Here is a 65,961-nt window from a genome sequence, read left to right as displayed (position 1 = left end):
CTTAACATTGAAGTTGGTTCAAATCTTTATAAAAAATTATATTCCTTAATTCATACCTTGACTGTAGGAAGACAGTTACACGTCTGATGCTTTATTAAATTTCAAAGTCGATAACAATAAACATATAAGGAAGTTTTTTGATATGTGGATTCGATTTATATGGGAATTTGGGATCCAATTATCTATCACATAAAAGATAAAACATTATGTTATTAAATATTTTATTTTATTTGGGTATCCCAGAACAATAGTTTTTTGTTAAATATATGGCGAAGATTTTTCAGAGGATCACATATAAAATGGTTATAGATAAGTTGAGGCCTATGTTTAAGGTGTCGGTGAGGTCGGAATCGCTGTGGATGTTGTCGGTGTCTGTGTTGTGGTATCCTGAGATGTCGGAATCGCTGTGGATGTTGTCGGTGTCTGTGTTGTGGTAGCCTGAGATGTCGGAATCGCTGTGGATGTTGTCGGTGTCTGTGTTGTGGTATCCTGAGATGTCGGAATCGCTGTGGATGTTGTCTTTTCAGATCGGAATCGTGGATGTTGTCGGTGTCTGTGTTGTGGTATCCGGAGATGTCGGAATCGCTGTGGATGTTGTCGGTGTCTGTGTTGTGGTATCCTGAGATGTCGGAATCGCTGTGGATGTTGTCGGTGTCTGTGTTGTGGTAGCCGGAGATGTCGGAATCGCTGTGGATGTTGTCGGTGTCTGTGTTGTGGTAGCCGGAGATGTCGGAATCGCTGTGGATGTTGTCGGTGTCTGTGTTGTGGTATCCTGAGATGTCGGAATCGCTGTGGATGTTGTCGGTGTCTGTGTTGTGGTATCCTGAGATGTCGGAATCGCTGTGGATGTTGTCGGTGTCTGTGTGGTGGTATCCTGAGATGACGGAATCGCTGTGGATGTTGTCGGTGTCTGTGTTGTGGTATCCTGAGATGTCGGAATCGCAGTGGATGTTGTCGGTGTCTGTGTTGTGGTATCCTGAGATGTCGGAATCGCTGTGGATGTTGTCGGTGTCTGTGTTGTGGTTTCCTGAGATGTCGGAATCGCTGTGGATGTTGTCGGTGTCTGTGTTGTGGTATCCTGAGATGTCGGAATCGCTGTGGATGTTGTCGGTGTCTGTTCTGTGGTAGCCGAAGATGTCGGAATCGCTGTGGATGTTGTCGGTGCCTGTGTTGTAGTAGCCGGAGATGTCGGAATCGCTGTGGATGTTGTAGGTGTCTGTGTTGTGGGAATCGCTGTGGATGTTGTCGGTGTCTGTGTTGTGGTATCCTGAGATGTCGGAATCGCTGTGGATGTCGTTGGCATTCCTGTTGAAGTTGGAATAGCAGTGGATTTTGAAGGATCTAATGTTGATGATGGAATCGTAGGTCGGGAGAATGGATCACGGGTTGTTGGCGGTCTCGTGGATGTCCTCCTTCGGCGCCATTTTCCCCACAACCTTTTGAGACCAAAGCTGGTAGGAATGTCTTCATAATCTCGATACATGGAGTCATCGAGTGAACTCCCTGCTTTAATTTCATTTATTTTTGAAGCTATTTGCTCTTCCAAATATCCGTTCGGCGGCCTTATTGACTTAAGCATTTGCTGATTACTCGGACCATAGCCCAACATAATGGGAATAGGTACTACTCCTGATAATTGATCAGCGGTCGCCTTCGAGTCTTGATCAACTACTGCATGGCCAAAACCTATGCTTAATATGCATAGTACTAAGGCGACTGAAAAACAAGTGGTATCTGTTAGTATCCATTGTAGTAGAAAATATTGCTTTACCTACCATAACGAATTGGCGCCATGGTGTTCTCAAATCAACTGCAGTTCCCTTGAGAAATTTCGTGTTTTATATTGGCGAACTCGTTCGAATTGGAAAGTTGATCATTAGAGTCAGAGTCTTATAATTCTGCTAATTAAAAGATATTGGGAATATGCTAAACTTTTCTCTTTTATCAAATATATATTTTTGTGTTTAATATTATCTGACTTACTATTGCTTGCTAATTTACAAAAGTAGCAAGCATCACAGAAAAATGTTAAGTCATGTTCACTGGGGTGCAATTAATATTGTGGAATCTTGTTAACATATGGTTAAAGATCTTTAGTTTGAGTTCTTTAAATTAGCGTGCTAAAACTTAGTTAAATTAACCAGGTCCCAACATTCCCAATGTAAAAAATCATCGAGTCAAGCTCAATAACTAAAAGTATATTTAACTGCTGGATTTCATTTGGTTGCATAACATTTCTTAGACTACAATAAATAAATAAATTATGAGATTATATTAGAAGAGTTCGCTCTGGTCTAGAATTATTGGATTTGGTTGGTAGACTGCTCCACATTTAGGGACCTGGCATAGCCTCCGTACCCAAAACCACTGGCAGTACCTCCACCACCGCCTCCAGCGGCAAAGTGGGGACTATGCCCATGGCCTCCATCCTCGTGGGTTACCGAGTGCGAGTGGCTGGAGGTGTAAATTGGCTTAGCCACTATTTCGTAGGTCGTAGACTTTCCCTCCGCCACCGGCCAAGCTTTTCAGTCCTAAAACTCCAGACAGTGTCAAGGCCATCAGAGCTGTCATCAGGGCCTTTCCGGCCATCAGAGCGATGGCCCCGAATCCCATGGCCATCAGCATTCCTTTCATCATGACTCCGGCAGCTACGAGGGCCTCCAAGCCTCCTTTCTTGCCGAACTTGTGTTTGCGGCCTTCTACGAGGGACTTGTCATCCAGCAGGCGAAATCGGAGGAAACGTGTTTTCAGGAGATTCTCCAGTTTGGCTACTATATAGCCATTCAAGCGAGTGCTGGGATCACTGGGATAGCTGCGAGCCACTTCTACAAAAAATATAAGAATGTTTATTAATGTTAATTTTTGGAAAACTATAGGATTAGTGTAAATAGCTAGCTTGATAGCTTAACCCACCTGCCATTAGCTCCGATGTCTTGAGTTCCGTGGCATTCTCATCCTTCACCACACTGACGCCAGGCAGCACGTTAAGTTCCTCCTGTTCGGCAAGTTTTTCCATGATCTTGACGAACTCGATCTTGAGACACATCCAACTGAACGAAGAAGTTTCACAGCCATTGAGAAGACTTTCCGCGTTTTGTGGTTTCCTAAGGGTGTCCGTTCTAATTGGAGGCGCTTCCGTAGCCTGAACCCTCGCTGCCGTAGCATATTTGCACATAGAAGGCGAATAAAGCCAAATAGAACAGATATTCCAGGGTCTTGGTCAGCAACATTTTCGCTATGTGGTGTGTTTGAGATTGTTTGTGAGACTGCATCATGTCAATTTTATGGCTTTAGCTTTTATACCCGCTTCCACCATTTCCATTCCCATTTCCCTTTCACCAAAGCCGTAGTCCGCCGCACTGGGGCCCTTGTGCTTTTCTAATTACCCAAACGATTTGTGGTCGAAATTCTTCCCAGCGTCAGTCAGCTGCGTCCAACTGGGCGGCACTTTCGCTTTCCTCTGCAGTGGCGGTCAAGTCGCTCTTGCGAAACGGCCGGCTAATTCTGTCACCAAAAAGTTCCAGCCAATGAATTCCCCAAAGAGTCTTCAAAGAAAACTCTCCCAGACTCGGGAATCCAGGTAATTACAAGTGCCAGATAAAAGTCGCGTGCCTCGGACCTCCATAAATTAAGACCCAACATTTTGAGTGCCTAACTGGGACTAACTAACAATTCATTGTTAATTATTACTACATTTTCATTTGTGTCTGGCCCAGCCTCGTTTCGCTACTTTCTTTGCTAGTGCTGTCCATGAGGTAATATATCTTTCCGCGCCGACTCTTGTCTGTTTAATATTCAGATTACATGCAGTGCTAATGACCAATTTATTGGCCGACTTTTGATTTTCGCCCCTTGTCTGAAAGCTGTTTATTTTTAGATGGAAAATATTGCGGGTCTTTGGGTTTGAGCAAAATAGAATGCTTAATTTACCATAATTGGTGATAAAAATATAAAATAAAATATGCATTTTTAATCACGGTCAAAAATTCTTGCTTCTTATATTTCATTTTATGTTTGACTTACAAAAATTGTGACCATAATGAATGGGTATAACATCTTTGAAAAATATATTTAAATATTCCTTTTCATTGGGAATTTGTATAAAAGTCAAATTTTCATTTGTTTTGTGTATTCAAAAGTTTATTTTATTTAAATTAAGACAAATTTAATAAATAGTAGTTGAAGTGCAATTTGAATAAATATTAATATAAAGTGGACGGCAATCTTCTTAATAAGAACTGTTAGTGGCTCCTGGTTATTCTTATTTTCCTGGTGGTGGTGGTGGTGGAGGTGGTGGAGGAGTTGTGGTAGTAGTGGTTGTCCACTTGTTCCTAAACCTTTCACCGAATCTCTCAAAGAATCCGGTTCCATTGTTATCAAACGGAGGGAAGCGTAGCTGTCCAAGGTTTCCCGCTTCCTCCACCACTGGGGCAGCCTCAATGAACTCCTCGGTGGTCACATCATCTTCCTCGGCTGGAAGGGGAGACTTTTCATTGTCGACAGGAAGTGTCCAGGCCAAGGATACCAAGAGGCCGACAATGAGAGCGAATTTAATCTGACACCCGATAAGTTTGTTGCTGAAGCCGTTCATCTTCGATCTGTTGACTTTGGGGCAGCTCGATTGGCAGTTTTATACCAAAGCCAAGTGGGACATTTGATTTAAAATCAATTAGGAAGTTCACGCAAAGAAAGCCTAAGCTCAACCAATAAAATTTGCTAATATAATTAAGCACAAATATATTTTCATTTTTGTTGGTCCAATGAAAGTGTTTAAAAAAGAAAGCAAAGAAACTTGATTTCAGTTTTAGTTTATTTACTTTTTGTTTAACTTTTTCTGGTGACTTTAGCTGTGTCAACATAAATCAGTTTGTTAGCTGGCCATTAATCTTTATCCTTTGCGCAATTTTTTCAACATGTCACCCCTAAAAAAAGGTCAGAAAATATGTTTGACACGCAACAAGGAAGCACAGCAGCAGAAATTTCATGAATCAACGCCTTTCAGATATGTTGGAATGAAATAACAAACTTTTTCCATGTTTTTCGCAAATAAAATTAAAGAGTTTTAGTTTTTGCATTTGATGAATCATTTTTATTCAATTGCTTTAAGTTATCAAAATAAATACTTAGTAAGTAAGCTCTTTAGCAGGCATAATCTTCGTTGTTTTCGATGAACCTGAGTGACATTTACAACCGCCAAGAGACAAGTGGATTGTGGGAATGTGCAATAAATATGGCGCAATCATGACTGATTTTGGTATCCTTAAGCATTGTCCTTTGAGCTAGCATGGAGTCGTGGGACCGTTTCAATAGTTCTCTTTTTTTGTGATTTTCCTTGTTTTTTTTTGGTATGTCGCAGCTAACTAACTAAATGTAACTAAATAATTATTGACTACGAATTTGGCCATTCTTCAGGGAAAGGTTCTTAGGGGGATAGGTTGGGGTGAAATGAGTTGACAGTGAAAGGAAATTGAAGAAGGGTGAAGCTTTGGTAGGGTAAGATATAGCAGGTGAAAGATTCAGGCTAGTATAGCGTGGGATGGATGGATCGGTTGGTGATTTGAAGAGAGCTTAGAAGGGCTGGGCCAGACCATAGTGGTTGTAGGCCAGATCAGCGGCTCCAGCCTGACCATTGCGGCTCCAGTCGGAGTGGACGATGTCGGCATTCAGGGGGCTGCCAGTGATGTAGGCAGTGGTGATGTGTTCCTTCTTCTTGGCGAGCAGATCCTTGAAGAAGGTGGCACCTGTAAGCAAAATTAGTTATAGAAGAGCCTTTCCTGGGTTGACTTTCTCTGAACTCACCAGCCAGAATGAGGGCCAGGAAGGAGATGGCCAGAGCCTTCAGCGAGATGAACTTGATGATGGTGAACATAATCTTGACAACGACGGCCTTCTTCAGCTTCAGGGCCAACAGAAGGGGCAGCAGCATCTTCTTCATGCGCTTGCTGCGGGACTCTGTATTTTTATTGGGGAGAAAGCAAAAAGAAAGCGCAAATTTAGCAATGCTCCTAAAAGTATTCAACGCTTGGCAGTGGAGTGAAAGCTTTCACTTCGCTTTTCGGCAGAGCGGCTAAGTATGCCAGTAGTTTTGCTTTTGGCAGTTGGCTGTGTGCGCAGCCGAGTGGACCCTAGTACTTTTAGCCTTATGTAGCCAAAATGAGAGTGCTCAAAAGGCAAGAAAGGGAAATACTTTGAGTATCAGAACATATTTTTAAAATCACTCATACGTACTGTTGCTGCTGCTTATATATTTATTTATAAGCACTTCACCAAGACTTTCTTTAGATTTAATTTGGATTTTTGAAAGTTATTCGAATATTAATATAAGTTGTTTAAGTTCCTGTTGTATTCAATATTAACATTTTCAGGCTTATATTGATTATATTTCACCTTTTCAATACAAAATGTTTTACTTTAAGTGTTCAAATTTTGAAGCTTATAAACACCAAAAATAAGGAGTGCTTCAATTTAAGAACAATCTTAATGGCATTGCTATTTAGTTCTTGATTCCCTAGAGAAAGCTTTGATCACTCACCTTCCATGGCACGTCCGGTGTACTCGTTCTCGGTGTTCTCTTCCTGCTCATCGCCGGAGAAGGAGAGGTTCAGCTCGTGGGTCTCCAGGTAGCGCTCGGCGCGGTCCTCAAAGGACTCAACGGCCTTGGCGGCTCCGAAGCTGCGGCCGGTCTCCGATCTGTCGATCCTCAGGCCACCGAAGAGCGCGACGGACTCCTCGCCATCCAAGCGGTTCAGCATGTTGACCAGATCCCGCTCACTGTTGTCCTGCGAGGGAAGGGCCATGGAGCCGCACACAAGGCTGGCCAGCAGCACAACACAAACGAATTTCGCGCACATTTTGATTAGCACTTGGGGGGGAATCTCGACTTTAGAGAGGGTTATAATCCTTGGGATGGCTGCCTGGAGCTGGTGGGTGCTGCCTTTGTGAATGGGAATCGCTTTGTGATTAATTGAATGCACTGCCCCCGCGTTTTATACCATTTCGATTCGACGTCGATTGACCAATTTTGTGGCTAGAAATCGCGCGCCAGGCCAAAACGCACCTCGACCGCAGTGCAATAACAATAACAATACCGAAAACCAATACCAAAATCCAAAAACCAAAAACAATTTATGCAAAGCATATGCGTATGCTACCTGGCCGGCAATTTCTTGACCATATTTCCACGCACGTCGCGATGCCAACGAAAGGGAAGTGGCCACAGTGGCCAGTGGTGGTCGGCCGGCTGAATATGATTTTTGTATATATATTTTATATAAGCAAGTGGCCCGATTTCGGGTGTCCGCCGTTATCCGAATCCTAATTGGCATTCAATGAAGTAGACGAGGCGACGTGTTCGGATTGCCTGTGCCAGATTCTTGGCCGGCTGTTCCTCCCACTGCCATTACGGCTCGAAGTTAAGATTATACCGGTGGATCTGCCAGACTCAGCCGTATTTGGTATGCCCCGCCGGTGGTGACTTAATGCACCATTTGGCCCAGTTAGTTGCTCTGGCGCTTTCAACGCTTTCGATTTCATTCTCCCTTCGTCGTGCGGCGTTCGGAGCTCGTTTTCTATTTCAATTGCTTCTAAATCTGCCTACAAAAGAAAGCTGAATTGTAGCACATCGCCGCATATATCTCTTTCCAATCGCAAAGTGACACTTTTATGAGCATAAGTAGAAAGTTTCTGGTAAACAATTAACATGCCAAGCGGCCGTCACATGGCCACTAGAAACTCCAATTATGAGCAGGGCCACAAACTTGCCAAAAAAAACAAAAACTAAATCCCCAACTTATCAGTTTTTTTTTCCATGCAGCAACAGAACCTGCCACAAGTTTTAATTGCCAGCCGCAAACTTGTTGCCGCCCAGTCAGCAAAGTTCCAGATATTTGTTTTGGGGTCTGTCAGCATTTCAATTAAGCCCTGGGAAAGTCTCCCACCGCAGGTAAACACGTGCTTGGATTTACGGATATTCGTAGATTTATTTTTCGGGTGCAATACTCATGGTTTTATTCAAACATTCGACTTGACTATGTTGCTGTTGCTGTGTGCTTTGTGTGGCAATAAATTAGTTAATTACATTTCGAATAAATTACTACAGGCTAAAGGTTTCAAAACGAAGGCACATCTGTGGCTGTTGGAGCTCGTCCTGTCTCCGGGCCAGTTCTTACTGCTGCTGCTGGCCGGCGTAGGCCAACTGCTGGGCCTCGGACTCATCGCTGATGCTGCGGGCATAGGGATAGGACGAGGAGGCTCCCGAGCTCCAGCCAGCGGTGGCTGGTGCGGACCAGGCGTTCGAGCTGTAGGCTCCTCCGAAGGAGTTGCCTCCGAACTTGTTGCCGAATCCTCCCAGCAGACGGGAGCCGCCGACGAGGATAGCCAGGAAGAAGGCAAGCTTGGCGACGATCACGGCCTTGAAGGTCAGCAGAGCGAGGAAACCGAGCACCAGGGGAATGACAGCGAACAATTTGGCGCCAATAGCCAGAGCCAGGGGTCCCAGCATCTTCTTGATCTTGCCACGGCCTGTGATTTGATTACATATAATTATTATAAATCTTAGAGGTGAAGTCCAGGTCAAAACCCACCTTCATCGAGGGCACGGGCAACCTGCTGGGTGGTCTCAGCGGGCAGCTTGAACTCCAAGTTGTGGGTGCTCAGGAAATCGGCGGCACTGGAGATGGCCAGGTCCACCAGACGACCAGTACGCTCATCAGCATTCTGGGGAAGCTCAGCGTAGACATCCTGCTCGCTCATGGATTTTCCGGTGCGGGAAACGGGATTGGCAGGGTCTCTGAAATAAGTAAGGGGATTGATTTATTAGTAGGAGGTGTTAGTAATAAAAACTTTAACAAAAACTTATAATTTATCAAACGACTTGCTAATTTATCGAATATCTCTAAACTTGAGATTGGCATTATTTTAGCATTAATTAACAAATCTATTTCAAAAACATTTATCTTTTCCCGGCAAATGAAATCTATAAATAGTTTCAAGATATAAACTATGGCATAATCTTGGTTTTATGTAACTTTAAGCCCTATATAACTTCTCTTCTTTCACTTTAATATATCTTCCCGATCTTAAGAACTCTTTCTAGATAACCCGCTTGAACCGCTTTCCTTTTGATCTAGATATCATAATTTCTTTTTAACTAGCTCTCTTTAAGACTGCCACTAAGCTTTATGATGCAACCACTTAAACTGACACGGATTGAAGATTTCATCAGACACGTTCTGCTTTGAGATTCAGTTTCAGTTTCCATTTCGATTTCGTTTTTGTTTCAAGAACCAAGCACTTTCACTAAAAACAAACACACACCTCTGGAAGGTGACTCCGCTGGCCAGCTCGATGTTGTTGCTCCTGGCGGCACGGTTCAGGGCGGTGATGCCCTTGACGGCGAAGCAGGTGGCCATGTCGTCGCTCTCCAGACAGGCGCCCAGATATCTGGCGGCCCTGCCCAAGGTATTATCGCCCTCAACACGGTTGTCTTGGACACTTGGAGCGGCGAAGGCGCAGCTGGCCGCCAAAAGGGTAACACAGGCAATGGCAAACACTTTCATTTTTAGTTATTATTGGTTGATTCGCGGTTAATCCTTGCTATATAGCTGATCCGGCTGATTCTGAAGATCGGGCTGCTGCTTCTCTTCGGGAGCGCTGAGATGAGTTTGATGTATGCGTCTCCGGACATCTAGCCTTATATATTCGGCTGCAGCTGCTCAGCCGGCGTCGCAGTCAGCAGTCGGTGCGCATTACAAAACAATTTTAAAGTAAATTAAATAAACCCACTGAGAGAAGCGGCGGAAGCTACGGCAAAGACGCGAAAAGAGCGCACTCCCAAACGGAGACCGGGCCCAAAGAAAAAAGTCACAGACGCAGTCACAGCCACATAAATCTAGAGAACGGCGGGGAAATAAAGTCAACTTGTTTGTTAAGTGAACATGTTCATTTCGGGCTGCCTTTTTTTCGGCAGCGCCGCTCCGGCGACGTCGTCATCCGTCAACGTTAACGTCGCGGAGAGAGAAACTTGTACTTGGACTTGGCCATTGGGCGAAATGGGGAGCCCTCGGCATCATTGGCTAAGGTCTGCACAGCGAAAAAATCAGATGGCTTACATAACCAAGATGGTCTAAGGTAACCCTTTAAACGGTTCGTAAAAGTAATTAATGAAGTTCATTAGCTAAAGTAGATGAAAGTATTCTTGAAAGTAAAAGAATTATTCAAATATTTTTGAGACAGTTCAGAGATTACGATATTTAAAGGAACCGTTGAGGCTTATGTGTCAGCATTTGAAAGAGAAAAAAATGCTTTTAAGGATCTTAAGGACCTTAGAAAAGGTGTGTATCAGTACCTAAGTAGGTCTAGAAGATCTTATGATTAAAATAGTTAAATAATCAAACAAAATAATATATAACATTTGTTAGGAATGAGGATACTTCTGTTAACTTGTTAACTAGATTAACACTTTAGCTTAAAGAACTCATCTCTTATTTTAAAACCAAAAGCATCATCAGAAAATATATTGATACAATGCATAAGAAAAACAATCAATTGGGGAATCCATTAATATACCCTTAGGGGTTTTTCAATAATCATAAAACCTAATCAAACTCAAAAGGTCTTTAGATCCAAATGAGATACCAATCGGTGTAATGTTATATTATAAAAGCCGTATTTCGTTCACAAAGAGTACATGACTCTTTTATTTTCCGCCGTGTAGGTGGTCTAAACCTGGGCATGAACACGGTCTTTGGGCCTTGGGCCGCAATACAACGCCCTCAATGAGACTGGGGACATGGTGTTTACCGGAGGTCTGAGTCTGCGCCCAGCTTTCATCCGACTCTCGCAATACCCAAGCCACATATTTGCTAATTTATTGACGCTTCTTAACCGATCCGGTTGCCGTATATTTCACGCAGCCCATTTATGAGCGCAAAAATGTGTTTTTATTTTCTTTCTCCAGCATAAATGGGTCACTCTTATTTGCTGGGGCTTTTTGTTGCTACTGCTGGGATATGGTGAAATAGTGTTTAGCACTTCGATGATTGAACTGGACTGTGTGGCTAATGTGTCTATGTGGTAATAATTGAAAGTTAAGTGGGTTAAGTAGGTGGAGGTGAATGAGATGCTGTTGCCGGCATTTATATAACAAGCTGCAAGGAATTTGTAGTTCGAGGAACTCACAAAAACTTTGGCAAATATTTTCTATGGCCTGGGGTAGTAAAACTCTTTCAACTATGATGTTATCGATTTGTTTGCTTTGAGAGAATGTTAAGAATACAAACTCAGAAATAAACAATAAATACATGAAATCGCTGTAGTCTTGTTGTTTTTTATTGAATGAATATGTAAAGTCATTTAGATTGGGGTTAAATAATGTTCTGTTCTATATCTATTTATCTTTATAATATGGCAAAATGTGCAATAGTTTTAATCATTTATTCTTTAGAGTTTTCTTTGCTCATTTCAGTTAAGAAAGTGTGAGAACTTGTGGCCAGAACTGGCAGAATTTCAAATTCTGCAAGCAACTCTCAAATTTGGTTTATCAACTGAATGAATCTGCACTCAATTCCCCAACATAAAATAGTTTCTCTCGCGACCTGAGGCATTTTTACAAGTCTATCAAGAGGCAGTGTGAACTTTATGATTCATCCATTCAGTCATTTAGACATTTAGACATCCAGCCATCGATGATTTTCCCAGTCACGTTCTGTTACCACGGGCTGCATTGTGACAGTTAACGGGCATGTTGCTAGCCGAGTTTCTCTGCCTGGCATTGCATCGTAAAATCTCGCGTTCCTGACAAAAGATCTCTATAAAATCGAAACAACTTCAATTTTTGGCAGCAACAAAATTTGTATTTTTATTGTCCCGCAGCAGCTTATTAAAGGCAGTCCATTCAACGGAGGGCAGCCTCACTCACTTTCATTTATATTACAACGAAATGCGACACTAAATGTTGCCTGCCCTCAATGTTGTTGTGCCTTGTTGTTTTCTTGCTTATTGTTATTGTTAGTGTTATTGCCGGCTGATTGTTGCTGGGCAAGCCAGCCGCGAGGCGTCGGCTTGTCACACGCTGCGTATGAGTGACGCGCCTTTATTTTCGGTTATTGTTTTAGCTGCGTAAAACGGCCAAAAAAGCGGCCCGAAAAAAAGAAAGTGTGCTAGGCATGCCTTATTGGGCATATTTCTCCCAGTGATTCACTTGCTCCGGCAATTTGCATAGTTCCGCGGACTCCAGGTTGCATTGCCGCCGCGTCTTCATTCATGATGATGATGATGAAGACGATGTGATATTTCGGGGCCAGTGATAAACCGCATGCCATTGCCTTGGCTCATTCGCGATCCAGTTTTTCGCATTCCCGCCTTCATTCATTCATACGATTCGCGTCATCGTCATCGTTTTTTCGTGAGTGAAAGTTATGTAATGTCGGCGTAAATTTTGCAATCTGCACTGCGCCCTGCTAAACCGGATGGCTCGATGGATCGGTGGATTGGTGGATAAATGTCGGGGGACCTCCAACGCTCAGCCAATAATGTGTTGGGTTTTATTACCCGCCTAACTGTCAAATCAAACAAAATTTCTAAATGCCAATCAATAAACAATTTCTCTTTTCTTCGTTGCGGTTTTTTGGTTTCTGCCTCCGAGAACTGTCAAAGTTGCACTACAAGAAATTTAGGCTGCAAGATGCTTTTAAATAATATTTTTGAAGGCAGTAAAGAGTTTAAGATTAATAAAAATAGTTTATACAAAAAATATATTATAAATAGTATATAACTTTTTAAAACTAAGTAAAATAATACTGGCAAGAATTGATAATATTTTAAGTTTATATAAAATATTTCTGAAAGCAAAAAGAAATATCATTGTTTTGCTTGGTCATGCTATTTTCATGCTTATTAAAATTTACAAATTTAAGCTAATTTAAAAAGTAGTAGTATGTTTTATTTAAAAATTTTCTAGAAACATGATTTTTTTTAAATAATTTAAGATATTATTAGTTTTACCGGAAGAACTTACTATAAGAGTGTTAGTTTTTATTACACTAAATTGACTGCTGTTTAGTAAGTTATTTTGCCAGTGTAATACTTTTTCTCTGATAACCTTTCTCAAGATTTTTCTCCCAAGCCCTGACTCGCATTTAATGCGTTTCTGACGGCAACCTGGTGGGCATTTATTATTTACACAAAGTCAATTAGCTCCGTTTCATTTGTGCGCTTTTCGATTTGCGATTTGTTGCCGGCCGTCGCTCAATTAGCCGGCAACAAGTTGCCATAAATCGATAGCCACTTTCCTCCTACTTGGCCATGTGGGTGTGGCAGGTGGGCCGGATGGCCGCATGGCCGCTCAAGCTCTCTTTCGGCCCCCATGTGTGCGTTTGCGTTTCAAATTAGCCTGCTCGATTCGCAGTCGAGCTTCGAGGTTTGCCGGCTTGGCTTTATATTTTTGGGCTGCGTACGTTCTACTGACCCATTTGCGTGTGTTTTCATCGAATATCGGCCCATCGGAATGCCAGCGGCATTATTGGAATTCCAGCTCAGTGGGCAGACAATGGGCAAATCCACGGAGCGGGGGAACATTTCACGGAGCTTGTATTGGGTAAGAGATAGACATTTATTTTGTTCGAGTCAAATACCGAAAAGGCAAAATAGTTGGCATTGGCAGCCAGACAGTTTAAGTTTAAGCCTTGAATGTGAGCACCCCAAGTCCTGAATAAATCAGAAAACATTCTTTAAATGATTTCAAGGAATTTAAAATCGAAATAAAATGAAATTAAAACGAAGGATTGTTCGATTGAGCAAACGGGTATCTGCACAATGTTCTTTATTATTTTATCTAATTTTATTCTTTTCTGATGATATATTTATCATTTTTATATCTGGTAATTACTTTTTGATTCAGATTTAAAGGTGTTTTGTATCGTTTAATCATTTAGCTCCTAGGAAAATGTTAAATTTTCCCAACGAAAGGTTGGTTTCATCCATTGACCGGAAAAAGCCAATCAAATTTCGTCATCATATTTCATTTATTCCCATCAGCCGTCACAAAGACGCCCGAACCACATCTGAATTGTATCTTTTGAAGCTTTTTGGGTTAAACGCTGAAATACCAGCAGGTGAAATTGATTTTCTTTTCATTTGTGCAAATATGAAATGTCAATATTGTGCGTACCCGTTGCTGACATTGTCGCTCAGCTGAGAAAGTGCAGCGTCAACTCAAAACGTTTTCAATGCAGTCGACGGATATACATAAACGTATTTTTTTGGCCCAAAGTTATGGTAGGGTCGTCGCTAGTTATGGTATTTGCATTTAAAAAATTCATAGCCATTACCTTGCGGGCACACTCCGGTTCAAAGCCAAAACAAATTCAATTCACTTTGCCACGAGAGCTGGGGCACTTGCCATTTTGGGCTGGGGCATTAAGATATATTATTCATACCCTAGCATAGGGTGGAGGTTTGGCGACTTTATTGTAGATGAGTGGCTTGGTACTAACCTACTGATTGTTGCTTACCTTTTATAAATTTAATTAAAAATGTTTATAGTTTATTTAATTTAAATAGAATTTTTAATATAATATGTAATATTCATATTCTTATTTCTATAGCTAAGGTAAGATAAAGCTATTTTAGATCAGTTTATTCTAAGGAAACACCTTCAGAAAAATGAAAAATAAACACCTTCCCAGGGTACTTTAAAATTCGAATTTCAAGGCTTGTCTCTACTTCCTGTTCCGTTCATTTTTGCCAGGCGAAAAAATATGATAAAGTGAGCCTGTGGGATCACTTTCAGCCACGGCTCAGGCCTAAGTATCATCGCTTTGTTTAACCCATCTGGCCGGGGACCGAAAGAAAGTGAAATTGATGACACAAATGCGCAGACAACAAATACAAAGCGGAGTCTATGCTAAATGGCCTGGTTAAGTAATCTCGTGAGAGCCGCAAACATTGCGCAGTCAGCGGAGCTGAGAATGTTGTTAATAGCCAAGAGCCAAGAGATGCGATGACAAAGGCCGCCTCGCTGCGACTCCCTTCGCCGCGCCCTTTCCCCAGTTTAATTGCCCAGCTCTTTGGGTCGCAACTTCACTTTCAACGTTCAACGTCTAACGTCTCACTTAGAAAGAAAGATACGCCCTGTTGTTGATCGATCTGTTAGATACGCGACAGGCATCGCATACCTGGGTCTTGTATCTGGTATTTTGTACCTCTATCTCTCAACTGCAAATGTATCTGTGGTGGTCCCGCTGCCCCGCCCCTGCCACACTTGCAATTGTCTCTTTGCTTTTGGCGCCCTACAACTTTCACTTGGGTCTCGAGGCGCGATTTGCGTAGGCTGCTAACATAAATTTAACCGACCGTGGAGCACTTGCACTTGTCCCCTTTCGAGCTAGGAATTTATGATCAATTTCTATTTAAATTAGCAAACAAACATTTAAGTTTATGTTTCAATAAATAAGTTAAATGTTCATAAAAAATGATGGAAGCAGTACCTTGCTATTTGCTGAACTCTATTGTCTAACATATTTTCATAAAAATACAAAATTTAATGATTATTTCTCAAATAAAAATAAAAAATAAAAATCAGTTGCCTATTTGTTTAAAGTGTATGTGCAGAAATATTATTTATGGATTTGTTTTTCTTAAAAAATTTTGGAACAAAAAAGGGACCAACATTTATATGCCAAAGGAAATATTTAATTTCAATCTGTAAATTTTGATTAGTGACCTATTTTAACTTTTAACTATTCAACTGTTTATGTAAGTAAATATTTTTAGACTCTACTGAATTATCTTCTTTATCTTATTATAGATAAAAATCCTTTCTTTTCAACTCCCGATAAGTAATTTTAACATAATTTCCTCAGCTAAAATGGAAGCTTGTGCCACCCCAGACGTAGGTCGAGGGCCTTTGTTGCATCGACTGCAGCGCGTTGATTGATTAGTGTCAACCTGTTTGTTGATTTTGGCTTTCGGTCGTGCTCTTTACATAAGTCGCTCCATCGTTTGTCGGCGTTTATTGCAACAGGCAATTGCGGAAGTGCCACTTCCAATGCGACAACATTGACGTCTTGGCTCTGGTCACTGGTCGATGGCTTGGGATTTTTGATGGGGATTTGAGGGCTGGCCGACGGTACGCATGCGCAATAAACCGTTTTATGCATAACGGAACCGCAGTGCTGTTAATTTTTGCGCTGCGTGCACACGGCTAAATTCGTCAACGGGTCGGCTACGTAACGCCGTCAAAGTCGGGCGAGTCATGTGCTAATTAATAGTTGATGAAGCTGGGAGTTACGTGGCTCTATTTGCCTATTGTCTATTGGCCAACTCCATACCGGAAAAGTGATATTTGTAATCATTGTCAATCTGATATCATTTTCTATTAACACTCGAGTTTTATTTGATATATACATTTTAACTTTTAAACCAAGTGCTTTTATATTTCAAGGTTGAGTTTGAAGATTTTATGAATAGTAGATGGTAAGCTTTATGATATTTTATAATACGTTTCTCTAGCACTCTCACTTTCCTTGCTGCTCAACCTATAAAAATGGCTTATACAGGTTGTCAAAGTTGTGATCTTTCGATAATCCCAATGGGATAAAAGGCTGCCGAATGGGCATCCAACTGCTTCCGCTGGAGGAGAGATCCGTGCCGTGCAATCCCTTGACGACTGGAGCGTGAGAGTGAACAATCTCCAGGCGATCGTGTGCATGTCCTCCGGACAATATGTACTTCAAGGCCAAAAGTCCGGATGTGGCCAACGCGATTTTGCCCATGACAAACGATGACGCCGAAAGTGCTGTCAGCCATTTCAAGACCAAGGGCAGCAAAACTATTTTTGCCACAGCTGCGGCAGCCAGCAGCGGATACACCATTTTCATTAGCTTTTTCTGTTTTTTGTGCTTGCCGCGACCTGTGAATTAGGAGTAGCAATTAACAAATGAGACTGTTTATATGGTAACCTTTGAAAAAGATATCTGATTTATGTTTTTATATAAGTTTTTCTTTCAGCCATGACTTTTAATTCGCTTGTCTGTCAGAAATATTTGACAATTTTATGGCCAAGAATTGTAAAATCTGTTGCACTTAAACTTTAAAGAAAGCAAGAAGAAACGCAATAGTCTAAAAGATACACGTTACTTTTTATACAAATTTAAAATATTCATTTTGCTAGTGGAAATTCATGAAGCGCCACCTATTTGCAGAGAAAGCATGTTGAGTAACTGCAAGATACGTCACTGCTCATGTGAGGCCTTATGACCTACATTTTTTCATAAATAGCGAAATATTGTTCCGATTTGAAAAATCTTTGGTAAATCGATAGATATGGACAAAAAAGTGTTATACAAGGTCAGACGAAGGCATTCATTTTAATATCCGAAGTTTCTATCACTTATAGTTACCGAGATATCAGCTTTTCTACAAAATGCGAAATGCGTCTTTCGAGCTTGTTGGCGTAAGAGTGGGTGTGGCGGGATAATAAGATGCGTTGGCATCTCAAGATTATACATTCTGAATTTAAGCTGTTTAGCACTAATAGTTCCTGAGGTTTAAACGATTTTAGTTTTCCTTAATTTTGGGCGTTAAATTGGTCGTGTCAGGATGCTAAACTTTCCCTGCGTATGGACCTCAAGAATCTTCATGCTTAATCTCAACTTTGTATCTCTTAAAGTTCCTGATTTCTCAGCGTTCATACGGACAGACCGACAAACGGACATGCTCAATCGACTTCGCTATTGATCCTGATCAAGAATATATATATGTACTTTATAGGGTCGGAAAGGTGTTCTTCTACTTGCTAGATACTTTTCAACGAATCTAGAATACCCTTTCACTCCACGAGAAACGGGTGTAGCATTATAAGAATTTCTCAAATATAAAGTATCTGTGAAGAATAAATCTACTATAAAGTAGAGAGGGCTCAGAACGGTTTTATAACTGTGCAGTGAGTAAAAGGTATTTCACCCTTAAAGATCCCTTATATACCATCCTTCCTGGTTTTTGATTTGTAATAGATAACTATTTTATACAAGTGTACTTCAATTTGCCTCTTAAACTTTCAATAGGTAATAAGTACTTAAGAAAACCTTATATTTTCCAATGGACCAAACATCTCCTGCAATTATTCTTAACCTTAGAAAACCGTTTGTAACACACCTTCTGTTGACCAGCTCTCCAGCATGTTGTTAACCTCATGTGGGCTCAGATCATCGTTGATCAGATTGTTGAATTGGGTTTCGGCCATCGATAGCCACTCCCGTTCCAACCGCTGTCGCTCCTCGGTGGCAGCCTCCTGCTCGGCGTCTTGTTCCACGGCAGCCACAATTGCACCACCCAACTGCACCGCCGGAGGAAGACTGTAAGCACCACCAAAGGACACCGTCCTGATCAGATGGAATATCGTTATGGAGATCGAAATCTTTGAGCATGTTTACACCGTTGCACCGTTCTCAGACGACTGAGCAAAAGTGGGCGCTGCAGACTGCAGACTGTGGGTAATGGGGCACTCTCTTCGTTGCACTCCGCTGCATTTCGATTCAATTGGGTATCTGTATATTCTTGGCCAATTGGTGGCCACTCTGTACCGCTACCGCTTCTTATTTACACAGCAAGAAAGTTCTAGGTGGAGGAACTTTTTCTGTTGAAAAGCCATTTCTTTACTTATTAAAATTCCACATTTATAAGCTCTAAGTTTGTTTATCGCTTAGAGACTCTTGTTTAATTATTAAGTTTTTTTTCAGGTTATTCAAAAAATGTAAGTTATTTCTTATTGTATTCTTCATGATAAATGTCTAAATAAATTAATCAGTTGTGATAAGAAAGATTGAGTTTGAGGAATATTTGATTTATTTATTTTTAATGAAAGTCCTTGATACTTTTACTTATTTAATAAATCAAATTATATCAACAAACAAAGATTCTTTTTATGTGATTAGCATTCGCTTTTGTAAGAATCAAAAATTTGTTCATCAACAAAATTCTCACTTAAAGAATGTTTAAATTTGTACATTTTTCTATCACCATTTTGCAGCACCCAAATATTTATTTTTCATGCCATTCGAGAAGGAAACATCCATCCAAAGCTGAATAATTTAGTTAAGATGATTTATGATTCCACTTTTTCCCAAGTGTTCTACCTTGTTTTCGCTGATTTTGTTTTGCTCCGGCGATTCAGTTTTACTTGAGCGTGAACGGACACATTAAATTTTCCCTGCTTTAATGAACGGCTCACCGCCGACGTTTCACTGTAACTGTGGTTGTTAGTCGGTTTTGATTGTGTGCACCACACTTGTCGGGGGGTCAATTGCTCCGACCGTCAGCAAGTAAAAACTCTTCATTATCGTTGAATGCCATTTCAGTTGCCCCGTTTCGGTTCACTTGCCCTTTTTTTGTGTGGCTGCCACGTTTTCCATTTCTCAGTTGCGTGTGCAAGGAAAAGCTTTTGAGGGAGAATGGCTTTTCTGTGAAATTGGTTATCGAAGACAAAAACAAGTTGCAAATTGCTGTAAAATATGTCAAGTTGGTGGAAAATAAATGTCAAAGAACCGGAAAATATTATTTTATTGACTAAGCTTCCTTAGCACTTTCCTTAGTTTCCTTAAAAGTGTTTAAACTAAATTAATTAAAATTGTAATTAAAAGTAAATAAACCATCGAAAGTCAGAACATTTGAAATAAAAATAACACATAATTAATTAAATGCTGTTGGCCTAAAGTAATTAGCGTGAGTTATCTGAACTTCCAGGAAAACCTTTGGCTAAAACTGCTGCAACGTTTGCTTTATTAATTGGCCATCAATTTGGAATTTAAAACGAACCTGCCGCTGCCACAGAATTCAATCAAATTGCTGTGTCCAGAGCAGACCCAATGAAAATGATATTAAAATTTCATTAATAACATTGCCATTAACATGAATGGCCCTGAAAATATTCCAGATTCCATTTAAAGGCTTTCCTCGAGCTCTTGCTTATGTAAATTTTGATAATGCCCCGTGGCTGCTGGCCTGCCACGTATATAGCAATAGGATTAATTAAATTTCACCGATATATTAAGGTGGCCCAACGAAGTCGGCTTCTACAATTACCCAAGTTGGCTAGATGGGAGTGTATATGGGCTGGGAAATTAAATAACGTCCAAACCGAATTAGGTGTGGCCCAGACGAGACAAATGGACTTATCTCCTCGGCACATACGTATGTAGTGCTGGCTTATGTGCATGCTATATATTCACTGGATGCGATATATTCCAAACACATTCAAATGCACACGCGTGCCTCGGAACTAATCGGAGTTAGCAGTCAGCAGTCGCCAGTCAGCAGTCAACATTCGTTAACGCGTTTGCTGTCGTCACTTTTCATGCCCAAAACCCTGACTTCCAACTAACCAACTGCAGAGTGTCTGCGGAATTTATCGTGGCCTGGGTGTCAGCGGTACTTTTATTTGGCATCCGGTTGCTGCTTAAACTGTACTCTGCCCTGCGAAGGTATTTTTTTGGAATTCCAAAATGTTTATGCTAATTGGAAAATACCTTTTTCAAGAATTTTCACATTTGCTGTACATACTTGTCTTAGTTGCTTAATTAATTATCATTCTATATATATATATATTTTATTTTTATATTATTTTATTTCGGCAAAAGGCCATTGATCTTGGTAAATTTCATTTTGAAGGAAGTAAGTACATTCTCAAGAAAACTGAATTTCTGTATTCTGGGTTCTAAAATCTGTAAAGAAATTTGATAAATTCTTCGGTAAGTTGGGATACAAGTATACTTAGAAAACTTAAATTTCATATCTAAAATAAATACTTAAAATCTAAGAGCCCTTACCGGAAAAGAAGTTCATAAAATCTAAAAAAAGAGAACACTTTAGTATTTGAAATAAATTTAGCTCAACATTGTAAGTAATAACAAATTAAGTTAATGTAAAGTTAATAAACCACAAGAATAGGTATTACAAATTGTAAAATCTTGAAGTGAATTAATAAATACATACATACATAAGTTAAGATTATCTTTGATAAAATAGGTTGAACTAAATTCTTAGTAAATGCTTTAATACAATTTTGTACGGTAATATGAATCAACCTAACACACGGATATATCTTACAACACATTTCACCATCAGTAAACGGGGTATTTAATATTCGACTTCGCAATTTAACCACTTTAAATTCGTTTATAGTTTTTTTGGGAGACTAAGCTGTTATGTACAAACTTCATTTGACTTGAGGGCGTCGTTTGTGTTATCGCTGAAAATCTGAACTTTTGTTTATAGCCAGCAAGCAGACAAATCAATGCCGGCTGACTGAACAGTTGGCCAACTTTAGTCGACCGGCTAATCTAAATGTGTTTCCAATCCGCGCTTCTCAGAGTTTCTTCAAGACGAGCGACTTGCTGGCATGGACGCCACCCGCGGAGGTCTTCAGACTCATTACGGCCGTAAAGAGAGCGAAGAAGAAGCCGGCCAGACCCGTGGTGCCAACGAGCAGCGTGAGTCCGCCGATTAACACAGGGATGAGGGTGAGGAACTTGAGCTTATAGGCAATCAGCAGGGGAAAGAGCAGCTTCTGGACCTTCTTCTTCAGCTTCTTGAGCTTGCGGCCTTCGGATTCCGAGGAAAGGGGCTGGGCGCGACCTTGAGCCAAGAGCTCCTTTGATGTTGCACCTGATGATTCTGCGGCTTCTGCTGACTCGCTTGCGGTGGCATCCAATTTATTTGAACCGGCGTCATCTACGAGTGGAGGAGCGGAAGAATTAGTTAGCCGGGTAATTAAATGGTCAGGCACAGGCGCCCCGAGGTCATGGTGGCTCGTCGGTTGTATGACCACATGAAGGGGAAAGATATAGTTGGATATTGGATCTTAATCAATTTAATCAGTTTTAAATGACTATAGAATGCTTTCAAGTTTTAAATAGCAACCTTGACGAAATATAAGTATCAAAATTAATAACTAAATCTTTTAAATTCAAAAATAATACAGTATTTACATCCCCAATTAAATTAATAATAATTCAATTTAAGTATACGATAAAGATAGAATTCAATGTTTAAGCTAACTTTTATTGACAACTATCACCGTAGATATTTCTCGGAACGATTACCCACCTGCCTCGTCGCTTATCACGGTCCTCAGGGCATCGCAGAAGTTACGCACTTTAACCAGAGCCCGTTCAAAGGGCACCAAGTAGGACTCGATACCCCGGAGCGACTCTCGTTCTTTTGCTTCCATAGGAAGGATTTCGTTTTCATCGACTTCATCGTCGTCATCATCATCATCACCATTAACCGGGTGAGTTAGAGTCGCAGCCACCTTATGAACTTCCGGCTCGGCATCCTCCGCATTTGGCAGCTGGCGTAGGAGTTGGCCCCGTCGCATCTGCTGGCTGATGGCCAAAACATAGCTGGCTGGATCGCTGGGAGGAATCGGTTTGTAATTTCCGCCTGGCGGTGTGGAGCTCTCGTTGTAGCGGTGGTTGTAGGCGTAGAAATTGACAGGAAGTCGTTCCGGCTCTGGCTTTCGCCTTTCCCGGATCTCCTCCCGCTCCGGCTCCCTGGAACTGGGCGCTGTTGCCTGGAGGATGAGCCAATTGTTGTGCTGGGTGAAAGGCTGCCATGCATTCATCTCCAGCTTCAGTTGCGGGCCTTGGTTGCCGGCGGAAGTGGCGCCATTAAACCGGCTGGCATCGCTCCTTGCCACCTTCATTGTTATGAGCCCGTAAATACCGAGCACCAACACCTGTCGCTGCCACATTCTGGACTTGATTTCACTTGTGGATCCTTTGGCCGGGCAACACACTTCACACACGCACTCCGCACGCCGTCAAGAATCGAACTGTGAGGAGGTAAGCGTCTTGAGATCTTTGTAGACCAAATTCTACGGGCCATTCGATAGTTTATGGGGCTCTCTGGTTGAGCGATTTTACGGCCTTTCGCCGAAAAATGCTGTGGCTTTTTGCTTGCGGTCAAGCGCCCAAATGATCCCCCAGATAGCTTTTCTCGTCGAAGACTTTTACCTATCCAACACAAAGAGAAATGCGTTCGTATTAAATTAGTTTAATTTAAATTTAGTTTAGCTCAAGAACTAAGAATTATATTGGATAGCCATTACAACTTCCTTGATATTTAATATAAACCTACTTCTCGTTCTAAATCTATGAACTGGATATATTTGCAGGCTTTCTTCAATTGTTTTTCACAAAAAAGTCTGACCTTATTATTTATCTTTCAAAGTAATTTTAAGCATTAAAAAACCTAAGAAAAACTTTTCACTGTGCACACATTCAGAAGGTTAATCCGTCAGGCGTAACTGGATTGGGTGGAGGAAGCCGACCACTGGCCACTTCCCAGTTACCAGTTCCCACTTATGTAAATTTACCCAGATGATGACGAGCGGGGGTCCCATTGGCAGATCGAAGATTAACGCTCTAGGGAGCAAGACACGTGCTGCTGCTGAGCCCATTGAGGCATGTCGATTTTAATTAGAAAACAATGCTTTCAAGCCTCTTTTCGGGAGTTTTCACTTTTCATCACTTTGCCACTCTACGTAGCTGCCCTGTTGCACGTTCAAAACCACAAGACCAACTGATGGCCTTGCACTTGTTGCCACTATTCTATATAGGTTTCGAGCCCTGGGAAAGTGTGCCTAATGGGTAAATTCGCGTAATTGTAGGTCCGTGCGTGCTAATTGGGTCTCTGAACTTGCCACCTGTTGATGCCCGTGGCGGATAAAGTTGGTTTCTGCCTCGATTTGAATGCAACATCTCAGGTGCTCGCCATGCGTTTAATCTTCCCAAATGGACGATGGGCCAGACAAGAGATGAATCTGTGGGCGGAAAAGCGCCTGGGCTCTGGGTTTTTTGCTGCATTTTCCCCCACGTTGCACTCACCTTATTGCTTTCCATTTCCCTGCCACATACTGTTCGGCGCCAGCTGTTCCCTCTCCCGTAAGCAGGCAAAAACCTTGCCAGCTTTTTTGCGCGTTTCCCAGCTGCGTTGAAGCTTCAACCTTTTAACGAAGCTTACTTTTGGGCTTGTGGTTGAAAAGAAGTCACGGAAAATGGCTAGCTTCGGTGGAGTGGATGAATGGTGCAAGGTAGGGAGCGCTCTGCACATCTTTCTGATTTGATTGAGTTTGGTGTTGAGTAAGCCAAATTGAGGTTGAGTAATAGTTTCGAAAGTTTATGCAAAATGTACTTAAGGAAATGCAAATACCAATAAAGTTAGTAATATAGATTTGCATATTTATTCAGTACATAAAACTTAGAAGATTTTGTTAAAGTTTGTAATACAAATATATTTCTTGATGAATTTTAAAGCCCTTATTGGGTTCTTTCTTAAATTCATGTCAATAGTTTATACTTTTTTATGGTAAATGGGGTTTTAATAGTTCATTAAATTGAAAATAATATGTAAACACTGTTTGAGAGTTTTATTAGTGATAAGAAAATTGCTCAGAATTTGCATACTACATTTAATATTCTTATTAGTGAAGTTCAAGCTCTCAATATACCTGTGGAACGCCATATATCATATGATTGTACTTAATATAATATTTAAGTTCTTTCATTTAAAACTATTTCTTATTTCTACATTTTACACTTTTGACTTTTTCGATTAAAAATATGTTAAGATTTGGTTTAAGGTCATTTAAGTTACCATTCTTGTTTTTAACAGATCTGTTAAAGAGACAAATTGTACCAACGATGTTCTTTAAAGTTTCCTAAACAAAAAATGTTTCTTTCATGAAAATTGTCACGTCATGTGAGGAACAGGAACAGCAGTTAGATTTTGGCAATCCTTACCATAATGCAGTGCCCAGCTCTATTTGAGTTATTTCTGGCTTTGTTTTTCCATTATCCGTATAGGAATGATGTATGGGAAAGGCTTATGGCACTGAATAAGTGATTTAGCCTTGGCGATAATAGAGCCTTTGTTGGCCCGTTTGAGGGAAGTAGGCTAAAATTGTGGCTTAGGCTGGATGGCAATTGAAATGGCTTTCAGAGCATGGCCATTAACGGCTGGCTATGATTGATAGTGACCAAAGGAACTCATTCGTAGAGCTTAGGGTCATAATAGAGACCGACTGCAGCTTATTTCTTTCAAAGTCTACTCATACAGTGCTCCAAAACCCGTATTTCATCTGGCATTGTTTTGCTGTCTCATGTATGAGTATGCTAGCAAGAGATGATCAAACATGAATCAAGCCAGCTAAAAGACATTTAAAGCATTTATTTTTATTACCGCAAATTTGCATGTGGCTGGTTTTTTTCGGTTGGTGATTATGATGAGCTAACAACTGGGACAAGTAGTCTTGCATTTTTTTGCCGCACTGCTCGTGTCGCGAATAGTACACTGAGTAAATATTCATAGGTATTCTGTTTCTAAGATTTTCTTAAAATAAATATGTTTTTTTTTAAGTATAGTAAAGTAAATATAGTTTATAAAAAGTATTGCCTTTTGCAAATATAAATTCATTTAAGGTAACAGTTAAAGTTATATAACTCATTTTTAATGATTTCTTCCAGTTTACTTTCCGTGAAATGCTGAACTTAACTGACTATATTTCTGTTTCATAGCCTGCATTCTATTGGGTTCCCTAGTTCTCAAAACCCGATTAATATAGCCGTAAAACTAGTTCAACGTAGAGCTCTTCCTACGCCCAGCTTTAATGGAAGTCATAAATTTATTTTCGGGAATAGACCAGGCCAGCCTGGCTTTAATCAGAGCGCTGCTCAAGATTTGGCCTAAGTCAATGAGATGAGTCAAAAGACCTTGTTTTTGGAGAGAAGTTAAGCGTGTGCGACATATAGCCGCTCACTAAACCACCTTAGCCGGGGGTTTGGCCAGGCGGCTATTAAATCGAATGCGAATTTGGCTTTTGGCATTAGTTCTACTTGTGCTTCTCGAGCGTTCGCAGGCCGAAATGAAAGTGAGTCCAGGATTCGTGAAAGGATTAAATTCGAACTCATATCCCTTCTCCTTTGCCCAGGTATTCGTATGTCTTCTGGCGCTGGCCGCCACTCTGGCAACAGCCAATGCAGGACTCCTGGAACTGTTAAAGAAGGGCGGCGGAGGTGGTGGCGGTGGCTATGGCGGCGGATACGGTGGTGGCTATGGAGGAGGATACGGTGGTGGTGGCGGCGGCGGAGTCCAGGTCGTCAAAGTGATCAACACCTATGAGGGAGGACACGGAGGTGGCTACGGAGGTGGCTACGGAGGCGGCTACGGAGGTGGCTACGGAGGTGGCTACGGAGGAAGTGGCTGGAACTCTGGCAGCTACGGTGGTGGTTACGGAGGCGGTTATGGAGGTGGTTACGGTGGTGGCCATGGAGGCGGCAGCCACGTGGATGTCTACAAGGTGATCACTACCACGTCCCATGGAGGTGGCTACGGCGGTGGCTACGGAGGTGGTTACGGCGGTAGCTACGGAGGTAGCTACGGAGGTGGTTACGGAGGTCAATCCGGCTGGTGGAAAACCAAGTAAGCCGGAGATACTGACCCAATAAGCCCGTATTGCCCCCATTCCCCAGAACTACCCCCCATTTAGCCGTAGTCCGGATACAAACTCGTTTATGTACCTGAAAAATCTTCCATAGCTAAGCAACCCGAAACTCTTTAAGGCCAGTTATTCCCAAATTAGCGAAACTAGTTTGAGATTATCGGCAGACTGCTTGGCGAAACCCACAAGAAAAAGTAAAAGTGAATCTTATTTAAATTAAAGAAATTGTGTTTTATTTTACTTTGCAACTTTGTCAATGCAATTAGCATATCTATGGGTTTATGTCTATAATTGGGGCATTATCTCATTAGCATATTATTTGTAAAATCTGAATAAAACCCAGTCTTATATTAAACCCTCCTTTGCTTGCCAAAATTGCTTGTCAAAAATAACATCTTCCCTCTTATTTCAAGTTCACATCTACATTTAGCTGAGATAACAGTCATTATACTGCACACGCCGTGCTTTAATCGCCTTTTGAATAATATAATTTTGGTTTTTAAGGCTATAAGTTTCCGGATTTTTATGTCCCCTATTTATAAGCATTAATAAACGCCGAAAATGTAATCATTTTATAATGAATTAAGAGAGTTATTTGCTGAAAATATTATTAAAAGACCTAAAAAAATGTATTTAACACATCAAATTGGAATTTGGTAAAATATAGTTTGATAAAGCTTAGCTAAATATATAACAAAAATAATAGTTGAATATTTAATATTAATATATTTATGGTTAAATATAAAGAACCATTTGGAGTGTTGGTAATCGTCTAATCTTGAGGGGTTTACACTCCGCTAAATATATTCCATTTCTTTCCTAATTTGCATTTTTTATAAGAAGTTGTTTACTGTTAATTATATTTGTAAATTGGTTTTTAAATGTATTTGATTGGTTAGCTGATTACCAATAATATCAATAGGATTTAATCTAATTAAATTCTGGTTTTGCCTTTCTCTTTTTATAGACTGTTTAGAATATAGGAAATTTAAATGCTTCACTGTAGAAGAAAAGGGGATTTTCCATCACAATTAAGCATAATTATGTATATTGACTACATCTCTTTACTACCTAACAAGCTGAATTGATTGTTAATTTCCGTGTTCCTCAGTCAATTAAAGTTAAGGTCTTAAAGGAGAAGGGAGCAGGTCTTTAATAAGCTTTAGGGAACGTGGCTTCCAACTGCTGAGCCACAATGACATGCCGAATCCTTAATTAAAGTTGATTTGGCTAACAGCTTTAACTCACTTAACTTGCGCCCACAGATTTTCATATGCCAGCCAACTAATTGGATGATGATTCATTTTGCGTAATTCATTATTGTTCCCTCCTGGAATCTGAGATGTATTCAGTTATGATTAAGGTCAAGGGGGCAAAACTGGTACTTGCTCGAGTAAGCCAACTAACTTTCCTCCTAGTGCCCATGGCCTGGAAAATGTTTACACAGCTGAACTGTGGACCAACTTGCTTCTCGGCTCAAATCTCTTGCGAGCTTAGATGTGTGTGTTTGGGCCAGGGCAATAAACGTGGGCCATAAGGTTGCCGAATATGGGACAAACACCCTGGGACACTACAAGTGGAATTAATGGAAGTCGGAGATGGGGCCAAGTTTTATTGGGATTTGGCCAAGGCAAGCGGAAGTAGTCCCCGGCAAATGGTTACAGGAAGCGCACATATTTGGCCAAGTATCTTTAACATGACCTTCCAGAGTTCAAGCCAGAAAAAGAAGAGGGAAGACGTGCCTTCGATTGGTATCATTGATTTTATTTGTATAAATTTTTTTTTCTTTTCTGTTTTTTGAAAACTTTGCTGCTTACATGCGATTTACACTTAAGGCTAGTAAATAAATAAATAAGTTAAATAAATTATTACACCTAGTGGCTACGTACAGTTAGACAGGCTAGAGTTAGTATGAGTGCTAGAGCTAGTGGAGTGAGATGTGAGCGGAGCAGCAGAAGCGGAAGTATGAGCGGTAATTGAAAATAGCGAGTGCAGTTAGCCATATAGGAATCGAAGCACAGTGAGATGCAGATACAGAGTACAGATACAGTACAAAACAAAAAAAAACTGAGATACAGAGGCCGAGTTCAGTAACAGTAAACTCGGATGGATGAAGAACAGACATAACAGACAGAGCAGAGCAGAGCGGTAGATAAAACAAAACATAATCGATTAAAGCAAATACTAATCATTATAAAAAACCGCGCATTGCCAGTGGGAACGCACGTTCTGGATACATTTCATCCGATGTACCCATGGGTGCCACTGTGCGTGGAGTGAACCGTTGGAAGTGCATCGAGTCATCTTGTCTGCCCCGCAGTGCAAGTGCAAAAAGAGAGTTTATGTATATCTAATTACAATCCGTCCGCTGTCCGTGATTTATCCACAAGATAAATGCAGCTATCTAACACTTGGTGTCACTCCTCCTCCTCGTGTACCTCCTCCTCCTCCGCCCTATGACTTGGTCACTTGCGGCGCCGCTGCCTTCGAATGCAGATGCTGCAGCTGAGGATGGCTCTGAACATGTGCCGCCTGCTCTTTGTTGTGAGCTCTGTAGGCCAGCTCCTGGGCCTCGGTCAGGGATCGCCTGTCCCATCCACCGCCGCCTCCTCCGCCACCACCGCCCGAGGACCAGCCACCGCCTCCACCGCCGCCGCCTCCTGAAGACCAGCCGGAACTGCCGCCCGACGACTTGCCGGACATCAGCTTCTTCAGCCCAATTATGCCCGCCAGTAGCAGGGCAATCTTCGAGATGATCAACGCCTTGCCCGCCAGTATGTAGAGTGCTCCCATGGCAATCGGAATCATGCCCATCAGCTTCATGGCCATGCCCATCATCATCATGCCCATCATCTTCTTCATTTTACCACGGCCTGCAAAAGAAGTATTGGGTTAATTTGGGGTTTCATTGCATGCTGACGTTAACTAGCAGTTAATGCTAACTTATTTTAGTATATATAGTCACCGTGTACGCCACAGAAATTCCCTTGATTTACTAACACAACTAATCTTATTTTCCCTCAAATCACATTCAAAAATATTCACTTTTTTGCCAAAAATAAATTTGTTTACTTATGTTTATTATCTGATAATAAAAACTTTAACAATGCCAAAGAAAATGCCTGCCAAAACAATACTCAAAGTAATTAAATCTAAGAAATCTTGCAAGATCTCTTGAGATTTTCATAGCACCCCTGAAAATCTTTGAGAGACGGTGAAAGTGCCAGCTCAATTAACCAAAGGCTGTGTGAGAAGGTTTTCCCAGGTAGATGGGCATTCCGTTTTGGCAGCAACGTGTGTGGCTTTCATTTCGCTGCCTTCATTAGGGACACTGTAGGCGATTTCACTGGCCTGGCTGGTGGAAATTGCATTTGGACATGGGCACGTCCATGGATATGGCCACGGACATGGACATGGAAATGGAAACGAAAATAAAAATGGCAATGGAAATGGACACTAATGCTGTCGAAAAGACCGATGATCGCACAGTCATAACCAGCTTTAAGCAGGCATCTCCTCCGATCGCCGCAATCGCTGGCAACGAGTATTAGCCAAAAATGGCTGTGGCATTGGGAAAGTGTTGGCCAACTTGCACTCCAACTCCTCGTATCGATTAAAAAATCTTGATCAATGATTTGAAAGTAAAAGAAAAATTTCATGTGGCGTGAAAGTAAGTTCACTTTTCATTGCATCGCATTGCGATCTTGATGTGGATGTTGCACTAAGTGCTTGTGTCAAATTTGTAATCGACGACAGCTCGCATTCAAAATGGAAATGCCAATGCCAGTGGCCTAGTCGAGGAGTTGTTTTTCGTGGCCTCGGAGGAGAAACGTGGTCGCCACTTTCATTGCATTTGACATGGTCATGACATCTAGACATGGCTTAGTTTTTGGTTTTTAACTCGTCATACTCTGCCCTTCAAGGAACTAGTTACTTGGGCTTAGAGTGGGGAAAACTAAGATTGAATTTTTTATTTTTTTTTGCGAGAGGCAAATGGAAAGCTACTAATATTATGTCTTCCTTATTTATATTTCTCTGACATTTTGTGGTAAAATTTAAATTTAATCTTAAACATCTTTCGCTGTTTGCCAGAATAAAAAGCTAGAGTGACTAAGCTTCGTGGTGGTATACTTAGGCCGCGTGATATGTTTTTTCGGATGTTTTTTGGACAACACGAAATTCTGGCATGACATTATTTTATTCGACGTTTTCGCTGCCGTCTGGCTGATGTCGTTGTTAAGGTTTCTGGGTCATTCCTGAGTTGCTCAACGAGTTTTCTCGTGTGTGCGTTATAAAAGAGGCGAACGAAAAAACTAAAAACAATTGCGCATTTTCCCAGAGCCACTATGAAGTACCCTCCCCATTTCCCCCACGGCCAGCCCACTCACCCTGTTTACATACAATGCAGAATGATAAGCCAGGAAATGGGCCAGCCAGCGGTTGCTGACGATGCAGTTGCGAGTGTCATTGCCACAGCTAAGATATACCTTGGAGCACTATGACGGCTCTCTTGGCTCTAATAACTGCCTGGAAATTACCGGCAACAAATGTGGCCAGAGTCATAGTCAGAGTCAAATTATGTCACTGTTACGCGCAATGGATACTGGGGTATTAGCGGTAACCGCAATTAGACCGCCCCCAGAAAGTGATGATTGGCGCTGTGCGGTGGATCGATTTGTTTGCCAAAGAAATCTGTTGCTAATTCTAGGGAATTTTGTGGTATAAACAGGGGATCTAACTCAATAGCTGACCATACAAAATCTTAAGTTAAAAGTCGGTTTGGCCTTACTAATTAGGAAAAATAAAAATAGTTAAAAGGCTAGAGAAAGAATTTGTTGTAGGAACTGCAGTTATTTAATAAATTATCCTAATTAAATATTTTTAATGATTCAGAAAATATTATAATATATAATAAACGCCCAAATTTCCGAGAATGTTTCATTAATTTTTTATGTGCCTTTTAAAGGGGAAAAATTCCTTCCTTATAGACAGTCTTAAATGTGGGAATTAACATTCCTTTAAATTCTAACAAATTTGCCCTATGCTCTTTAGAAGACCTAAACCCTCAATCCTTCCCTGATATCTTACCTTCCTCTAAGCCGCGTCCGATCTCATCCGAAGTGAGCTTGGGGAAGCTGACCTGGAGCGAGTGTCCATTAAAGAAGTAGCTGAACCGCTCGATCAGCATATTTGTAAGCTTGGCGTCTCGATCGCTACCAGATCGTGGCAACGAGGACTCTAGTTCGTTCTCACTGGTGGCCGGCGGACGAGGAGCCGTCTCCAGGCGCACCAGCTTGATGCCATCAGCCACGTTGATGGCATCGATAGGAGCCAGACGATCAATGAAGGATATGGCCTTCTTCTTCAGGCATGGCACAAATCCGGCTTCGGCTCTGGTGCACTCGTCGTAGACCCGGAGAAGGGTCCGTGCCCCTGCGCTTTGCGATGGACTGGGTGGAGTGCCTAGCTGCTCGGTGGCCGCCCCACAACTGCCGGCGAGGATCAACACGGAGAGCAGGCTGATAAGGGCCTGCCAGGGCCACTGCTTGAATGTCATTCTAAGGCACTTTTCACACTTTTCCCGACAATCGACGACGACAACACTCGCGGCACACCTCGCGACAGGTGCTACACAGGTGGAGGTTAGTCCTTTGTCCAAAAAATCTGATCCTGTGGAGTCACTGGGAGCAGCTTGCTCTGGCTGCTGGCTCGAATCAAACTGATGCCCAGACTTGGCGCGCTTTGTTCTTTTATAGACCTTTCTTTCTTTCTTTCAGCGCTGGCTCGACAACCTCTTGATCGCAATTTGATTTTCCTCGGCTGCGACTTCGACTCCAACTACGACTTCGGCGTCTTCGGGCCTTCAGCTCGTGCTGGCTCTTTTCCCCGCTCGGTTTTCCACGGCGGTGGGAATAAATGTGCGCCAGTGCTGTTGGCGCTAAAGTTTTCCAAAGGCCATAAATGAATTAAATCTGACAAATTGATATATCTTTTTAAGTGTTTTTTTATGAGCTGTTATTTTCTTATTTTTAGTGACTTTCAAAAGTATGAAAATATTTTTATTCTTTTTATAGCTTTTTTTGTTTGTAAGTAATTTTAGTTATGGGTAATTATAATGTAAAGGCTTGCTTCCCACATTGTGTTTATTAAGTAATAAAATACAATAAAAAAAGAGAACATAGCATCTTTATGTGCTTTATTAATTACTTTAAGATACATACAATTTTTAACATACTTATAAGACTATGATTTCTGTACTGTAACAAACTTGTTTTAAGGATTTTAAACGTTAACAATGCATCTGCATCTCAATCTGGTTTAAACCTTGTTCAGATTTGTAATCTACCTACTTTTGGCCAAAAGTACAAAGAAATAAGGAAAACTTTTCAGATTTTTCCCAGAATGTTCGTTATGGAACTCTTAACACCCTTCATAGCTAGAAACTAGCCAAGCTGACATCACCATTGCCTTCGTGATCATTGGCAGCCGTACTCCTCAATGAACCAAAGCGCCCAGCAGCGAGGCGAAGGCGAGGCCAAGGCATTTCCAACGGGTTCCGACTAGTTTTTCCAGCCATAGCTTTCGTTGTTTATGGCCAAACATATTAGTTGCATTAGTGGTTTTGGTAGGGGTTCGCTTTTTTTTTTTGGCATCTGACCATTTCTGCAACTGGCTGCCGTTGCCGTTGACACTTTAATTTCAATTTGGCTTTTAGCAATTTTCGCCATTCGAGTACGAGTTTTGGTCATAAAGAAAGTCATTGCCAGCCACTAAACAGTGGCCAATGGCCATTTTTTCTGTTAGGTTATGCAAATGCCAATGGCAACTGTGAATGGGGTACTCAGGGCTCTTCAGGTAGCCAGCTAACCCACTATAAATGGTTCTAGGCCATTGACAGGCCCAGCAAAATGGCAAATTGCTGATTGAGATGCAATCTATCGGTATAAATGCATCTGTATCTGATAGAACGTGCTCCACACATGCGTTTTGCAAAGGGAAAGGAAAGCACTTCATAGTGATGGTTGCTTTTTGCGGCCTGACTGCTGCTGTAAAAACAAAACAGCGGGAAAATGCATTTTCTGGATTCTTCTTCTTCTTGTTTTTCAAAGGCTTTCGCTTGGCGATCGATTTATGTGGCAGGCGGCCATAAAAAGGAATATGATCCGGACCCAGAAAGGCAGATAGTAATTTTTGACTAATAAACTGCCAAATTAATGCCCCCGCCGGCCACAAAGATTTCGGACTAATAGCCCAGCCGGCTACTTACTGCCAACTCTGCCCACTGGGCCAACTTCACACTTTAAGTGTCGGCATTTGGGTATGCAAAAGTATCTCTTACCCAGCTACCCGCTTTTTTTTTTGGTTTCTGGGCCACTCACTTGGATTTTGATTTCATTGGTCGCCGCCTCTTTTTCACGCCACTTTCACTGGTCGAACGTCGGTGGAAAAAGGTACTTGGTGGTTTTCCAGGGGCAGTTCATCGATCTGCATAAGGCTCTTTCGGGTGGGAATAAGTACTTATTTGCTCGCAGCTTTGTTTTCGTTTAGGTATCGCTCGATGAACAATGAAGAACCAAAGCGTTTTGGGTTCACGGGCCACTGGGGAGCTTCAATAAGTGTCCCGAGCCAAGTGGAAATTTATGGGATTTCCCTGTGAGGCAGTGAACCTGAAAAGCTCCCGTCCTTCCAGTTCTGGAGAAAAAAGACTTTAATATATTTTTTAATGACGGTCATGTTACTTGCGCCCATTGACGAGTTGAAAAAGTTTTGTTACAGGTTATGAATCTTTACAATGCATTTTTGTTAATATTATTTCAAAGTACGTAAACAATTTCAGTTAAACAAATAATAATAAAAATTAAAATGGTATATAACTCAATTAATTCTTGGTATTTGTTTGCATTTAAATTCCAAATTTATAAGATTTAAATATGATTTAAAGAGGCAATAAGTTCAAATCAAAGTTTGATACTAGGTTGAAATACTTTACTTTTCTAAGAAGACATCTATAATTTTCAATTTTAATTTTCAAGAATATTCAATAATGTGCAATGAACATGTTTGTATCGCTATTTTGGGTAAGTTAAATCTACGTTTATCATTAAATTTCCAATTATTGTCCTTGTCATGTTTAGCTTCAAGCTTTTCCCAATAACAAGAAAAGTCTTTACAGTTAACCAAGAATATTTTACCCCCCAAACATGAATAAATTGAAAATTGTTCGACACGTTTACTTGACGTGAATGTCAGCCCCTCGGATATTTTCCTCTGGACACTTTCGTATCAAATTCTTTTCCTCGCCTTTCCAAATGCCACTCGCCGAACGAGCAATGCTACTAATGTGCATCATTGTTTGTATTCCATGCTAAGTCGACCTGTCAAAATGTCCATCAAGCTTGGGGTATTATTCGTACCCGAAGTTTCCCAACATATGATTTTTCCATTTTATTATGCGGGTGGGTGCTGCAGCTGCAACCGAAAACATCCGCATCTGCAACTTGTTCGAGTACAATGTGCTGGGACAGACACACGTATCCATATCAAATGCCCATATCTCCGCGGCTTCGGAGCTGCGCTTGCGCATGTGAAACAATTCCAATTGTCTTCCTTCCTCTGCGTGCCAAAGCTTTTCCGCGGGCAAGGCCAGCTGAAGTACACTGGGAAAATGTTCTGTAACTTTTTAGAGTTTTTAAAAATATTTCGTTGCTTATAAAAACCGTATTCTCATCAAAGAAAAGGATTTATTTTATTTTTAATAACTTTAAAATGGTCTTTACAAGTTATATAAAATTAAAACAGAAATTAAGAATATTTAAATTTGATATTTAATATTTTTAATGTTGGACTTAATAGGGATTTTTCGAACAAGGTTTTTTTCAATCAAGAATAATTATGTAATGTTTTATACTAAATATTAATCGCATCTAAAATTTTAAGGTGATAACCAAAACAATCTTAAAAGCTCATCATCATTTTTTAGGAACTCCTTTTAGATAAGATTAATTTTAGAATTAAATAGCCGTGTCTGGTATATCTGCCTTTCCCCAACAACACAACATTATTCATATTTCATGATTTCATTCTGATTAAAGTTGAATTACTTTATTATTCTGAGTGCAACTGGCAGTAATTGCAGCAGCAGCAATACAGGCGACGGCAACAACATTGTCTGCTTCCTTTGGCCCGCGGCAACTTTTCGAGTTGGCATCGTCGCCACGCCCTGCACTTTTCTCCGTTGGCCAAAAGATTTTTTACAGTTTTCCCGTGCCACTTTGCGGTCGAGTCGAAACAGAAAATAAAAGCAAAAAGACAACCGCAAAAGCAAAAATTAAAAGAAGAATTGCATTTTAATAAAAAACAACCGCAGCTGCATTCGGTTCATGGAAGTCGTTGCGGCTCAAATGTGTGTGAAATTTTCCGGAGAAAGTACATGAAAAACCAACAACCTACCGCAACCATAAAGCCAGCAAAAGACTGTTCTAAATTCTTGGAGTGCGAAAACCTCGGTCAGGTTAAAGTTGGGAGGCCAATTAACTTTCGGTTTTATTCGTTTTTCGTTTTTATTTTCGCTTAGAACCCGATTCGCACTTGGCCGCAGCTGACTTTCTATTTCATGCCGTGGGGGTTGTTTGCCTCCCAGAGTTTTTTCTTACTTTTGTGCAATAAAATTGCAATTTTCACAACAACAAAAAACAACAAAACAACAAAAGAAAGCGAAAAGAAAATGTTTATTGTGTACACGTGTGTTTGTGTGTCTGCGTTTTTCTACATCTGCTTGTTAGTGGCCATGTTTCTGTTGGTTTTGGCTTTTATCGCATGCTTTGACGCCGCATTGACGTTAATCAAAGTTAACCGCCAAACGCTCGCACAAATCTCACGCTAATTAACTTTTATATGGGATCAGCGTCGACGGGTGCGATAAGCCGGCATCTCTTTCGGCGGCATCAGCACATCGCGTCAAGTGGTCCACGTCGTCCAGTTGGCCAACCATTTGGACATCCGCTCTGGCACGACCGTCACGAGCCAATTTTTTGCTGCCGTCGCTGCTGATTTTCATTTAATTTGCGAACATTTTACTTAAGCGTTATGCCCGCTCGGGGAGTTTACATCGAAAAATCGCCAGCATTTTTCACAGCCATCCGGCGAGTGTCGCGTGGCCATTCGGGCTGATAATGTGAGAAGAGCCCATTTATCCCACTTTCAGGAGTTGGCTCAATGTCATGAGTGGGGAGAAGTGAATGTGGAAAATATTAAGATTGGCATTAAAATGAAGTTTTTTTTGGTTTTATTCCCAAATACTTACAAGTGAAGTACAAGGAGGTACAAAGATAACCTTATGTTAAACTTAAGGATGAGGAAAATCGGGAGATTTAGGTTTTATCTATCTTTCCAGTTTTTCGACTGCTTTATAAAATATTTTTTTGTATGGTTAGCAATAGAAATTCCTTATATCACAAGATGTGCACCATGAACAAGTTGTTAAAAACGTACATTTATGTGATAAACTCACGGAATCTATTCTCATATCGTACTATTGCCATACAAATATGAATAGAAAAGGTTATCTTTCTTAATGTAAAAATGCAGGAAAATAAGCATTTATGTATATATGAAAGATCATCATAATTTGCCAGTCTTATTTGCCAGGTAACTCCAATCACGGATATACACATTAAGGCAGCTGAAAATGCAGATTTACTGGAGTGTGTGGAGTTCAGTGGATTGTGGATAAGCATTTTCTCATTACGACTACCGTTAGTATTTATTATGCGTTGCTTTTCGCTTTCTTTGGCGCCTCTCACTCCACTCAATCGGCGAAGCGGCAGATGTCCATGGGTTCACCGTACAGTCAGACCTCAGTAGCCACCATCCACCAATCCACAGCCGCTGACCGCTGACCGATGACCAGGGGATCTCACCACTCTGAACAGTCCGTGTGTGTGCGATGGCAATTAAATTCTCAGGTGTCGCCAATTACGATGCGAAAGTGCGTAATGGTCGAGCTCTCGACCCGAATGAGCTGTCTTTAATTGAAGCCATCAAATCGCAGCGACTGACAATTAAAGAGTCAAGTTCGAATGGCGCCCTAAGCCGGTGAACCGCGAAAGTTTCCTCTAATCGAAAAAAGGTAACAAAAACTGAAATAAAACCGCAGACATAGCCTTCCCAGGCTGAAAATTCGCAGATACCTAGATACATACTCGTATATCTCGATCTCACCCGACATGTTTACATGCACCAAACTGTGCAGTGAACTCTGGAGCGAAGCGGCAGTAAAGGTTGCTGGAAAGCCGTACGCCGCCGCCTGAACCTTGCCATCCAGCCATTCCTTGGCCAGCATTCGGTATTTTCACCGTCCCAGCTTCCGAGGCTTTCACTTTTTCGGCCGTTGTCACGTTCGCCTGCCGCTCAATTTATCATCATCCATGGCCATGATGGCCAGGCCATTGAACCGGAGTCGAAAAATGTTTCTGTGGCAAAAAGGTACGAAATACCAACTGCAAGGGGTATAAGCCCGGTCATTTGTTAGGCGACCGCAAAAGACAGACAAACAAAAAAAAAATAGAAAAAGTAAAAACAAAACGCATTTGGCCATCCCTTTTTGACCCACCCCAAAACAATATTCAAATTGTGATTTATTTGCGCAAATTCCTCAAGTGAGAGAGATTTGCACCAAGGATTAAGTATCCGCCCCGGGCGGCGTTTGTCTGAGGCCAGAAATTATAATAATGCGGACAATGAAATGAAATTTTGTTTTGGCCAACAACCGACTGTCATGGCTCAAAGTCTTTGCCTGTGGCCCGGCTTGTTATTTGGTAGACGGCAAAGGCAATGGCAATGGCAATGGCATTGGCAATGAAAATGACACTGCTGGGGCATTAAATTCACCTAAAATGTGGCCAAACTAAATGAAAATGCAGAAGTGGTTAATGCGATGCTGCTGCTTTTGGGATCTCTATGTCTGCGTCTGGGAAATCACTTGACTCGCACACAGCACTTTCTTCACCGGCCACGTCAGAGTGGTTATTGCGGCCTGTTGCCTGTTGCCTGCCAGGTTGATTGATGAGCAGATGCCGACTTCTCTGGCGGCAAACGTCGATGGCTCGTTGGCCGGCCATCTTGATTGGCATTTAACATCGCTGTGAACTTTGCTTTGCCATTCATATGAGACTCCTTCATCGAGCCTCGAATTTCACCGCAAATATGCATTGCCAAAACCCCAAATTGCTGCCGAGTATTCCCAAGGTGCCGCCTTAATTGAGTGGTATGTGGCAGATTTAAATTGTGCGGGTGACGTATTTATAAACTGGCGGATCAAGGACCACACGGAAATAAACCAGTAACAGGATCTAACTGATGGGAAATCTATTTTTAACCTACAATTTGGGGATAACACTGAATAAATATAATAAAATTCGTTGAATATTTAAATAGTTTAAGCGATGTTATGCAGCAGATTAAATCACATTACATTATTCATAAACTGTCAGGCTTAAGACCACACGGAAAAAACAACTGCCCAAAATCTATTTTTAAATTAACAATTTTACGATTTTTAATGGATATTTTTATAGGTCTAGTTAGACAGATGGGATATTGCGTGTGCCACACAAAAGAAGACTAAATATTAATATTGAAATATTTTAGGCCTTGCCATGCCGCAGATTAAATTATGGAGGAGGAATATTTACAAACGGGACCACAGGGATTAATGAGGACAAGGTTCTAATTGGTAGGCAAAAGCTATTAATAAACTTATTTTTGGAAAACACTTAAATTATTTTGTACATTTAATGAAGAAAGGTTCGAGTTATTATTACGTTATTATAAGTTATAAGCAAAGTTTATTGGATAATTCTTAGTATTAAGTCAGTTCGGTTAAATTTAAACTAAGATTTTAATGTACAAAAGTAAATAGTATAAAAATAATTAATTCAAAAATAAATTGATTTCCAAGTAAGTTAACACTTTAAGCTGCTTACAATTCTTAAGTTTTTATTAACGAAATTTGATTATGATTAACATTGAAAATTTAAGCAAGTAGGTTAACTTTTAAAATATTGAATTTAAATAGTAAAATTGTAAAAAAATAGAATCACTTTTTCAGCAGTATCATATTTCCATGACATGTCATATAAATTTTTCAGCGTGCCCCAAGCAGAATCTAGTTTTTTTGAATTTTGTCGGTGCCCAAAATATGCTATAACAACGACAGGCCCACGCCTCGGGATTTCGTCGGATAATTTCACCGGCAAACAAATGCAAAGCGGTGTTTTCCGAAACAAAAATAAATGCGGCACGTTAAGAGAGTTCCTTGTCGCTGGCCGCAGGGCGAATGAAATTGAAATTCGCCACAGAATATTTTGCTCCGCCTGCTAAAGAGATTTGCCAGCGAAATATTAGACATCAAATTGAATTGACTCCGAGTTCTCCACTCTGGCGGCTTAGGGCAAGTGAAAATGGCTTTGTGTAGGGCCAAACCAAACAAACAGACAGACGTATAATTTAAGGAAAGAGCTCGGGACAAGCGTATAATAAATTCATCAAGACAGCAGGCAGTTGGTCCGATCGGATCCGATAGTTACGGTCCGGCTTTCCACGCTGCGGTGCAGTTCATCAGTTGTCCAGGGGTCAGAGTGAAACGTAATTGGCCCGCGGCACTTCATTTGATTGAGGAGAGGAGAGGTGGAAGTTGCAAGTTCCGAGTTGCGAGTTACCGCTGCCCTCCAGCCATGGCAACCTGTGCGCCCACATCTACCACTTGGTTACTTTTCTTGGCGGGGGCGAACTTCGATGTCAACACAGAGTGAAAGTGAAAAACTCACCGGCAATGGAAAATCCAAGGTAAGCTAAGAGAGCTTTTCTTTTATGCAATTGTTCGGTGGCGAAAAGGTTCCCAAGCCCAAATGGCCACAGAATTGTGTATTCTGCCTTATTGAGTTTGAGTCGAACGCGGAGACAAAGGCCAAATAAATCGCCCGGGCTTGGGGAAAAGTTTCGTGACGATCTTGGCCAAGTTCGTTTCCAGAGTTATTCGTCTGTGCACGCGGAGAAAAATTGTGTTTAATCTAGATTAATAAATGTTAAGTTATATATGATTAATCTATCTCTTTGATTTCCTTGAATCATTTAAAAAACAAATTTGCATTTTGTATTCTAAGATTTTTGTTCATAGTCAAAACAAAATGTGTGATCCTGAAACACTCACCATAAAAGATCGTTTTTTCTCACTGCAAGCTCTGCAATTGCCTTCGATCACTAAGCGTTCGGTTGTTTGCTCGCTGTTAACACAAAACGCCAATTACTGCAAATTGTGGGCTGCTGCAGTTTTCGGCCTATTAGCAGGGGATAGTAGTCAGTCGAAAGTCGGATTGCGTGTGAGCCAAACGCGAATTATCATAAATTATCGCCGGCGGATTATGCAGCGGCAAGTGTTTTTTGCATTTTGCATTTGAATTGTGATTCGCAGAATGCGATGTTTGTCCTCCGGCTGGCTATGTAGAACGGGCCCAAACTTATGCAGAGATATGCACTTTCCCGCTGGAAAAGAAAAACACTTTTCGTGTCCGACTATCCGCGGCGTGTTTGGTAGCGATAAAATTGCAAATCCCATCATTAGATGTTCGTCAGCGCGGCTTTTTTAATTAATATTTCATAAATGAGAAGCGCCGAGCATAAATTATGCATGAGTCGTCGTGGAGGTGTTGCTCCGTTTGTTGCTTCAGTTGCTACACTTTGCGAAATGTATGGCTAAAACTTTCACCTTTCTCTGGGCAGCCTAAAGGTAGGCTTTGAATTGTATTCAAGGCCGGGCTGAAAAAGCTGCTTTATTTTCGTGGAATAAATTTAAACTTTAAGCTGACAGTTGCCTTTGTTTATATTAACAAGAAGTTTTAATTTAATTTAATTTAATCGTTTTTTTAAAAGCTGAAAGAGTGGGATTATAATTAAATTGGATTAAATTTATAACGCAAAGTTCGGTAAATAAACAAAGCCCACATTTCTATAAATTGAAGTTGATTTAATAAACCAATAAAGTCTGTTTGCGTTATATGTACCTAGCAAACAATTGAACTGACTTTCACGAAATCCCTTCAGATTGATTTTTGTTATGTTTGCTAAAAATTATTTCTGAGTGACAAAGCCTAAGAGCTTAAGAACTATTTCAGCTTTAATATCAATGAAACTTTAGTTTTCCTTAAGAGAGTTGGTTTTCAAGAAGGCCTTTTAGACAAAATATAATAATGAACTGACTTTCTGGTTAATACTAACTAGGTACCTTAATATATTTAATATATTATATATCTCAGCATGGCAAAAATATAATGTTTTTATAAATTAAAGTCTATGTCAAGTCTAAAAGTGCAATACCTAATATTAAATATGTTAAATAAAACTTCCAAATAAACAAAAAATCTAATTAGATATGGTGAAAATTTATGGTTGAGTATAATTTCATGCTTTCTTCTCACAAATCACTAATCCATAGTACATGGCTGTACCACAATCCGTGCCAGGATAATTCGTGGCTGGCACTTTCATTAACTTTCCTGCTGCCGGCGACACATCTCGTTGTGATTCTATAATTTTCCACCCAATCAGCATTCATTTCGGTTTCGATGCGCTTGCCTAATAAATACGAGTATGTATGCCCGAATCTTTGCGTGTGCAATCGAAAGCCAAAGATCGGAGAAGATCTCGGCTCTCGCCTCGGTTTCACAGCTGCCGCTGATGAAAGTGGGCGTCGAAGGTGCTTGGAAGTTGCATTAAGCCGGGCCACCGATATAAAGACTGGAATAATTGCCCAGATCTGCTAATTACGGCAATGAGCAATGAGATTGACTGGCCCCCTACAGCCGGCCTGCCGATTGCACTAAATCTGCAGCGAAGCTTTGCTTAGTGCCTCGCTTGCAGTGGCAGCCACTTGCCAGCTGCCGCATGCACTCATCATGCATACTACGCTCTGAATAGCCACCAGCTATTGTTGCACTGAGAAGAATTAAATGTTAGTTTAAAGTAAGTAGTTAATAATCTTAAGATTTAATTAATATTATTTGGAAAAGCCATTAAGTAAGTTTTATTACAATAAAATTTTACCCCAAAAAGGCAAGAATAAATATGATAGTGTAACAGATATACTATTTACTATAGTATATATATTTTTTCCAGTGCTTTAACGCCTGCAGCAAAAGCAAAACCCGCTGCAACGGCTGCCTGGCTAATTGTGGCAAGGTAAAGTGTATAAATTTGGCGGACAAACTGGCGCACAAGATCAGTTGGCCAAGAGATTTCCTAGCGGCTGCAGCAAGACGACATTGAGAGAACTAAGAGAAAGAGATCATAAGGATTGGGGACACGCACAGAATGGATTCGCGTCTGGGTCTGCTCATAGCCCTGCTGCTGGCGGCCTTCCAGGCCTGGGCCTTAGAGGCACCAACAAATCTCAATCCGAATTCCACGGAGAGCGGCTTGCTACGGACAGTGCGACATGTTTATGGGCAGTGTGCGGATAGCGAGGATATATTTTGGTGCTGCAAGATCCAGGGAGTACGCCTCCTGGGCCGCGCTCTCAAGGTCCAACAGCTGGGGATCGTGGATGGCGTGAGCTTGGTGAGACGGGAGTCGGTCAGCCAGGATACGCGCAGTGGCCGCTCCAGCCTGGTCGAGAGCCAGCTTAGCAATCGTGATCTGGAGCACATGTCCGGGAAGAGTCTGGATGCCCTTCTGCTAGAGCGTTTTCTGAACTTTGTCCACAGCCACCAGCTGCAGGTTAACCTTCCCCGCTTGCTGCGATTTGGCGAACGGAATGGCCAAGATTGGCTGCAGCATCTGATGGGATATTTTCTTCCATCCAGCGAAAGTGAGGGTCGCAAGAAGAAGGATGACAAGAAGTATCTGGGACCCTTCATCGCCGCAGTTCTGCTGAAGACAGCTATCCTGAAGATGGCGTACCACTCGATCGCCATTGTGGCGGGAAAGGCGCTGATCGTGGGCAAGATTGCACTTATAATCAGCGCTATAATTGGACTGAAAAAACTGGTGGGTCACGATGGCGGTGAGAAGACCACCTACGAGATCGTCAAGCATCCGCAGGTCCAGCAGAGTCACACCTACTCGTCCAGCCACCAGGGCGAATATGATACAGGTGGTCATGATAGCGGATCCTACCATCGCAGCATCGACGACGAGATGATGATGCAGGACAAGGCCTACCAGGCCTGGATGCCCCAGGTGGGCGCATCCTCCTCGCCCGCCGGCAAAGGGTCCCGATAAGGGAGTCGCGGAGGTCCTCCCGGGGTCAGCAGCTCTACAACCAAAGATCCAAAGATCCCACGAAGCCCCGCTTAGTCCAATCTATATGAATTTGTATTTACACTCGACAGCCCTCCATTTTAAGTTTAGTTACCGTAGTTATTATGTTACCACAGAGCGAGCATTAAAAAGAAAAGAATTTCAAGTTTGCAGTTCCGTTTTGCTTGCCCTCAAATAATTCTTACTATTCTTAGACTTACTGGCTTATTCCACTAGTATCGTAAATGTGCTTTATTCTATGGACACACTAGGAGCTTAGAATTATCATCTATAAGAAACCCCGAGTGGGTTTAGTAGCCTCTGGGCGTGCCTGTTGCACTGTGTTCTCCGCCTGATGCAGGCGGCGCTTGAGTGGCTCCATCTGATACGCCTGGTAGAACTCCATTTGATTGCCCAGTGGCGGTTCCTCCATCTGCTCCAACTGCGAAGATGCATAATCATGTGTCGGCATGCTGCGATGCCAGCCACTTTCGTGGCTGGAGTGAACCACGACATGCTCCGTGCCACCACCGCCACTACTACCACTGTGTCCAGTCGAACCCTTTTTTAGACTGCCCTGCGAAGAGAAGCGTAGCGCCAACAATTTGGACAGAACTGTTCTAAGGATAGATTCTACTCACCAGCAGGGAGATGACCAAGGCGATCTTGGCCATTATGAAGGCGGAGCCGGCGATGAGGATGACCTTGCCTAGGAACATTTGGGCCAGAGTGGCCATCATGATCATGCCGCCCATCATGGCCATGTGCTTGTCTTTGTCCTTCTTTTTGCGACCTGTTTTTTTGGAGCAGTTTTTATTTTTATTTTTATTCTTGTCTTTCTTCTTTTTTTTCTTAGATTTTTTCTTTTTCTTAGGCTTTTTCTTCTTCTTAGACTTCTTCTTCTTTTTCTTTTCTTTATCTTTATCTTTATCCTTATCTTTATCAAAGGTTGTTGCATGCACATCGAAACTACCAAATCCACCTAAAAACTTATCGACTTTATCATCTACGCTCGCATAAGTACCTTGATCTAAGCCCAGTTCGCTGCCAAAGTCATCGATGGCATTCGAAATGGTCAACTGCCGTGGCAGCTGAAGCCGCAGAGCTCTCCCCTGGACCAGCTCCAGTAATTTCCCTGCTAGTCCAGTATCCATCCGACTCCTCTCCTGACTCCGAAATCCATCCAGTGGTTCAATGCTTAAATACTCGCTGATCTGCCAGGTGTTGTTATCCGTAGTAGCAACATCCAGCAGGTGCTCGCTTTCGGAGCCCAGACACTCCCACACCTCCGAACCTCCTAGGCAGTGGGCTATAATCCTCCCCAGGCTTCTTGGACTCCATTGGAAAGTCGATGTACCACCAGAAGTTTCATTTCCCTTGTGGCTTAAAGCCAGGACCGAACTAACCAGAAACACGCACTGCAGCAAAAGCACTCGCCACATATTCCTTTGGTATATAATGAAACCTCTTTAACCGCTTCTTGAAGCACAAATAACCCAGACACTTGGCCTGACCCTGCTATTTATAATGCCTTTAACTTTTCCGAGAGGGTAGCAATTAACCCGCTTGTCAAAGCACGACACTGCTCTCTTGATAGGAATCAAACAGAAATGTTTTCAGAAGTTTGCTTGCTGAACCCTGACCTAATGAAAACTGAAACCGAATTTTTCGGTTAAGTTAACTTTCGTTTTTGGAAAGCACTCACTGTATTTGGCTAAATACAGCTTAGATACAGTCTGAAAAATGTTTGAGCAGCTTCAACCACAAGAAATCTTATCAAAAATCACAGTCATACATTAAACTTGAATAATTTGACAAGAGTTTTTATTAATGTTATATGAATAGTTTCATATTCTGACATATTTACATTCTAAAGTTCTTAGTTTAGGTAAAGTGTGGTTAAATTACTTAACTTAATAAGAAATTCCTACTTTTATATACAAAAGATGGGCATTTTGCTAGGTGCATTTGAGGCCCTACAGCGATCTCACGTCCACAGCCTGCCATCCCGTCATTCCATGGGGATCCTGAAAGTTTCTCCTCAGCAGTTCACCCTCCTCCTGCTCCACACTGGCTGCCAATAGTTTGTTACTTGGCCTGCGTTGGTTTTCAAAGTCGTAGAAGCGGTCTTGGGTAATTGGTTTAGCTTTGGCTGGTGGTGTCTGCACCGGCGTTTCCGCCGCTCGGGGCTGTTCGAATCTTACTTTTCGCTCAGCGCGACGATATGGAGATGACTCGTGTACATCGTACTGGTGGTGGAACTCATCTTGGCCCTGGCCAAATACCGTAGTTTTTCCAGGAAAATGGCCTAGTGGTCGGTGCCCTTGAAAGCCGCCGAAACCAAAGTTCGAGCCGCCAAAGCTGCCGAAATTAGCGCCTCCAAAACCACCACCTAAGCTACCAAGGCCACCTAAGCCTCCTAATCCGCCCACAATTCCACCCAGCCCCAAAAAGCTGCTCACATATATCGCCAACTTCACCAAAAATAATGACTTTTTGAGGAGTAGACAAATACCGGCAAAAAGCAGGGGTACCAAAGCCACCAGATTGAACTTCAGACCCAGCAGAAACGGGAGTAGATACTGCTTGGCCAAAAGACGACCTGCAAATTAAAAATAAATTATATTTTTAATTGGCATACACCTTTTGGACACTAAATTGCCCAAGGAGGCAAGAAAAATGATTTATCTTACCTGTTGCGGGATCCTCATATCCAAATTGTCGCTCTCCCTGAACACCATTATCAAGGACGAACTCAGCTACACTATTCGCATCCGCTGTGGGCCCAATTTTAAACATAAGCCCAGGATAGAGACCATCCATATGCCACTCCAGACTTCGTTGACCCATCACGGCGCCAGCGTTCTCCAGAATGCCACGAAAATCCACTGGATCTGTGTCGAGGACATTTGCCAGCGATCTAACTGCAGGAGATTCACTTTTCACGGTAACAAAATCATCCACGAATCTTATGTTTTCGCTTTCATCTAATCTCTGGATGAAATTCAGAGCGGATCTTCCCAGACATTCACTGAACTTGGGTTTCTGAGAGCCACGAACACACTGCTTGAACTCGGAAGTCATGCCGGAAAAGTCACTGGCAATCACTTGGAGGAAATGGAAACTGAACAGGAGCAACACGATATCCAATGGCGACATGTTGGTCAAGTGTTTGGATCTCAACTGAGCCCGCTGGCCAACTGACCCTTCTGTTTTATATCCACCTCATCTTGTTATACAATATCAACTGGTCTTTTGGCCAAATCTGCTCCCATTCAGCTAACGCGCCGCCTTTTTGCACATGGCCCAATAACGGAAATTGTTTTACATCAACGCCAAGTGGCGGCTCTTCGTCTTCGTCTGCTTCTCATTTAAGCCGGCATGGTCATGGTCAGTGCACACGACCCAAAGCTTCGTCGACTTGTGGCCAATTTTTCGCACATCTCGGCCATTATGCAAGGGGTTATTGTTATTCCACAAAAATTATGAAATACTCGGAGGCGCCACCGTTCGGACCTCTCCGAAAATCTGCAATTACCATTGCTAATGCCACTTAGGTCCATTAAATAAACGAAGACGCTTAGAGAATTACCAGAAATGTTCCATCGTTTAAACAGAAAAACTTGAAAATTGCCGCAAGTCAATTAACAAAACAAACAAGCAGAAAAAGGGAGAAAAACAGATACATTTTTGGAGGGGAATTTGAATTTGTTCAACACGATTTGGGCGTAATTTAGGGAGAGAAACAGCTTATTTCGTAAGTACAGCAGATACTATTTAATAAAGTCGACGGATCACAATAATATTGGAACTTACTTATTTGCAAAAATACAATCATAGCACTTGACATTTGAAAAATAATTCCATGTTAGGAAAACTTAATATATGATTTATTTCTTTATTTAAAGTCTTAGGTGCCATAAAATGCCTTTGCACATAACATTAAAAATGTTGTCATTAGATCTAAAGTCATATATTAACATATTATTGATTATTTATATATGTACTTTAAACTATCTTTAGAAAGAAGGTAGCATTAAATCTGTGAAACCTTTTCCACATTAAAGAAGAAGAAATTATGTAATTATTCATTATAAAGACTTATAAAGATTAAAGCAGTTGTACAGTTTAACAACCATGATAGTCCCAGGTTGAAGAGCAATATAAAGTTTGTTTAATAATCCCCTTAAGTTCGAGGTGAAAACCATTGCATACTTTTAAGAAGAGGCAATAAAAGCTGAAACTCTGGCTTGGTGATGCCAGAAAGTCAAGAGGTTTGATTGCAAGAGCAGCTACAGAAACGTATTTTCGCGGTATTTTCGGGTGGTGGGGAAATTTGAATATGCCCTTAAGAAAGTGTCTGACAACTTAACACCCCAGGTCCTTTGGCGAACGCAAGAACTCCCCCAATTCACCTGCAAAGCTGAGCAGACAAGAGCCTTAAGATAAACTTTCAGGAAAATCAGTCTCCGACCAAGTATGAAATGACGTCCTAGACAGATTTCAAGGAATTTTGTCCCTGGATTTGCGGCTTAATCTCTGCGGTTGCCGTCGAAAACTTTTGTAATATTGTAAAAGTTTTGTTTCGTTTTATTGGTAGGCGGGTAGGTGGGTCGGCGAGCAATGGCCGACAGTTAATAAATTTCCAATTGCAAAGCGCAGCGACAAAAAAGAAATTGTATTAATAAACACTTTCACCGCCAATACTTGAAATTCGCGGCCAGTTGCCTGCAGTTGTTTACAAATAGTTAGCAATGAAACTAAAAAGAAGACATAAGAGCAGGCCGTAAAGACCTTTTGGCCATTTTGAGCTTTGAGTTTCGTCGGTTTTGGCCATTTATATGCCGAATGGCGATGTCGTCGGGCCATATCCATAAATTGCAGCTGTGGGGCGTGCTTCCAGACTGGAACTGGAATCCACGCTCCCATCCACACACCCAATTTGTTTGGAGCGTACGTGTTGCACTGCGAATGCAGAAAAAAATAAGAAATAAAAAAAAGCAAAAAGCAGGTCGCAACTTTCATTAGATTTTCCCGAGATGTTCAGATGTGAGCCAGTTTCTGGAGCGACATTGGATATGTATGACTCGAATATTGGACTGTATGACTGACCGAGGCCGAGGCTGAGGCTTCTCCCATGCTTCACGCCTGGCTGGCTCAAGTGAAATCCGGCAATCTTGGTCCGTGATTTTGTGTGTCGCCCATGCAATTGATATCGCTGGCCCAGTTCGCCTTAGCCGGTGGAAGAGTGCAAGAGTGAAAGAGTGAAAGCACTTCGCTGCGTATGAGTGATATTCCAGTGAAACACTAAGACACCAAGTTCGAGATAAATGCGGCATTGCTTTTATTGATTTGTGGGAAGGGGCTTGGCCAGGGGGCTCTTCCTGCGCCTAGCGGCAGTTCAGAGTTAGGCAGTTTAGTTATATAGTTTAATAGTTTAGTTTTTGAGAGTTAAATTGAGTTAAGCGTAGAGTTTTAAACAGTAAAGCTCTGAGTATTAATACAAGAGTTGCAGTCATTTTAAGATTAGATTTAACGGCGCCAGGCGTCCCCCTTGGTCTTTAGCCCCAGCTGCTTTGCTGCTTAGCTGCTTAATTCCTAAACCTATTTGCTGTGGGTTCTGGATTCGTTTTTGCATTTCCTTCTATTTCTCTTGATGGCGCCTTAAGTGTGTAAGCCTGGCATGAACTATGCTATACAAATAAATTAAATAAATAGAATAAATTAGACGGCCCTCCGAGTATTGCACTGATTACGGTTGCCTCAGCATTCAGAATTATTTGGCATGACGCTTATTGCTTATACGCCGCGTAGGCCAGCTGCTGGGCCTGGGAGTCATCAGCCGGCAGCGAGCGTCCGTAGCTGTGCTCGTGCTCGTAGTGCGGGTGCGCCACCACCTCGTAGTTCTCCTTCTTCGACTCGAGCAGCTTCTTCAGTCCAATGATGCCGGACAGCAGCAGAGCGATCTTGCCGATGACCAGGGCCTTGAAGGAGATCAGAGCCAGGAAACCAATGGCCAAGGGCAGCAAGGCGGCCATCTTCAGCTTAAAGAGCATCAACAGAGGCATCAGGTACTTCTTCTTCTCCTTCTTCTTGCCGCGAGCTGCAAAGAGGGAACATATTCGAGATTTGCATTACTTTCGCTGGACCAGAGCTGACCGCTCATTAGCAACTGGAGCACAGATAATTAGCCAGCGAACAGGATCGACCGCTTTCTATGCGGCTGGCTAGTTGGCTAGATGGCTGGCTGGCTGGGTGGCTGAGTTTAGAAATTCGAAATCGGAAATTGCAGCCACTGCGCACAAAAAGAAAGTAAGCCTCGCTAACTGGCTGACTAAAGTGCAATTAATAGCCAACTATCTGGATAACCAGCTGCCAATGCACCGCTATGTGGCTATCTGGCTGTTGGGCTATGTGGCTACTTGGCCATGTGGCTCCATCACAGGATGACCTCGATATGGCGGCGACTTAACAGTGAAAACAGGATTTGTGTCGGAGCCATCTGCCCGAACTGGTCGCTTGCATTACTAACCCAAATTGGCAACGACTTGGCCAGACCAGAACGGTAATTTATGTGGGATCTGATGGATCCAATCGTACTACAAACTAACATAGATACTCACATTCCTCGAGGGCGCGCTGCATGTCCTGGATTGAGTCCTTGGGAACCTTGAACTGCAGAGTGTGGGTGCCAAAGAAGCGAGCCACTCGCTCAACCAGCAGAGAGTCCACCTCGGCCTCCCTGGCCTCAACCTCCTCGGGCAGCTGCATCTCGTTCAGGGAACGACCCACCGGTATCTCATCGGTCTTCACCAGGGCAATGCCCTCGGTTAGCCGCACATCTCCGTTTTCGGTGTCGAAGTAGTGCAGGGCTCGCTCCTTTTGGGGTTTGATTTTGGATTAGGATAGGTTCAATTTAATTTGGGAGATGTCCCACTGAATTCTTTACCTTCATGCACAAGACCATCGACCGCTCGCCGCAGTCCTTGACCATCTTTAAGGCGCTGGTCAGCAGGCTGTCCGCTTCCGAGGCAGCCGCCGCCGTAGAGGCAATCAGAGCAAAAAGGCACACAAACTTGAACATGGCTCCGGATGGATATTTCCTTTTTTCGTTATATTTCACACAAACACTTGACACTGGCTCGCAGATTGGATATCCTGCCACTTCCTGGCGAGTCTTGGGGATTGAGAGTGTTCACTTGATTGAGTGCACTGCGCTCGATTGGCGTGTTCGATCTGTCGGTCAGAAGGCAACCGGTAAACTGTGGCTAGAAGACGCACGCGGATCGAGTTTTATTCCCGGCCAGCAGAGCGGCAGCAGCGTTAGCCAGCAGCGACGACAACGACAACGCTGGCTAAGTTGTTGTCGCTTTAGCGCTCCGCAAGTGGTCCGAACACCTTCCCCCCTCTCGCCACGCATCCCACTCACAGTAGCCGAGCTTAGAATTTAAATAAACAACCCGACGACGAACCTCGCCAGGTTGCAGCCGAAGTCCGAGTCTTGGTCTTGGCCATTCAAGGCGCAGCAGCGACACCTGGACAGGTGCGTCGCAGTCGGCGTTCACGCCGGCAGAGCTCGTCGGATTGGCAGTTGTTGTTTGTCAACACACTTCGGCGGCAGTTAGCTGTTTGCCTGTTTGCCTGTTTGCTTGCCTCAAGGAGAAGGAGAGGGCCAATTGTACTTCGGCCAATAGACTGATCATCCAGCTTTAAATATTGCAGTTACTTGGATTAACTTACAGGGGCTTAGATTGAGACAAGCCTTTTGGGGAAGAAGAAAGTGATGGGAAAGTAACTAATCACCTTCGGCAAAGTAATTAACTTGTCAATAATAAACATTTTACGATTAAAGCTTGCAAAAAGGCCATAAGGGTATTGAGCCTTTATGTATTGAACTTACCTGAATGAAACCTTTAAGTTTTAATTTGGGAGAAACTTGCTGTTAGTTTATCAATGAGAAAGCCAAGATGTATTAACTGTCGGCAGGATTCAATGAAAGTAAATAAATCTTTCATACCCAGGATACCATGTCAGTTTGAAACCTCATCCAAAAACCTTTAACAGACTTTTTATCTTTAAATCTTACTTACTTTTAAGCCTTATTTAATTTAGGATTTAGGAAAATAATGTCTGTCTGTCAAATTTAGCTGTTAATTGCGCTTATAAGCCGATGGTTACTAATAAGATTAACAGCTGAAAATGATTAAAATGTCTTAAAAACAGAAAAGTCTTAAAATTAAACTTTTATCTACTTACTTTTAGTAATTTCATCTTATAATGACAGTTATTGGGATATTTTCATGGTTTCTTCTGATATTATTATACTATGTTAACTATTTGTCACATTACTATACTTTTCCTCTTTATTCCCCTTTTAAATAAAAATGGGTCTAGTTAGTTTCTTCGTTTCAATGCAAATGGCAATATAAATTAGCAAAATCTTTAAAATAAGTGCAAAATAATTACTATCAAAAGAGCGTGCCTTGGGGGCCACTTTAAATTCTGTAAGCTTACATCATGCACATGCAATTATGTTCTCAGCAAGACTGAGTGAAGTTAATGAGCTGTGCAGTGGTTAAGGTATTCGAGGCACCTTTGAGGCGCCACCTGATGATGGCACACTTTCAGCACTGGGTAAATCTCGGGTGCAGCAGAAAGTGCTGCAGTGGTTTCATTTCAAATTGCAGTTACCCACACTGACTAACAGATATATATATATGCATTATAGTACGGCAATCTGGGAGGGGGTGGGTGGTGGGCGGTTAATCAAGAGCACCATTTAAGATGGCCGACGCTGGTCGAAAGCAACCGCCACTCGAATTGGAGTAAAATAGAAAATTAACTAGTTTGCTGGCACTGCGGCGGCATGGTGGAAGAAATTTCACTTTAATTTTGCTTTTTATTTATGTGTTTGTTTGTGCCTCCAGCAAGCATCTCGCATAATGTATCTGCAGTTTTGTATGCCAATCCGATCGCCACTCGACAGTTGCACAGAGACTCTCGCACGAGAGTTTCATTGGCATTATGTCGCTTTAATTTGCAGCACTCGAAAATTGCCACACGTCGTAGCGTCTGTTTCTCGTCTCATCGCTCTATCGTTTGCTGGTAATTTACGCATTAGACCAGACAAGTGCCCCGAAAGAAAGCTACGCGGCAGATTTGCATGCTGCCCAAAACAACATCGCTGACAATCAAGTATAGAAAATAAAACACACAAAGCTCGCATCTAGATGCAAAGCCATTCGACATTTCGCAGACGATTATCCAAAGCGGCAACATGAGCCCAAAATCCGTTGATGGAATATGTAAATGCCTTGCACGTGGACATAGATGGATGTGACTGCCGCTGTCACATTTCTGACAGCAAATGCCCTTTAAATAAGAAATTTACAACGACCTAATAGTATTTCCATTGCTTAGATATTAAGGTAAAAAATACATTTACAAATAATAATAATAATAATAATAGCAATGCAAACCAATAAAACCATAAAAATAAATTAGTTAAACTAAAAATTAGAATAAAAAGAAATACTTATTTGTAAAAAGGTTGTTTAGTATAGATTATTATTTTTGAAATTTTTATCTTTAAATCCATTTAAAGAGTATCTATCATTCCGTCATCAAGTCAGAAACATTCAAAGACAAAACTCAGCAAATATGTTAACTTTGTGCGTGCGCAACGAAAGTGAAAAAGTAATTTCATTGCTAACATTTTATTCAATTTAAACTACGGCACTTCAAGCCCGGTATGATGCAATATTGAAATAATCTGAAAATTATAGTTACGGTTTTTATGGTGAAAAGGCAAGCATTTAGTTAAGCACTTTTGAGAGAGATTAGTAATTGGATTTTAATTCGATGGCAAGGCTAGTTAGCCGAATGTTATAAGCCGAGTACGTACACTTCACTTCACTTTAGAGTGTGCTCAATTAATTTGCAAGCCTGATCTCCTGATGGCCCCCGTTCTCGCCCAGCAACGCCCGGCCATTTCGCCGGCTGACCCAAATCGGCTTGCGAAATATTCGCTCTGTCGATAAAGCCAAAAGCCAACCTTAAAGCATCGCACATTCAAGCCAAACAATCCCCATTTTGGGCCCCACCCAACCGCTCGGCCACGGCCCTTTTCAGTGGCATCTTCAAAATTGACACCTTTTTAAAGTTTCACTTTCATTCCGCTTGGATGGCACGGAATTCCGGGTAACCGGGCGAAGGCAGCTCAGCTCCGGCTTTAGTTTACAGCTCCGGCGCTGTTTACATGCCACTGCCCTGCGCGCTTGGGTAATTTTCAATTAATGAAAGTCTCGGCCCAATGACGTCAGTAGTCCGCCAGCAAAGGGCACCCACAACTTAAGTGGACGTTATGGCCGAGGGGCCTGGGAATGTTGTTGGCCAGGTTCAATGTTCTACGCTGAGCAGCTCATTAATATTTCGTGCAGTGGCCCAAAAGTGAAATTGTCGCATATCAAAGAAGGCAGCCACAACAATGGGGAGGAGGAAAACCCCCTCAGGGCAGAGAAGCTAGGAAAGTGCCCAGGAATATTTTATCTATGAATATTGCATTCAGAAAATGCAAGCTAAGCCAAAGTTGCACCTGCAGTTGAGGTCAACAGAGGCATTGTGGATTTCAAAATGAAATTAAATAAAGAGATTTGAAATGGAAACTTTACACAAGCAAATTACAAATAGAAGTTTTAGAACATATAAAACCCTGCGTTGTTCTTGAATTTCATTTAATTTCATTTAAACTCCACGCAAACGTCACTATTTCTTTAACCGCAGCTGTAAGTACCTAAGGTATGTATGTAACTGCGCTTGGTAGAAAGCGAAGCAGCTTCGTCTGCCATTTTTGGCACGCACGTAAGTCCGTTTCAATGGAACTTTAATTGTTATCATAAATTCATGTTCAGGGAGCGGCCCTGACACAAAAAACAAATCATCTTGTTGCTATTTTCGGGTAGCAGAATTTTCTATATTTAATTAACGCTTACTTAAACCTAACACACACATTTAGTTCGTTAAATTAATGATCGATTAGGCAAATTAAACTAGACATTAGTCAGACAGTTCGTGCGGCGCTCGATTCTTTGGTTCACTCTCCACAAAATCTCTCGGATCTTCTATCTCGAGCTTCTCCATCTCTTTCCAAATGCAAATGCGAGCTCACAGGCTCTTGGCGCTGCCCGCAGATTCCTTAGCTGCCGGCTTCCAGCCACTGTAGGCGGTGTCTAGTTCCCGTCCCCAGCCGGAGTGGCTACCCGAGGAAACGACCACCTCGTGGGAGGATTCCTTTCCGCCGCCTCCTCCGCTTAGCAGCTTCTTGATGCCAATGATCGAGGCCAAGACTAGTGCCAGTTTGGACACAATCAGCGCCTTGCCCGCCAACATGGCCAGTGCTCCGTAGGCCAGGGGCACAATGGTGCCACCCAGCAGCAGGGGGATCATGATCATGGCGCCGCTGCCCTTCTTCTCCTTCTTCTTACGACCCTCCACTGAATTTGCCTCTGAGTCAAATTTCACCTGTGTGAGAAAATTAGAGATAATTTATAAAATAATGTATATGACTTTTCAACTGCTCCTTAAAGGGGAGCAGTTCGTTTCTGAAACATTTTTAAAATTTCTAAAGAGCTCTTAATAAGATTAAAAGTTCATCGAAAAAAAGTAGTTTTGATACTTTAAAAGGAATATAATTTTTATTTTAAAGAATTTGTTTGGCACCTTCTGAGGTCTCAAATGAGTAAAGAATACTCTGCCCAACAATATAACATTCTCAATGGTTACTTACCTGCAGAGTGTGATCCTGTAGGAAGTTGCCCACCCGCTTCATGATCATACTGTTCAGGACCTGCTCCTTGGCATCCACGCTTCTTGGCAAGACGGCTTCAATGTCCTGTTCATTGATAGGTGCCCTTTTGGGTTCTTCACTTTCACCACCAGAACTAACGAACTGAATGCCTTCCATTAGGGACAAGGTCTTGGCCGATCTGAAGGCCTTTTCCAAGCCGGTTAGCAGTTTGACCTTGAGGCAAACGGACATATTTTCACCCGTGCACTGCTGGTAGATGCGGTAGACCAGGGACATGTCCTTCCAGAAGCCCGTGGAACCCATACCTGGGTTACTGGTCTGGACCTGAGGCTTGGGTGCCGAACCCAGACTATTTAGGTTTTGATGCTGGTAGCTAGCACTGCGGGCACTCGAGAGCCAACAGAAGACGATCATCAGGGCTGCCACATGCCACACGTACTTGATCATGACTGGGCTGGATATGTTATTCGATGCTGGACGAGAAGAGGATCTTTGGGCGATCCTGGAGGTGAGGCATATACTGGAGAGTCGACGCCGGGCGCTGCTCTTTGGGTGCTCAACTGAGTGCTGGCCGGTGGGTCTTATGCATTTTATACCTGTGCCGGATAAATCGCATGTCGGCCGGCTGCCTGAAACTGAAACACACAAAAAACACACGCTTTGTCTTAGTCTAAATATCACGGCAATTAGCCAGATGTTGTTGGCCAGTGAAGCTGCGCTTTCGTGATTTCGCTGCGAAAGCCGCCGAAATGCAGTTTCGTTTGCAATTATATTCCCACTTTTTAGCTCGTTCTAAGCGATTGAGCTCGTGCGTGACTGTTGTTTACATTGCCATTGCCATTCCTCGCTGTCTTTGCATCCGATTTACTAGACCGTAAACATATGCATTTTCGGTTTTTCTTTCAAACGACTTTTGGGGCAAATTCACTGTCGTCACCCAATTTGGCGAAAACTTTTCTTTTTTCTTGTGCACTTTGACAAGTTCCATTTTTGTTGCCTACTTTTTGGTGCTGACAAGAAAAAGTGCTGCTCCTGAAATGAATGAGTTAAGACACGAACTCGATCGAAGTTAACGAAAGTCGAGAGAAGCTTTAATATGACCACGTATGGTTTGGAGAAATGGCCACAAGGTGGCGTTTCATAACTGAAATCTTTATGAGTTGGCGGTGAGGTGGAGACAGCAAACAAACGTGAAAGAATTGGTAACAGGTAGCATTTAAATATTTGTCAAGTGGGAAATGTAAAAAGGTGCTAAAGGGGTAATATTTAACTTTTTACACTTTTGCTTTTTAAAGTGTTTAGCTGGAAATTATGTCGGATTCACAGAGCTTAAAAGATAGTGGAAGAAAATGTGCTTTGGATCTCCTATATCATGCCATAAGCGTTATAAAAAATATATAAAAGTGGTTGCGTTTTCTTCTTTAAGAAGGTTGTATGCCCAGGAAAATGACAAGAAAATGGTAAGTTTATTAATAGTTAAATTTTTACTATATGCATTATCAAGATGATACACATCATTGTCATTAGTAAAATATGGTATAAAAATACAATTGCGCTATTTTATACATCTATACTCCCACTATCAGAATAGGTGCTTAAAAGTTCATCATCACTTTGTCCTTGAGTGTACGACAAATATATATAAATTATAAAAAAAGTCGATTTATTATATTTTTTTGCTTTATTTGTTGCTAGTCTGTTTAGACAGTAAGAGCTCTTTTCAGAAACTGACACGGAAGGCAAAAGGTATTGATGTAGCTGGATACAGTATTGATTGTATGCACTCGTAGAAGGCAGGCATTATGATAGACTTCTCCGACAAATCCGTGGTGCCAAAGACGCATACGCGGTGCTGACCCCAGATCGATGACCGTAATCGGGATAACTTATACTCTTAATGTCACATTGCTGGCAAACATTGATACCACATGCCTTAAATGTCAAACCTTAAATTGAGACAGCTCAGTACACAAAGCCACTAGGCCGCTTACCGCTCAACTGCACAGCAATGAAAGCAATTAAGCGCTCTTCACCTGCAATGCAAATTGAACTGCTAATCAAAGTCCTCACGCAACGTGCAACATAACCGCTGAGGCGATGCAACGGCCGTTTGATAATTGCGGCCGATTGTTGCTAACTGAATAGCGTAATTTAAATTGACCACAAACGCCGGCAGTAGTAGAAGCGGCGGCAAATCAGGCGTGCCGGGAAAACGCTCGAGTGACCAAAACTGTTTCACGGCTTTGCGGGGCTCGTGGCCAATTAACTTTCAATTAATCAAAAGCAATGAAAGCCCGTAAATGCGCTCAGTTGATTTAATGCCCGGTGAGCAAAACTACGCCAACAATTGGTGTAATCATAAATTCAGATGCGTGCTTTGTCTGTCTGTCGGTCGACCGTCGACCGTCGAGTGTCGAGTGTGGGAAAAACGTGCTGGAGCGGAAAATTATGACAGCGGCAATAATGGCAAGCGCCTAATAATATTATTAGCCAGGCAGGCAACCTGGCTCTTCATTTCGTTTATTTTCCTTTTTTCATGATATGTTTTTCTTTTTGGTTTCTGTTTGCCTTTTTCCAGCTGCAAATCGCAGTGCTGCAAGGCCGACAATCAACTTTGGCTTCGGGACCGCCCCTGGTCGTTGTCTACGTTCTGGTGACCTGCTTTCGGAGCTCCCAAACTCGTTTTCATTTCGTTGAGCATTCTGCACACACATTCTGCATTGCGACGACGCCCTTCCAGGCATCTACACCACCACCGCTACTGCCCCCGTCCAGTTGACAGTGAAATTGCTTTCAAATTGGGCACTCTGCACGATTCTCCTTCGCAGCCATTAACTCTTCTTATGAATTATTGCAAATTTTGTGGTTTTTTATCTGGTTTTTCAGAATGTGAAATTGCTGCCAGTGCAGCTGTTGGTGCAGCAGAGGCAGAGGCAGAGTGCTGATGCTGCACCAGTTTGGCTGCCACCGAGGCGGCATTTCTCTAGCGGCACAACCGTTGCTCGCTCCAAATCACTGGATCGGGCTTTCGTTTTGGTTAGTCGATTTGCATATACTACCATGTTTAGCAGCAGTAAACGAAATTTATCAGAATCGAAAATAGGCTGGATAGTAGCCGCAGAACGTTAACAATTTCTTAGATTGTGCATTTTGTGGGACATAACGGCTGAATGAAGTATAGGTTTCAGGATATATAGTGGATGAAGAGTGAAATTAATATAATTTGCTAGTATATTGATCTTTAAAGCTGTTCTTAACCGCTAAACTAAAGATGAATATAGGATTACCTGATACTATTTAGTTTCTGATTCAGTTGGTAGCAATAAGGAGGTAGCAGAAGCATTTCAAATCTCACGCTTTTACCTTTCAATCCTATGTAAATATCAAATAATTAAATACATTTTCTACTTACAAATTTCTCCAGCAAGTGGCACTCTCCATCTTGAATTTAATTTAAAACGAAAACAGCCGAAAGCAAAAAGCATTCATAATCGCGTGTAAGTCTCCTAAATGGGTATTTCTTAAATCTCGTCTGACATTTGGTGGCACCAAGCGGTCTCTTTGAGATCATTTCCAACCGAGCGTAGCCCGAAATTTTCGTAATTTCCATTTGATTAAGTGAGCAGGGGGGTTAGCTAGAGAGTAAAAAGACTGACAGTGGTCAGTCAATGTTTGCTCAGGCTTGGCAGCTGCTCAAATGAGTTGTTAACATTAATGCGCATTAACCTGTCTTTTGTTTTCGCCCGGGCATTCGTGGGCCAGCGACTTGGCGACTTGGCCACATTTAGAGCGGCTTGGAAAACGCTTTTTGGTCTTGGCCATGTGCCACAATTTCAGACTTTTCACTGCAGTCGTGGTCGTTCGGTTGTTTGGGGCTGCTGTTTCGGTTTCCTAACTGTTTACTTTCACTGTCGGTGGCCGAGTTGGTCTTGCTTTTGCTGTTTCTGTTTCAGCTTCAGCATCAGCTTCTATTGCCATCGGAAGCCAGCGGGGTTTATTGGATTTTCGTTAACCTGTCTTGGCCAGACCGGAGTCATAATTATTTACACCTATTAACGGGCAAATCTTTGAGATTCGCTGGGGCAACTGGGTCGCAAATCAATTTCACTTGAAATGAAAGCATTTCGACCTAAGATGGACTTGTCAACGGCCAGTTTTCGTCTTCGTTGTGGAATTATGCATAAAGCTTTCGGTTTTGTCGTTTCGCTTTCACCCCGTGGTATGCCATAAATTATAGAGACTTGTCTTGATTTTTCATTGATTTTTTATTTATTAATCTTCCTTGCTTGTGTTTTTTTTTCAACTTTTTGTGTGTTGTTTTTCTTCATTTTTTGTGTTAAATGACATGCATATGTGTGACAGAGAGTAAGAGATAGAGAGGGGGTATTGTAATCTATGGAATTTACATTCTTTTGTGAGTGAGTTTTGTGATCTGTGTGAGTTGCCCACATCTGCAGCTTCACGCTTCTTCTTCGTCTTCATCATCATCATCATCATCTTACTACTGTTGCCGGAGTAAAAAGTTGTGAAAGCGCCGTACGACTTTGCTTAAAATATTTAAATTAAAGTAGACGACGTGCTGGCGACTCGAAACTTGCGGCCTGATGGCTAGAGAGCCCTCCAAATGTCATAAACAAGGTATCTTTAAGTTGATAATTAAAGATCTGTTTAGGTCCACAGAGCAGGCGAGCCCGACACCAATCTGGCCGACAAGCGGTCCGAGTCGCTCGGATGCATAAAGTACGCTTAAGGAGTTAAAATATTGAAAAAAAATATTTTTAACATTAGGGGGAATTACTAGGCGTGTGCGTGTGCATGTATGAGTAGCAGTGGTTGTTTTTTGCTTTTCTTGTTGTTTTTTTTTTTGGGAAAGTAGAGCGTTAGAAAGTGACAGATGTAGAGGCAGCAGAGGACGGCGAAAAGAGATGGCAGATAGGAGAAATGAGAAAGTTGAAGAGTCGAAGTGGAAGTCGAGTGTCGAGTGAGGAAATAGTGGCTCTGAAGTTTGGCCGGAAAATGAGTTCAGTTTGGTGTGGCGATGTGTGTTCGGAGACCTATGGCAAGTGATGGCATGCGAATGACCAAAACTATGACTCAGTTGAAGGCGAGAAAATGAAGGATAGTAGATAGATAGATTTGACAGATAGACTTGACGGAAAGATAGATAGAGTTAGGGCTAGAGGAGTTAAAGCTAATAGTAGGCATGCTTGTTGCTGGTGTTGTTGTATTGTAAGACTAGAATTGCATGTGAAGAACATAGTTGAACAGGCAGAGTATAGAGTACAGATATAGACTGTAGAGTTAGGATTTGTACGTTGCTCAGATTGCATGGCAATCGGCAGAGTTTTGGTATAGGCAGTATACAGTTTAAGATGGAAGCACAGAAATATAGAGATAGGTGGATAGAATTAGATGGAGATGTAGATGCAGATATAGATATAGATATAGTTATAGATATAGATATAGGCATAGACATATAGATATAGAGACAGATGGATGAGAGTGCATTAGATAGAGATGCAGTTGGGGTGATCGAGTGGCTGATGGTTCGGGGAAGTGCTGTGCGAGCTTAGACTTAAGGCTGAGTATTTGCAACTTGTGGGTTAACTCTCGCTGGCCGCTCTTTTTACAAACTTAACTTTAGCTTCATCAGTTTTAACAACTAACATATATGGTTCTGATTCTGGTTTCTGTCCGGTTTAACATTATCTTGCGTGTTTCTGTTTGTGTTTTGTGATTCAATCTTTTTCGTTTTCATTGCTTGGAGAAATAAATAAAATAAATTAAATTAATAAATTAATTAAAACGAACGATAAATAATGTTTGTGTTTTCCTCTTCGAGAGTCTCGGTCGAGCTCTGCAGCTCGAGTCGTGTGTGTGTTCGCGATTTTGATTCATCTTCTTGAGTGATTTTGTGGTTTGGCCAAGTGACTTAGGCCTGGACGGGCTTCTGGGCACCGTAGGCCAGGTCCTGGGCATCGATGGAGCGTCCCCAGCCACCGTGACCGCTGCTGCCGTAAGAAGCCGAGGAGGCTCCGGCATCGGCGCTGTAGCCACTGCCGTACGAGTCGTGGCTCGTCGAGTGGCTGCTGCTGTGGTGTGGGTGGGCAACCACCTCGTAGGTCACGTGCTTCTCCTGAGACAGCAGCTTCTTCAGGCCAATAACGGCGGACAGCACCAGGGCGATCTTACCAATGAGCAGAGCCTTTCCGGCGATCAGGGCGATGGCACCCAAGAGCAGGGGCAGCAGAGCGGCGGCCTTCAGGGCAACGAGGGCAAGGATGGGTCCCAAGATCTTGGCGGCCTTCTTCTTCTTGCCACGGCTCTCCTCGGGGGCGTTGGGGTCGTTGGAGCCGAACAGAGACTCGGAGGCATCCTCGAGGGCACGGCCCGTGGAGCTGACAGCCTGGACGATATCGGCACCCTTAAGTTCCACCTTGATGGTGTGCGAGTTCAGGAAGCTGCTGATGCGGTTCAGGGCCAGGGATTCGAAAGACTCGTCGCCGGAGATGGAGCGAGCAGCCTCCTGCTGTGGGGCATCCGAGGAGCGGACGACGGTTACACCTTCGGTCAGGGCGAACTGGTCGCGGGCACCGAGCACCTTGTCCACGAAGCTGAACAGCTTGTACTTGACGCACGAGACGGAGTCCTTGCGCAGACAGTCGCTGTAGATGCTATCCATAATGTCATTCTCGCCGCCGATGGCGTTGCGGGCGTGGCCACGCGTCTCCTCGGCGGGAAGGGCGGCGCTCAGGGCGACCAGACACAAGACACCGAAAGTAACTTTATGGCTTGCCATTTTGCTTATTGGTTTGGTTTTTTTATGATTTGTTCTTGCACGAATTTTGGATTGGGTTCTTTAGGATAGTCCTTTTGTGGGTCCACACTACACTGTCACGTAGTTCGGCGGCGAACGCACTTTCTCTTGGATGGAAAACTGTATTTTTTGTGTGTTTCTCGCTTTTGGCTGACTGCTGCTGCCGTATAGCTGCTCAGACGGTTAAGGATTGAATGATACAATTTTCCACCGCACACGACAATTTATATACGGCGGCAGTAGCAGCGACTTCGGCATCGGCATGCTCATCTGCTGCGAAAGCATTTCTTCGCCCCACCAGCCCCCTTCTCCCCCAGCAGCGGTTCCCCCAAACTAGTCGTGCAAGTTTCTCGCTTAAGTCTTTCGTTTGGCCGGCCAACGGTAATGCGCAGTCGGCTTCGCCGTTGGCTGCGCTGCACCGGTACACAGGCAGCAGCAACAGCAGCAGCAGCGGCAGCTGGAAAAGCATTGTTACTGTAATTTGTAAGCTGTCGCTGCCGCTGCGCTGCTTTCGCCCGAAGTTCATGTAACATTGTCAACAGTCGCAGCCTCCTGCCGATGGGAAACCAGCGAAATAAACCACTGGCAGCTACTTTTACTCGGCGGAGAGCGGGCTAAAAAGTGCCGAAAATCGTAGTCGTAATCTTAATTGTCTGGGCATTAATTGAAAATGAGTTTTTGTAAAAGTAAGTAAAAGCATTTCCCTTTCAAGCTCAGTCGAGCGCTTGGAGCGAGGTGGCTCAGATGAACAGAACGGTAGATTTGCATATCCGAAAGACCGTCATTCGAGAAAGGTACTTCTGAGGTATTCAAGGTATTTATAAGGAGAGTCTTAGGGCATCTTTAGAAAAGATTTTAGTTTTCTTATAAAGGCTTGTACAATCTTTAAAATATTTAAGCTAAATTTTTAATTAATGGATTTTAGTATTGCTGTTTAAAATCTTTCTTTATATTGGGACTTAACTTGATTTTCAAATTATTAAATTTCTATGCTAATTTTACTCAAAGCAGTGATAGCAAAATCATTCTAGGAAGCCTATAGATTAATACTATACATTCTATATTTTTACCTAGATTATCAGCTGAAATCTGAACAAATTTAAAAAATTTAAAATTATTTAAATATGTTTGGGTATGACAGAAATAGAAAAGAAAAAAAAACTCGATATAATCAATTTAAATGCTAACAATTTCACTTTTATAATCTAGATGGTTATAGCAATTACAGCTATTAATCACTTGCTCTTTTCGCTATCAGTAATATTAATTTAGCTGAATAGATATATTTTCAACATAAGGAAAGATTTGATTCCTTCGATCAACCTGAAAAATAACATGTTAAAATAAAGATGACCATGACAAATTGATATCGGTTGTATTTTCTCTGTGTGTGGTCATTAGATATTCTGATCAAAAACTGATCACATTCTGGGGACAGGGAATCTATGCCAAAACCAAGTCAGCAACCAGCGACCATTGGCAGTGACAGTGCCGATAATAATAATCATAACCCCATTCAGAAAAGGGAAAGTCGCGGATACATCTGCGAGAAATGTGTGGTATGCGGCGGCGGCGGCCTGCCCTTCTTCACGATGGATGTGCAAATTTTATGCGTTGTCAAATAAGTTGTGGCCAAAACAAACAGCTGCCATGGCCAAGTGGCAAAGCACTCCATTGGCGTCCAGCAGGCTGAGTTATCGACGGGCAAACACCAGTAGCTCGACCCACAGCTGTCCCCAACCAACTAACTATATAAGTAACCGGCCGAAGTGATTAACTTACTGGCTGAGACAGGTAAAAGTACGCAAATAGACAGTGACCAGGAGCCCAGGCAAATGAAAGTCATCATCACATCCCCAGGCAAAAGAGAGTTTGCAAATGCGAACTTCGAAGTCCAAAATGCGAAATGCGAGTCGATCGCTCGCATCGGATCTCTGCAAATGACCGCGAGCAGGATGCGAATACTACGGACCCCACGAAAGTGTTGAAAATAGTTAATTAAAGTGTTATGAATGTGTGAAAATGCAATGAAAATGCGCTTATGAATTGGGCCCCAGCAGCCCGGCGGTCGGTCGAGTCGCGTGAAAACGCTTTTCCAGATCAGCCAAAGCTCAGCTCAGACCGTCTTGTGCCAGTGAAAGCGAATTTTAAATGCATCTGCTGGCAGGGAACCATCTGCAGCCACGCATTGCGTGAATCTCTGACTGCAGTTCACTGAAGGAAAAATTCAATGATGAGAACTTAACCCAAATGCTGTCTTGATAGAAATTTGTTTCGAAGCTTATTAAAAATGTTTTTATACATTATCTTGTGTTTAATAGTTTATTAACACTGAAGGTGAAAATAATACTGGTAAGGTTTATTATGTTATATGACTATTTTAATTTGTTGATCTTGACTATATAATTTATTTATTTCCAGCATATATTTTACCTTTTCCTCCAACTAAAAATTCTTACTGCATTTCGGCTTTTATATAAGATTAACATTTTAGGTAAATTGTTTACTTAATAACTTCAAAACACGAACTATAGATTTTTATACTTAAACTATAAGAAACCCATTGCCAGTTAGATGACGGCTCATCACTTAAATAGCGCCATCTAGGTCACAATTTTTCAACTGGCAAGGACTCACCTGCCAACGAAAGATATTTTAGCCTTAATCTTATTATTCTTTTTAAAGGTAAAATAAGACATTCCTATAGTGTGAATATTTATTTCAAACTTTCTGTCACTAGATCCCTGGCCTACAGAAGGACATGGCTAGATCTACTTGGCTAGTTATCCTGATCAAAAGATCTTTACCAAAACGAGTACGGTTCCATCTACTAGTTACATACTTTCAACAATCAATACACCCTCTTACTCTTTATGTAAAGGGTACAAAAAAGTCGTTTTCATTTAATGTTAAAAATTAAAACATGACTTTTTCAGCAAATTGGTATGCATATTTCACATTGTTTTGTGGCAGTGCATTTAGGGATGCAAATGTGATCAGTCGCCGAATGTTGAATTATTTGACATTTAATTAAATTTTTATATTCGCTGCTTTGGGAGTTGCAGCCATGCAGAAAACATGAGAAACGACACTTTCACTGCAATGGCCCCGCAGACCTCGAATCCAAGTCCCGCCCATATGAATGGTCACAGCGCAGAGAGGCAGCCTCTCAGGCGAAGACCACGAGTGCATCGGATCGGGATTGGATAAGGCCTGTGAACCGCTTTTTCGTTCTATTGTTGTGGCGGGCCATATCAACAGGTTGGCTTTTGCTTTTGTTTGGCAAAAATGAAGAGTAAAACTAACTCATAACAGCCCAACGGGTTTCAGCTGCAGACCTTAAGCGCCGAGCTGCACATGAATATATCTGTGTATGTACTTATATTTTATTTATATCGCAGTTGCCATTGTGGCTGACACTGCAGCAGTACACAAAAAAAGAAAGTTCAGGTTAAATTTTCCTTTTCCATTATAGCCAACAACATTCACTGCCGCGGCGCGTGCAGCTCTGCAGCGGTGTAGCGGTGCAGCTGGAAAATGCAAGCCAACAAA

At 42.0% G+C, this 65,961-nt stretch overlaps 15 protein-coding genes across 16 annotated transcripts; 2 read left to right on the top strand and 13 right to left on the bottom strand.

Annotated features, from left to right (window-relative positions):
- Positions 1-327: 327 nt before the first annotated feature.
- LOC121529802 (integumentary mucin C.1-like) lies at positions 328-1,609 on the bottom strand. Its single transcript, XM_041817804.1, has 2 exons — positions 1,242-1,609; positions 328-514 (listed from the first exon to the last, which is right to left on the bottom strand). The coding sequence occupies exons 1-2, from the start codon at positions 1,607-1,609 to the stop codon at positions 328-330; spliced, it is 555 nt and encodes a 184-aa protein (XP_041673738.1).
- A 606-nt stretch (positions 1,610-2,215) lies between these two features.
- LOC108115271 lies at positions 2,216-3,230 on the bottom strand. Its single transcript, XM_017226629.2, is given in 4 exon segments — positions 2,216-2,504; positions 2,506-2,825; positions 2,914-3,175; positions 3,177-3,230. Coding segments are annotated over 4 exon segments (840 nt in total). The 3' UTR covers positions 2,216-2,300.
- Positions 3,231-4,196: 966 nt separating this feature from the next.
- On the bottom strand, positions 4,197-4,662 carry LOC121529798. Its single transcript, XM_041817795.1, has one exon. It carries the CDS (start codon positions 4,589-4,591, stop codon positions 4,262-4,264), a length of 330 nt encoding a protein of 109 aa, XP_041673729.1. The 5' UTR covers positions 4,592-4,662; the 3' UTR covers positions 4,197-4,261.
- Positions 4,663-5,066: 404 nt separating this feature from the next.
- On the bottom strand, positions 5,067-6,968 carry LOC108115256. The gene is made up of 3 exons (XM_017226612.2): positions 6,533-6,968; positions 5,800-5,952; positions 5,067-5,741 (listed from the first exon to the last, which is right to left on the bottom strand). Exons 1-3 carry the CDS (start codon positions 6,849-6,851, stop codon positions 5,569-5,571), a joined length of 645 nt encoding a protein of 214 aa, XP_017082101.1. The 5' UTR covers positions 6,852-6,968; the 3' UTR covers positions 5,067-5,568.
- Positions 6,969-7,959: 991 nt separating this feature from the next.
- LOC108115258 lies at positions 7,960-9,689 on the bottom strand. The gene is made up of 3 exons (XM_017226614.1): positions 9,316-9,689; positions 8,583-8,788; positions 7,960-8,520 (listed from the first exon to the last, which is right to left on the bottom strand). The coding sequence occupies exons 1-3, from the start codon at positions 9,555-9,557 to the stop codon at positions 8,165-8,167; spliced, it is 804 nt and encodes a 267-aa protein (XP_017082103.1). The 5' UTR covers positions 9,558-9,689; the 3' UTR covers positions 7,960-8,164.
- A 6,766-nt stretch (positions 9,690-16,455) lies between these two features.
- On the bottom strand, positions 16,456-18,421 carry LOC108115272 (the record flags this gene model as incomplete). The annotated part of the gene is made up of 2 exons (XM_041817803.1): positions 16,456-16,909; positions 18,154-18,421. Coding segments are annotated over 2 exons (642 nt in total), but the record flags the coding sequence as incomplete, so codon positions are not given.
- Positions 18,422-20,710: 2,289 nt separating this feature from the next.
- LOC108115260 lies at positions 20,711-23,383 on the bottom strand. The gene is made up of 3 exons (XM_017226617.2): positions 23,372-23,383; positions 22,102-23,009; positions 20,711-21,726 (listed from the first exon to the last, which is right to left on the bottom strand). The coding sequence occupies exons 2-3, from the start codon at positions 22,745-22,747 to the stop codon at positions 21,362-21,364; spliced, it is 1,011 nt and encodes a 336-aa protein (XP_017082106.2). The 5' UTR covers positions 22,748-23,009; positions 23,372-23,383; the 3' UTR covers positions 20,711-21,361.
- A 2,473-nt stretch (positions 23,384-25,856) lies between these two features.
- Positions 25,857-26,674, top strand: LOC108115277 (holotricin-3). Of its 2 annotated transcripts, XM_041817796.1 has the most exons (3): positions 25,857-25,924; positions 25,985-26,237; positions 26,292-26,674. In XM_041817796.1, exons 1-3 carry the CDS (start codon positions 25,859-25,861, stop codon positions 26,477-26,479), a joined length of 507 nt encoding a protein of 168 aa, XP_041673730.1. In that variant the 5' UTR covers positions 25,857-25,858; the 3' UTR covers positions 26,480-26,674. The 2 variants fall into 2 exon arrangements, with proteins under 2 accessions (XP_041673730.1, XP_017082124.2); XM_017226635.2 differs by having other exon boundaries at positions 25,985-26,674.
- Positions 26,675-28,240: 1,566 nt separating this feature from the next.
- Positions 28,241-32,228, bottom strand: LOC108115261. The gene is made up of 2 exons (XM_017226618.2): positions 31,583-32,228; positions 28,241-29,367 (listed from the first exon to the last, which is right to left on the bottom strand). The coding sequence occupies exons 1-2, from the start codon at positions 32,049-32,051 to the stop codon at positions 28,949-28,951; spliced, it is 888 nt and encodes a 295-aa protein (XP_017082107.2). The 5' UTR covers positions 32,052-32,228; the 3' UTR covers positions 28,241-28,948.
- A 10,631-nt stretch (positions 32,229-42,859) lies between these two features.
- LOC108115282 lies at positions 42,860-43,768 on the top strand. The gene has a single exon (XM_017226642.2). It carries the CDS (start codon positions 42,860-42,862, stop codon positions 43,766-43,768), a length of 909 nt encoding a protein of 302 aa, XP_017082131.1.
- Positions 43,769-43,977: 209 nt separating this feature from the next.
- LOC108115275 lies at positions 43,978-45,254 on the bottom strand. Its single transcript, XM_017226634.2, has 3 exons — positions 44,811-45,254; positions 44,428-44,579; positions 43,978-44,363 (listed from the first exon to the last, which is right to left on the bottom strand). Exons 1-3 carry the CDS (start codon positions 45,226-45,228, stop codon positions 44,076-44,078), a joined length of 858 nt encoding a protein of 285 aa, XP_017082123.2. The 5' UTR covers positions 45,229-45,254; the 3' UTR covers positions 43,978-44,075.
- A 508-nt stretch (positions 45,255-45,762) lies between these two features.
- On the bottom strand, positions 45,763-46,945 carry LOC121529795. Its single transcript, XM_041817791.1, has 2 exons — positions 46,480-46,945; positions 45,763-46,388 (listed from the first exon to the last, which is right to left on the bottom strand). Exons 1-2 carry the CDS (start codon positions 46,943-46,945, stop codon positions 45,763-45,765), a joined length of 1,092 nt encoding a protein of 363 aa, XP_041673725.1.
- Positions 46,946-49,106: 2,161 nt separating this feature from the next.
- LOC108115251 lies at positions 49,107-51,061 on the bottom strand. The gene is made up of 3 exons (XM_017226608.2): positions 50,736-51,061; positions 50,410-50,665; positions 49,107-49,889 (listed from the first exon to the last, which is right to left on the bottom strand). The coding sequence occupies exons 1-3, from the start codon at positions 50,868-50,870 to the stop codon at positions 49,579-49,581; spliced, it is 702 nt and encodes a 233-aa protein (XP_017082097.1). The 5' UTR covers positions 50,871-51,061; the 3' UTR covers positions 49,107-49,578.
- A 3,694-nt stretch (positions 51,062-54,755) lies between these two features.
- LOC108115274 lies at positions 54,756-56,124 on the bottom strand. Its single transcript, XM_017226633.2, has 2 exons — positions 55,572-56,124; positions 54,756-55,306 (listed from the first exon to the last, which is right to left on the bottom strand). The coding sequence occupies exons 1-2, from the start codon at positions 56,037-56,039 to the stop codon at positions 54,950-54,952; spliced, it is 825 nt and encodes a 274-aa protein (XP_017082122.2). The 5' UTR covers positions 56,040-56,124; the 3' UTR covers positions 54,756-54,949.
- Positions 56,125-60,336: 4,212 nt separating this feature from the next.
- On the bottom strand, positions 60,337-62,612 carry LOC108115390. Its single transcript, XM_017226826.2, has one exon. The coding sequence runs from the start codon at positions 62,389-62,391 to the stop codon at positions 61,525-61,527; it is 867 nt and encodes a 288-aa protein (XP_017082315.1). The 5' UTR covers positions 62,392-62,612; the 3' UTR covers positions 60,337-61,524.
- Positions 62,613-65,961: the final 3,349 nt, after the last annotated feature.

Source organism: Drosophila eugracilis, unplaced genomic scaffold (assembly GCF_018153835.1).
Source record: "Drosophila eugracilis isolate 14026-0451.02 unplaced genomic scaffold, ASM1815383v1 contig_1897, whole genome shotgun sequence".
Lineage (NCBI taxonomy): Eukaryota > Metazoa > Arthropoda > Insecta > Diptera > Drosophilidae > Drosophila > Drosophila eugracilis.
Note: the sequence above shows the minus strand (reverse complement) of the source record. Positions and strands in the feature narration are given on the sequence as shown.

Excerpts from the sequence above, each read along its gene's own strand:
- LOC121529802 (XM_041817804.1), bottom strand. The coding sequence starts at position 1,609 with ATGTTGGGCTATGGTCCGAGTAATCAGCAAATGCTTAAGTCAATAAGG. Across the intron at positions 515-1,241 it reads ACAACACAGACACCGACAAC|ATCCACAGCGATTCCGACAT; the intron begins ATCCACAGCGAT and ends TGAAAAGACAAC.
- LOC121529798 (XM_041817795.1), bottom strand. The coding sequence starts at position 4,591 with ATGAACGGCTTCAGCAACAAACTTATCGGGTGTCAGATTAAATTCGCT.
- LOC108115256 (XM_017226612.2), bottom strand. The coding sequence starts at position 6,851 with ATGTGCGCGAAATTCGTTTGTGTTGTGCTGCTGGCCAGCCTTGTGTGC. Across the intron at positions 5,953-6,532 it reads CACCGGACGTGCCATGGAAG|AGTCCCGCAGCAAGCGCATG; the intron begins GTGAGTGATCAA and ends ATAAAAATACAG. Across the intron at positions 5,742-5,799 it reads CCTGGCCCTCATTCTGGCTG|GTGCCACCTTCTTCAAGGAT; the intron begins GTGAGTTCAGAG and ends TTTTGCTTACAG.
- LOC108115258 (XM_017226614.1), bottom strand. The coding sequence starts at position 9,557 with ATGAAAGTGTTTGCCATTGCCTGTGTTACCCTTTTGGCGGCCAGCTGC. Across the intron at positions 8,789-9,315 it reads AGCGGAGTCACCTTCCAGAG|AGACCCTGCCAATCCCGTTT; the intron begins GTGTGTGTTTGT and ends TACTTATTTCAG. Across the intron at positions 8,521-8,582 it reads TGCCCGTGCCCTCGATGAAG|GCCGTGGCAAGATCAAGAAG; the intron begins GTGGGTTTTGAC and ends ATCAAATCACAG.
- LOC108115260 (XM_017226617.2), bottom strand. The coding sequence starts at position 22,747 with ATGTGGCAGCGACAGGTGTTGGTGCTCGGTATTTACGGGCTCATAACA. Across the intron at positions 21,727-22,101 it reads CGTGATAAGCGACGAGGCAG|ATGACGCCGGTTCAAATAAA; the intron begins GTGGGTAATCGT and ends CTCCACTCGTAG.
- LOC108115277 (XM_017226635.2), top strand. The coding sequence starts at position 25,859 with ATGCGAATTTGGCTTTTGGCATTAGTTCTACTTGTGCTTCTCGAGCGT. Across the intron at positions 25,925-25,984 it reads GTTCGCAGGCCGAAATGAAA|GTATTCGTATGTCTTCTGGC; the intron begins GTGAGTCCAGGA and ends TCCTTTGCCCAG.
- LOC108115261 (XM_017226618.2), bottom strand. The coding sequence starts at position 32,051 with ATGACATTCAAGCAGTGGCCCTGGCAGGCCCTTATCAGCCTGCTCTCC. Across the intron at positions 29,368-31,582 it reads CGGACGCGGCTTAGAGGAAG|GCCGTGGTAAAATGAAGAAG; the intron begins GTAAGATATCAG and ends CTTCTTTTGCAG.
- LOC108115282 (XM_017226642.2), top strand. The coding sequence starts at position 42,860 with ATGGATTCGCGTCTGGGTCTGCTCATAGCCCTGCTGCTGGCGGCCTTC.
- LOC108115275 (XM_017226634.2), bottom strand. The coding sequence starts at position 45,228 with ATGTGGCGAGTGCTTTTGCTGCAGTGCGTGTTTCTGGTTAGTTCGGTC. Across the intron at positions 44,580-44,810 it reads CGAACTGGGCTTAGATCAAG|GTCGCAAAAAGAAGGACAAA; the intron begins GTACTTATGCGA and ends CCAAAAAAACAG. Across the intron at positions 44,364-44,427 it reads CCTTGGTCATCTCCCTGCTG|GGCAGTCTAAAAAAGGGTTC; the intron begins GTGAGTAGAATC and ends TTCTCTTCGCAG.
- LOC121529795 (XM_041817791.1), bottom strand. The coding sequence starts at position 46,945 with ATGTCGCCATTGGATATCGTGTTGCTCCTGTTCAGTTTCCATTTCCTC. Across the intron at positions 46,389-46,479 it reads ATATGAGGATCCCGCAACAG|GTCGTCTTTTGGCCAAGCAG; the intron begins GTAAGATAAATC and ends TTTAATTTGCAG.
- LOC108115251 (XM_017226608.2), bottom strand. The coding sequence starts at position 50,870 with ATGTTCAAGTTTGTGTGCCTTTTTGCTCTGATTGCCTCTACGGCGGCG. Across the intron at positions 50,666-50,735 it reads CGATGGTCTTGTGCATGAAG|GAGCGAGCCCTGCACTACTT; the intron begins GTAAAGAATTCA and ends AAACCCCAAAAG. Across the intron at positions 49,890-50,409 it reads GCAGCGCGCCCTCGAGGAAT|CTCGCGGCAAGAAGAAGGAG; the intron begins GTGAGTATCTAT and ends CCCTCTTTGCAG.
- LOC108115274 (XM_017226633.2), bottom strand. The coding sequence starts at position 56,039 with ATGATCAAGTACGTGTGGCATGTGGCAGCCCTGATGATCGTCTTCTGT. Across the intron at positions 55,307-55,571 it reads TACAGGATCACACTCTGCAG|GTGAAATTTGACTCAGAGGC; the intron begins GTAAGTAACCAT and ends TTTCTCACACAG.
- LOC108115390 (XM_017226826.2), bottom strand. The coding sequence starts at position 62,391 with ATGGCAAGCCATAAAGTTACTTTCGGTGTCTTGTGTCTGGTCGCCCTG.